This window comes from Erythranthe guttata, chromosome 11 (genome assembly GCF_056151865.1).
Source record: "Erythranthe guttata isolate IM_541 chromosome 11, IM_541, whole genome shotgun sequence".
Lineage (NCBI taxonomy): Eukaryota > Viridiplantae > Streptophyta > Magnoliopsida > Lamiales > Phrymaceae > Erythranthe > Erythranthe guttata.
In genome coordinates, this window is record NC_142543.1 from 954,924 (window position 1) to 1,021,815 (window position 66,892).

The 66,892-nt window shown below is 33.8% G+C and overlaps 4 protein-coding genes, 5 long non-coding RNA genes and 1 other non-coding gene across 13 annotated transcripts; 4 read left to right on the plus strand and 6 right to left on the minus strand.

Moving 5' to 3' along the window:
- Window positions 1-2,805: 2,805 nt before the first annotated feature.
- On the minus strand, window positions 2,806-2,961 carry LOC148766733 (5.8S ribosomal RNA). The gene has a single exon (XR_016034606.1). It is a non-coding gene; the product is annotated as a 5.8S ribosomal RNA (ribosomal RNA).
- Window positions 2,962-31,072: 28,111 nt separating this feature from the next.
- LOC148766734 (uncharacterized) lies at window positions 31,073-31,723 on the minus strand. The gene is made up of 2 exons (XR_016034475.1): window positions 31,659-31,723; window positions 31,073-31,558 (listed from the first exon to the last, which is right to left on the minus strand). It is a non-coding gene; the product is annotated as an uncharacterized LOC148766734 (long non-coding RNA).
- Window positions 31,724-32,390: 667 nt separating this feature from the next.
- Window positions 32,391-37,785, minus strand: LOC105976515 (metacaspase-9). 4 transcript variants are annotated; one of them, XM_088825423.1, is made up of 5 exons: window positions 37,715-37,785; window positions 36,956-37,277; window positions 36,220-36,402; window positions 33,418-36,124; window positions 32,391-33,276 (listed from the first exon to the last, which is right to left on the minus strand). In XM_088825423.1, exons 4-5 carry the CDS (start codon window positions 33,791-33,793, stop codon window positions 32,654-32,656), a joined length of 999 nt encoding a protein of 332 aa, XP_088681549.1. In that variant the 5' UTR covers window positions 33,794-36,124; window positions 36,220-36,402; window positions 36,956-37,277; window positions 37,715-37,785; the 3' UTR covers window positions 32,391-32,653. The 4 variants fall into 4 exon arrangements, with proteins under 4 accessions (XP_088681549.1, XP_088681547.1, XP_088681546.1 ...); XM_088825421.1 differs by lacking the exon at window positions 37,715-37,785 and having other exon boundaries at window positions 36,224-36,402; window positions 36,981-37,318; XM_088825420.1 differs by lacking the exon at window positions 37,715-37,785 and having other exon boundaries at window positions 36,224-36,402; window positions 36,956-37,314.
- A 57-nt stretch (window positions 37,786-37,842) lies between these two features.
- Window positions 37,843-38,352, plus strand: LOC148766735 (uncharacterized). The gene is made up of 2 exons (XR_016034522.1): window positions 37,843-37,945; window positions 38,062-38,352. It is a non-coding gene; the product is annotated as an uncharacterized LOC148766735 (long non-coding RNA).
- Window positions 38,353-38,804: 452 nt separating this feature from the next.
- On the minus strand, window positions 38,805-40,330 carry LOC148766736 (metacaspase-9-like). The gene is made up of 2 exons (XM_088825675.1): window positions 39,819-40,330; window positions 38,805-39,677 (listed from the first exon to the last, which is right to left on the minus strand). The coding sequence occupies exons 1-2, from the start codon at window positions 40,192-40,194 to the stop codon at window positions 39,055-39,057; spliced, it is 999 nt and encodes a 332-aa protein (XP_088681801.1). The 5' UTR covers window positions 40,195-40,330; the 3' UTR covers window positions 38,805-39,054.
- Window positions 40,331-41,844: 1,514 nt separating this feature from the next.
- Window positions 41,845-42,459, minus strand: LOC148766737 (uncharacterized). Its single transcript, XR_016034438.1, has 2 exons — window positions 42,373-42,459; window positions 41,845-42,225 (listed from the first exon to the last, which is right to left on the minus strand). It is a non-coding gene; the product is annotated as an uncharacterized LOC148766737 (long non-coding RNA).
- A 2,110-nt stretch (window positions 42,460-44,569) lies between these two features.
- On the plus strand, window positions 44,570-46,118 carry LOC148766738 (metacaspase-9-like). Its single transcript, XM_088825720.1, has 2 exons — window positions 44,570-45,091; window positions 45,233-46,118. The coding sequence occupies exons 1-2, from the start codon at window positions 44,716-44,718 to the stop codon at window positions 45,853-45,855; spliced, it is 999 nt and encodes a 332-aa protein (XP_088681846.1). The 5' UTR covers window positions 44,570-44,715; the 3' UTR covers window positions 45,856-46,118.
- Window positions 46,119-46,785: 667 nt separating this feature from the next.
- LOC148766739 (uncharacterized) lies at window positions 46,786-47,348 on the plus strand. Its single transcript, XR_016034462.1, has 2 exons — window positions 46,786-46,850; window positions 46,955-47,348. It is a non-coding gene; the product is annotated as an uncharacterized LOC148766739 (long non-coding RNA).
- A 369-nt stretch (window positions 47,349-47,717) lies between these two features.
- On the plus strand, window positions 47,718-48,772 carry LOC148766740 (uncharacterized). The gene is made up of 2 exons (XR_016034389.1): window positions 47,718-47,970; window positions 48,425-48,772. It is a non-coding gene; the product is annotated as an uncharacterized LOC148766740 (long non-coding RNA).
- A 413-nt stretch (window positions 48,773-49,185) lies between these two features.
- Window positions 49,186-49,650, minus strand: LOC105976758 (metacaspase-9). Its single transcript, XM_088825515.1, has one exon. It carries the CDS (start codon window positions 49,648-49,650, stop codon window positions 49,186-49,188), a length of 465 nt encoding a protein of 154 aa, XP_088681641.1.
- Between the last annotated feature and the right edge of the window lie 17,242 nt (window positions 49,651-66,892).

The following is a 66,892-nucleotide window of genomic DNA, read 5'->3' on the forward strand; positions in this document are numbered from 1 at the left end:
ATGAAAAGCACAAATTAACCGCAAAGAAGTTTATCCTTTTTCCTTAAATTTTTTTGGTTAGAAATTAAAGTGCGAGACTAATACAATTTTATAAAGAAAGGTATATTTTTTCACCTTTAAGACATTTATGGTTAGATTATTATGTGCTGCATATTTTGGTTAGAACACGTGGGTGATATATATAGTGTGTTGCGTTGGAATTGAATTCACGAAGTATGGGAGGGGCATGATTTGAATCTTAGACCTCTAAATATTTTGATAGTAGATGCTAGATACCAACTCTCCTAATAAGAGTTTATAAAACATACACATATTAATATATTGATATAATGGCGTCCCAAGAAAACCGCATGGTTGCAGCACTGATCGTGTGGTGCAATTACCAGAATTTGAGAAGGATCTCTCCACTTTACGGTTGTCATAATGATGCGCAAACAATATACCAGTTGTTTACTCTGCCTTTATGGAAAGCTCCAAGCCCGGAAATCACTTGGTCTTCTTCTTCTCCGAACAATGAGCTATGATTGAGCCTCGTGTGAAGGATGCACGTGTATTGCACGTTTTGAGTTGAATTTTCTTTTACACACACACACACACACACACACACACACACACACACACACACACATATATATATATATATATATATATTGGTATTTTATTAATATATTTTTATTAATTAAATGTTATTTATCGAACAACATGAATCGATAAGGTAAGAGATCATGTCATAATACAAGTATTAATCTCATTTAGAAGTACATGTTTTAAAAAAAAATTAGAAAGATGCACGTGCATTGCACGTGTTCAGATTAATTTTCTTTTATGCTTTATATTTTGGTATTTTATTGGTACATTTTTATCAATCAAAATATTGTATATAAAGGTAATATATCTTTATTTATCAAATTAAATTTGTTAATTTGTTAATGGTAAATATTTAGCAGCATTCGAAAAGGATCTCTCCACTTTACGGTTGATGCGCAAACAATGTACCAGCTGCGTACTCAGCTCTTCGGGTATGACTCGAAGAGCATACCTATTATGACCGACGACTCAAGCACTCCCCTGAATATGATGCCGGCGGGAAAAATATAAAACACAAACTCTTGAAAATGATGGAAAGCTCCAAGCTCGTAGACCACTTGGTTTTCTTCTTCTCCGGTCATGGAATTATGGTTAGTGGTTAGCCTCGTGTGAAGGATGTACTTGTTGAGTCGAACTTTTATATTTTATTTGGTATATTTTTTTTCAATTAAATGTTATCTATCCAACAACATGAATCAATAAGGTATGAATCATGTCATAATACAAGTATTAATCTCACTTATTAGTACATATTTTTTTAAAATTGGAAAGATGCACGTGCATTGCACGATTTAAGTTGAATTTTCTTTTATATTATATTTTTGGTATTTTATTTGGTACGTTTTTTTCAATTAAATGTTTTATATCCAACAACATGAATTGATAAGGTAAGAGATCATGTCATAATACGAGTATTAATCTCACTTAGAAGTACATATTTTCTTAAATTTAGAAAGATGCACGTGCATTGCACGTTAGTTGATTTTTCTTTTATATTTTATTTTTAGTATTTTATTTGGTACATTTTTTTTTCAATTAAATGTTATATATGCAACAACATGAATCGATATACAAGTATTAATCTTACTTAGAAGTACATAATTTTTACAAATTAGAAAGATGCACGTGCATTGCACGTTATAAATTTAATTTCTTTATGCACTATATAACTTATTCTGGAGAATATCACCAATGTGCACTTTAATTTATAGCCAAAGAATATTAATCAATGGATTAAAAATATGGAAAAACATAATCTTTGTGGATTGTTCTTTCAGTTTTTATGATTTTGATAAATATTAACTGGGAACTAATTAATTTTGATAAATAACGACATATATTTTGATAAATGACCTTCTTAACATATTCTATTTTAATTTAAATTAATATACATACTTACGAGTAATGATATATATATAATATATATACTTACGAGTAATGATATTGCCATCGGAAGCAGCAATGGCGTGTTTTCTCCAATCAGCGGGTTCCGTGTAGCACACTCCATGAGCTGAAAAGAAGAAGAGACTATCTCCAGCTCGAGCTTTTCCAATCATGTCCCGAAGTTCGTTCTTGATATTCTCACCGGTAGGCATTTTTCCGCTGCCGGGCTTGTCCACCATAACCGAGATTCGTTTCGGGTCGAAACGGAATCTTTCTACCAGTGTTTTACGTATCTTATAAGCATCATTGTGGCAACTGGCAACCTAGCTCAAATTCTGTATTTGTATAGTTGCAGCCCACAAGAACAGCGTGCATCCCCACCCACAGTTTTTTTCTCTGCCTCCATATATATATATATATATATATATATATATATATATATATATATATATATATATATGTGTGTGTGTGTGTGTGTGTGTGTGTTACACTTGTTAATTGAATGGAGTGAAGTGATCTAATTCATTTAATTTGGATCTATTTATAATGTTGTTGTAGTTATGGCCTGGCTTGCTAGGTTATGATATACTATGTTCCAACATCAATATATTCTTGAGGTCTTTACAAATAAGCCTATCAATGGGTATTTATTTATAAAGAGATCAAGACAAAAAATTCCTTTACCCGCAGTAAGCGAGTCGAGAATTCAACCACCACTGCTAGTGACGTGCATCGTCGAGGGATCTCATTTGGGCCAGCCGCGCGCACGGGAGACCAATTTCCGCCCCCCGATCCCGCCCCGACGGAGCGAGAGAGGGGGGGCGACGCAATGCGTGACGCCCAGGCAGACGTGCCCTCAGCCTAGTGGCTTCGGGCGCAACTTGCGTTCAAAGACTCGATGGTTCACGGGATTCTGCAATTCACACCAAGTATCGCATTTCGCTACGTTCTTCATCGATGCGAGAGCCGAGATATCCGTTGCCGAGAGTCGTTTTGACATAAAAGACACGTCTCGCACCCCCGCGCACGTCGCGAACGAGGCAGCGAGGGAGCGGACGCTTCGTTGAGTTTTCCTTGGATGGTCCAGATTTATGTAAAGGACTAAAATAACCCCTTATACTTTAATATGCTCAAATTTCATCCTTAACTTTATTTAACCTCAATTTGACCCCAAGTTTCACAAATTATTCAATTTTGACCCCAAACTTTTTTTTTCCCGCCAGTCTCCGGTGTTGACTTTTCAATTTTTTTTTTCTTTTTTATTTCTTTTTCTTCTTCCGGATTTTTTCGCCGGTCTCCGGCGTTGACTTTTTTGATTTTTTTTTTTCTCTTTTTTTCTTTCTTTCTGCAACTTTTTTTTTTCGTTTACACAACAATATTGCTGTGATTGACAGTAATATTAACTATTTTACTGTTAAACACAGTAAAATTAACTAAACTACAGTTTAACACAGTAATATTGCTATATTAATCTCTAGCACAGTAATATTAACACAACAAAACTCATTATTATTGTGTAATAGAGTAATATTCCTATGTTGACCGCTCAACAAATGTAAACATAATAAAAAGCCAAAAGAATTAATATTACTGTGAGTGGCAATAATATTACTATAACAACAGTAATATTACCGTCAACCACAGTAATATTGCAATAATAGACAGTAATATTATTACGTTACTTCGTGAATAACTCAAACAAACAAAAAATCCAAACAAAATAATAATATTGATGTGGTTGACAGCAATATTACTATAACAACAGTAATATTACCGTCAACCACAGTAATATTATTGTGTTTACAGTAATATTACAATAATAGACAGTAATATTATTACGTTACTCCGTGAATAACTCAAACAAAACAAAAACCCCAAAAAAATAATAATATTGATGTTGTTGACAGTAATATTATTGTGTTTACAGTTATTTTACTGTCAACGACAGTAATATAATTACGTTGACTTGTCAACAAATCAAACAAAATAAAAAAAATAATAAAAAATAAAAAATAATAATATTACATTAATTTACTGTCAACGGCAGCACAATTACATAAATGTAATGTCAACGGCAGTACAATTACGTTAATTAACTATCATTGACAGTATAATTACGATAATTTACTGTCAGTGACAGCACAATTACAGTCAACGTTTAGCGGCGGACGTGGAAAAACAAAACAAAAAAAAAAAAAAAAAAACTTAAAAAAAAAAAACTAAAAAAAGTCAACGCCGGAAACCGGCGAAAAAATCCGGAAGAAAAGAAAAAAAAAAAGTCAACACCGGAAACCGGCTAAAAAATCCGAAAGAAAAAAAAAATTTTGAAAAGTCAACACCGGAGACCGGCGGCAAAATGTTTTTTTTGAAAAAAAAAATTGTTGAAAAAAAAAAATTGGGTCAAAATTGAATAATTTGTGAAATTTGGGGTCAAATTGAGATTAAATTAAGTTAAGGATGAAATTGGAGCATATTAAATTATGCTCCAAAAAAAGTCAAAATTGAATTTTTGTGGTCAAAATTTGATTTTTGTGGGCAAAATTGATAAATTGGGGTTACAATTAAGAATTGGGTATAAATGGTTGAGGGTAATATTGGGATATACATGAATGTTTCCTTTGGTTATAATAAATATTAAAGGGATGGGCTTATTGGTGAAAGAGATATAGCCCCTTAACCTAGAATAATAAAGATGCTTGGTTGGGGACTTATGCATAAAAACCCCAATTAGATGTTACATTCGGTTATTTACATTTGGATGAGTTCAACCGTAGAAAATTCGTAGATCTACATATAATCAGAAACACACAAAATAGCTGAAGGATTTTTTTCCTTTTGTAAAATATTTCTTTGTGATAAAAACTATATTTTTTAAATATGTTGATGATGTATTTATACATGATTTATTTTGTTTCAAGGGTGCAAAGTGCTATTAACTAAACAAGTAAAACACTTAGAAATGCAAACTTAAGGTCGGTGATTACGACTCTTTTGGCTTCAGAAGACACATAACTGTCAATTTTCTCGAATGCGATTGGGTGAATCTAGAAAACTGAGCATAACTTCTGGCTCTGAACTTCTTTCTTATAAACCATTTTTTGTGTTTGAAACTACACTTCAAAACTTTTTAATTATATATGTAGGAATGGGCTATATTTTAAAACAATTCTCCTCTCAAAAGTCCGCTTTGTGAAACTAATTGACGTATCGAGAAGTGTTCAAATGAATAATTCACTTTGCACATAAATAAACAATTGAGCTTGGAGAAGTCCGCTTTGTGAAACCAAACAAATCACCTTATGAAATACTTACGGTCTGGAGAGACGAGGGATTAATTTAAATGATAGGATGATGTCTCCCTAGAGAATTCTCTTGAAAACAAAATTGCTAGAGATTATGGATATTACTCACCTCAATATATAGTACTTGATAACATTAGACATCTTTCGAGGCGTATAGTTTCATTCAGAGGGAAAATTAATTTTGTCAACATCTTTTCATTAATGTGGAGTTTTTCGGATAAAGTTCTTTTATATGCTTAGAGAGTATCTTGTGATCTTTAATAGTCAAAATGAATCTTCTCACACACAAATCTTTGAGAGATTCAGCTTCAAAGACTATAGATGGCGGATGAACCTATCTGTATCAATTCAAATAAACTTTGTTACACCCATATTTTGAAGTAATGGGATCCATTTTTTCAAGAAACAAAACCGATTCTTAATCATAATTGTAGCACAACCTTTAATCACAATACCGTACGTGTTACAATTTCTATGTTTAATTTAAGGATAAATTACACTCGCACCCCTGAGGTATATTAAAATAACTTTAAGGTCCCTGTTGTATCGGTAATTACAATTACCCCCTAAAACATTGTTAGAAACTCTAACAGGTTAATGCATTGGATACGTTGTTCCGATATAGTTTTAAGGGACTATTATTTTCAACAAGTGGTGGAGACAAAATAGAGTTAGGGGTGATTTAAGAAATATTGGGGGAACCATCTCACCCCTTAGCTCTATGTTGTCCATCACTTACTGAAACTAATAGTATGTTAGAACTCTATCGGAATAACATATCCAATGCATTATTCCGTTAGAGTTTCTAACAGTGTTTCAGGGGGTAATTGTAATTACCGATACTATAGGGATCGTAAAATTATTTCGCATACTTCAGGGGTGTATATGTAATTTATCCTTAATTTATTGAGTCGTATGTGGTTACAATAGCCACTTCCTCAAAGGTCCATTTGTAATTTTATTGCTAAAAGTTAATGTTGGACCCAAATTGATATTGTAGTGACTTGTGGGAAGTTGTAAAGTTGGACAAAAAGATAACTTTGACCGTTAGTGGGAACTATGACATGTTTTGAGAAATTATTAGAAAGTTCTCAAACATATATGATATGAGAAATCAAAAAATAAATACTTAGATATGTAAGTTTATAGCGATTCACGTGTATAATAATGATGATTAGAAAATTAAAAGAAATTTGTACTCAATATCTTTTATTTTGAAAAATAATCGGATAGTGTTAATTGTTAACTCCATCTCATATAATATGTTCTACATTATAAAACATCAATATGTTATATTATTTTACTTGCTTTTAGAATTCAAGAGGTACACAATTTAATTATTTCAACCTTGCAAGTAAATAAATGCAATTATTTCAAATTTATAAGATTTGAAAATCATATCAAATATATCAATTCAATAATTCACTTTTAAGACGGATTAAATAGTTGTCACAATTAAGTCTTGTATATCCCCACGTAATAATTATTTCAATAATTCCTATACTAGCACTTGAGCAGCGAGTAAATGATAGCATCTGGATCGGGATTAATTCCAGTTTATGAGTAAACTGAATTCATATACATGAATTTTCGCTTGATAGAATTTCAATAACTTTCTCCAAAAAAGTTGCCATTTTTTATATTTATTTTATATATAAATAAAATATAATATTTATAACAACAATAATATTACCGTCAACCACAATAATATTACAATAATATACAGTAATATTATTACGTTACTCCGTGAATAACTCAAACAAACAAAAACATACAAACAAAATAATAATATTTATGTGGTTGACAGCAATATTACTATAACAACAGTAATATTACCGTCAACCAGAGTAATATCATTGTGTTTACAGTAATATTACAATAATAGACAGTAATATTATTACGTTACTCCGTGAATAATTCAAACAAAGCAAAAATCCCAAAAAAATAATAACATTGATGTTGTTGACAGTAATATAATTGTGTTTACAGTTATTTTACTATCAACAACAGTAATATAATTACGTTGATTTGTCAACAATTCAAACAAAGTAAACAAAAATAACCAAAAATAAAAAATAATAATATTACGTTAATTTATTGTCAACGGCAGAACAATTACATAAATCTATTGTCAACGGCAGTATAATTACGTTAATTAACTATCATTGACAGTACAATTACGTTAATTTACTGTCAGTGACAACGCAATTACGGTCAACGTTTAGCGACGGACGTAAAAAAAACAAACAAACAATCAAACAAAAGAAAAAAAAAACTCAAAAACACTAAAAAAAAGTCAACGCCGGAAACCGGCGAAAAAATCCGGAAGAAAAGAGAAGAAAAAATAAAAGAAAAAAAATCGAAAAAGTCAACGCCGGAGACCGGCGAAAAAATCCAAAAGAAAAAAAAATGAAAAGTCAGCGCCGGAATCCGGCCGGAATTTTTTTATTTTTTTTTGAAAAAAAAGATTTGTGGTCAAAATTGAATAATTTATGAAATTTGGGGTCAAATTGAGGTTAAATTAAGTTAAGGACGAAATTGGAACATATTAAAAATTGGGTATAAAGGGTTGAAGGTAATATTGGCATATACATGAATGTTTCATTTATTTATAATAAATATTAAAGGGATGAGCTTATTGGTGAAAGAGATATAGCCCCTAAACCTATAGAATAATAAAGGTGTATGGTTGGGGACTTTATCACAAAAACCCCTATATTCTTTAGGGGTAATATGCTAGGAGTCCCTCAAACTAAACATTCCAAATTCATTCTTTTAATTGAATCCTTAATTTGAAATAATATATGAGGCACATCCCTAATTTTTTTTATATCCCAATCTTGCCATTATACCCTAAATTCTCTAACCTACATATATTCACATTTCTTTTATTCAGATTTATTTTATTCTTTCGGTATTCTCTCCGTTCTCTCTCTCACACGTTTTCTCTCTCTCACACGTTCTCTCTCGTTTTTTTCTCTATCACCTTTCCATCTCTATATCTCTCTTGCTTTCTTCTCCAGTTGTAGCACAAGGCAAAGGGCTGTGGTGCACGAGGCGGCAGCGGGGGGTCTTGGTGGTGGAGGTGGCGGCAGGGGCTTTGATAGTCGATGCGAGCCGGGGGCTGTCCTGCCATAGTGGTCGAGGCGGCGACGGGGGCTGTCCCCCGCTATGGTGGTTGTAGCGGCCGTGGTGGGGGCTGTGGAGGTCGATGGCGATGGGGGTTGTCCCGCTATGGTGGTTGTGGCGACCGTGGTGGGGGCTGTGGAGATCGATGAGCGGTGAGGGATGTGGTTATGATGGAAATTTAATTGAAAGTATATTTTTTACTAATTGCCTCTGATTTTCTTGATCTTCAAGAGATTTTGTTTGATTTGGGTTAAAAATGGTAAATCTAGGTTTTCTCAATGTCTGTAGTTGACTATGGTTGCGACGGCTACGAAGGTAGGCAGCTAGGGTTTGACGGCTAGGGTTGGTGAGATTTGTGTTGTTGGATGCTAGGGTTTTATTGGAAAAAAATAGATTAAATTAAAAAAATTAAAAAAATGTAATTTGAATTTAAAAAAAACGAAAAACACATTGTTTTTGTAATTCTCAATATTATGTAGAAAAATGATTTTTTTTTTAATAATACTTTAATCTATAATACAACAGTGTACCATAGTATATCATAGTACGTACATCATAGTACACCATAGTAGTTTTTAAAATCTGCTTTATTTTTTAATAAAAACGAAAAAAAAATTTGTAATTTTCTAATCAAAAAAATGGAAAAAATAATTTGTTTATAATAATGTAAAAAATGATAAAGTAAAAAAACAATAAAATAAAGATGAGTGAAAGGGCATTTTTTGAATGAATTTAATAAATGATGTGAAACAAATGTTCAGTTGAGGTTGTCATTTAGTTCTATTTAGTTTTATCACCAATGACTTATCTCTTAAGACCCCTATTCTTTAACCGAAAGTTATTACAAGAGACCATTCTAATTGATTTTACAGCACATTAATTCACATAAACTTATGGTAAACTTTAATCAAATCAATCCAAATATCATAATATGATTTTGTATTGTGTTTCTCTTAACAGTAATTAACTCCTGGCTGGTTAGTTAAGACAATTCTTTAACATAAAGTTACTACTCAAAACATTAAGGTATTGTATGTATGTATGTAAAATAATAATATGCTTTTCCTTGCCAACTGAAATTTCTCAAAACGATTATTAGTTGCATAATTGTTAGACTTCAAATTCAATTCATAACAAAATTACTAAAAGACCAAACAAACGTGTTTAGCGTATTTCTCATCTCTCTTCCACTTGTAATGATGAGATAAAATTTATAATAAATAAGCTTTAGCACCATGATAGATTTTCATGTCAACATATCTCTTTGATTTTATTTAATATTGTTGTTTTCACTTTCAAAGAATAACAACAATTGAACGAGTTTTGTATTAGCTCACAACTCGTATTATAATACGATATGCTATTAAAAATCTTGATTTTGCTATTACGAGTGCAACTTGAGTTTTTATGTTGTCACTTCATGATCATAATATAGATCCATAAATTAGAGAATATTTTCTCTCATAATTCTTCATTATATGTATCTTCAAGACACATATATCAATATGAAATATTTTACTTGTCGTTTGCAAAACAACAAGTCAAAATTTAAAGAGAGCAAATTATAGAGAGGATCAAATATCTATCTCTCTTCTTCTTCATAAGTAACTACATCTAATGTTACTTTTACTTATGTGATCAAGACACATACCTCAAAGTAAGTACTTGTTTCTTGAAAAATGAAACAATAATATTTTGCTCGGTGTCTTATAGACACGTTTTCATTATAAAATATTTGGCTTGTGTCCTCAAGGCACATAACAATAACACGAATATTTTGTGATATCATGAGACATAAATGGATCTTTAACTTCAATGATCCAATGCTCATAGTTACATTTCTTCTTGAGCTATCAAAAATAATTTCGAATTGTGTGATATGTCTCATATCATTGAATTACAAATGAATAGTCCTTTCAAGTACATATATAATCTCAAGATTTGAGTGTTATTGAAATTATGTACTCGATTTGAGCATGAAGGCTTCATATAAATCATTATAGTACTTGATATGAAATAATAGTACTATAATTAACTCAAATCTTCATATATATCATTGAACAACAAACTCAATAGTTCTTTCGAGTACAATATATTATTCAAATATCAAGGTTTGAGTTTTATACCTTGAATTTATGTACTCGATTTAGGCCTCAAACCTTTATAATTGGTACGTAGTCGTAAAATAATAGTACCTTGAGTGGAAAATACCCATTAACTCAAATATTCAATGATGATTATCATCGCTTAGACCTTGAGTCTAATGTATTCAATTGAGACTTATAGTCTTCAAATTTATTCCAGGCCTCAAGCCTTTATATTTTATATTCCTCCACATAAGCTTTCAAGCTTTCATATTTAAACTAGGCTTTAACTTGAGCCTAAAATTTATGAACTTCGAGTTCTTTTTTCGAATGATGTAGCTTTTAAAGTTGCTTAAACTAGAGAGCAAGTGGTTTTTTTATCTTCTTAATATACCACTCAAATTTTCGAGTCACTTGATTGCATGTGCTCGATTTGGGCTTCAAGCCTCAATATATAATAAAAATCGTAATAGTACTTTGATCATGAAAGAATAGTTCTATAAATGGGGAATACCCTCTAACTCAAATGTTCAAGAGTCTTATAATTTAGACTTAAAGTCTAATATACTCAATCGAGAATTTTAATCTCGTATGTAATATAGGCTATAGGCCTATAATCGTCCCTTTTATTTTTAGAACATCATGTTCAAAATACGCACAAGGGACAGCTCTGGCATAGCTGAGTATTTTAAGCATATCTCTCTTTATCGAGATCCGATTTTGATGATTCAAAATGTTCCGAAAAGCCAACAGGAAATTCTACAAGTTTCGTATTTTGAATTTTCTGAAATTCGGACAGTATCAGGTCCAAAACAGACATCGAAGTATAGACTCATCGTGAATTGCACGAAAATTCACCTACAACAAAATTAAGATGATTAATATTTTATCAATTAAAAACAACAATAAGTTATTTGAAATCAAATCCCTTTTCATCTTCTATGGTTGAGAAGTAATTATCTTCTTTGGATCATCTTTACTCGAAAATAGAAATAGAACAATCGTGCTGATAACGTGTTGAGAAACTAATAAAGAAGAATAAAGCAAAGATGAATTGACATAGTAATAGAGAGATAAAAAAATATATTATTCTCTTGTTCTTCTTGTGTATCCAACTCAATACAATGGAGCACTATATATAGTACAAGTAAGATTATGAAATGTCATGAGTTACAAGGAATTATGAGCCTATAATGGTGAGTAAATGGTGGGAGTAGTGGTGGAAGTAATAGTGAGTAATGGTGGTCATCCACGCCTTTAAGAATTCATAACATTTAAAACTCATTATTTCATTTCATTATTTGTAAATTAGGTGTGAGAGATAAGTTGAGATTATTACAAGAGTAAATTAATGCAGTCAGACATTAGCTAGATAACAAGATGATAATAAAATGGGATTATTTGAGATAACCCCCTCATATACAATGTATCATTAGACTAAATCTTTTTTTTTCCTCCTTTTTGAAATAAATCCAATTGTATTTTATTAAACAAATTATATATTAATAACCTGTTATACCCTTTCTAAATTTTTTTAACCTACTCAAACCCCGAAACACGTCCATTCACTTATTCCCCTTCTCCCTTCCTTCTCTCCACAATCACGCATTACTCTCGCCCCACAACCTTGCTTCATCTTCTTCTTTCCTTCTCTCCACAATCACGCCATAATCTCGCTCCACAACCTCGCCGCCTCACCGGATGACCACACTATCTTCGCCCTTCTCCTCCTCGGCCGCCGCCCCTCTCTTTTCCCACCACCATCGCCGCCCCTCGTTACATACTACCAGATCTGTCCATCCTGTTAATCATTTTCTAACTCGCTGACGAGATCCGCTTACCCACGAAGTTGGTATGTTTTCCCAAAACGCAGAACGATTTGTCTCATTCCCTCTATATTTTGTCGGCAAATAGATAAGTTCACCGCGGTTCTCTTTCTCGTCGGCGATTATTGATTATAAGGTATGCGAAAATACTTCGTCGCTTTAGGTTTTTTGATTTTTCATCCCATAATTTCAGATTTTTTTTATATAAATTCTTCTGATTTCAAACGTGTTTTGGTTTTGAAATTTGATAATGTCTGATTTCAAACATGTTTTGGTTTTGAAATTTGATAATTTTTAGTAAGGAATACGATACGAATTAATAAGGTGAAGCACTAAATATTATCGAAAATTCCATAATTTCCAAAAATATTTTCAAATTTTGGATATTTTTTTTCTGAAAATTTAGAATTATAATTTATTTATTGTACTTTTTAGCTACAATTGGCTATTGTTTGGATGCTATTTTGATGCTGTTCTTTGTTGCTGTTTTTTGCTGCTGTTTTTGCTGCTGTTTTTTTTTTGCTGCCATTTTTGCTGCTGTTTTTTTTTTTTTTTGCTGCTGTTTGGCTCCTAATTTGCAGCTGATTTTGTTGCTGTTTTGCTGTTGTTTTCGTGTTGCTTTGCTGCTGTTTTAAGATGTTGGTTTGCTGCTATTTTTTTTTGCTATCATTTTTTCTTTATATCCATAAATAAATTCTATATGATGGTTAACAAAATAGAAGTGACAACTAGTTGAATGAGCTATTATATATATGAGATTTTCAATATACTTTTGAGGCTCCTTCATGTTTTTGGTCATTATTTGAATATTTGTTATTATACTTTTGTTGTAATTTTTTAGTGGATTAACTTATTTCGTAGTGGATTATATTAATATTTTAGTGGATTTCGATAATTTTGTAGTGGGTTTTGACGAGATTATAGTGGATTTTAAATTCTTGCTTTGGAGACCGAATTTTAGTGAATGAATTAAATTGACACGTTGTTGTCTTATTTTTCTTTGGTTTAGGTTCTTGCACAAGCGGGTGATGGCAGCAAGTGAGACGATGTTGGGTGATGATAAGTTTGTAGTGTTTATCACCGGGTCACTCTAACCTAACGAAAACCACAAGCAACACTATCATAAATTCGGAAGCTTGTAGTGAATTTTGATAAGTTTGTTGTTGGTGCATAAGTGTTTTTCTACGATAATTTTTTAGTGGATTAACCATATATTACGTTAATTTTGTAGTAAATTACTTTAACCTATAAAGTGGATTTTGATAACTTTGTAGTGGATCTTGATAATTTTGTAATGGATTACGTTAATTCGTAGTGGATTATGTAAATTTATATTGAATTTCGATATGTTTGTAGTGCACTATATTATTATGAAAGTTGATTACGATAATTTCATACTGATTTATACGTTAATCGAATAGTGGTTTTCGATGAATTTATAGTGGTTTTCAATGAGTATGTAGTGGATTTCAATCCATATATTACGTTAATTTTGTAGTGGATTACTTTAATCTATAAAGTGGGTTTTGATAACTTTGTAGTGGATTTTGATAATTTTGTAATGGATCACGTTAATTCGTAGTGGATTATGTAAATTTATATTCGATTTCGATACGTTTGTAGTGCACTATATTAATATGAAAGTTGATTACGATAATTTCATACTGATTTCTACGTTAATCGAATAGTGGTTTTCGATGAATTTATAGTGGTTTTCAATCCATATATTACGTTAATTTTGTAGTGGACTACTTTAGCCTATAAAGTGGATTTTGATAACTTTGTAGTGGATTTTGATAATTTTGTAATGGATCACGTTAATTCGTAGTGGATTATGTAAATTTATATTCGATTTCGATACGTTTGTAGTGCACTATATGAATATGAAAGTTGATTACGATAATTTCATACTGATTTCTACGTTAATCGAATAGTGGTTGTCGATGAATTTATAGTGGTTTTCAATGAGTATGTAGTGGATTTCAATCCATATATTACGTTAATTTTGTAGTGGATTACTTTAACCTATAAAGTGGATTTTGATAACTTTGTAGTGGATTTTGATAATTTTGTAATGAATCATGTTAATTCGTAGTGGATTATGTAAATTTATATTCGATTTCGATACGTTTGTAGTGCACTATATGAATATGAAAGTTGATTACGATAATTTCATACTGATTTCTACGTTAATCGAATAGTGGTTGTCGATGAATTTATAGTGGTTTTCAATGAGTATGTAGTGGATTTCAATCCATATATTACGTTAATTTTGTAGTGGATACTTTAACCTATAAAGTGGATTTTGATAACTTTGTAGTGGATTTTGATAATTTTTTAATGAATTACGTTAATTCGTAGTGGATTATGTAAATTTATATTCGATTTCGATACGTTTGTAGTGCATTATATTAATATGAAAGTTGATTACGATAATTTCATACTGATTTCTACGTTAATCGAATAGTGGTTGTCGATGAATTTATAGTGGTTTTCAATGAGTATGTAGTGGATTTCAATCCATATATTACGTTAATTTTGTAATGGATTACTTTAACCTATAAAGTGGATTTTGATAACTTTGTAGTGGATTTTGATAATTTTGTTATGGATCACGTTAATTCGTAGTGGATTATGTAAATTTTTATTCGATTTCGATATGTTTGTAGTGCATTATATTAATATTAAAGTTGATTACGATAATTTCATACTGATTTCTACGTTAATCGAATAGTAGTTCTTGATTAATTTATAGTGGTTTTCAATGAGTATGCAGTGGATTTCATTTTTTTGTTAAACTTGCGGTAAAAAAATCAATATAAAAAAATAAATATATTTTTGAAATAGAAATTACAAAAAAATTGTAAATGATGAATTTATAGTGGTTTTCAAATGAGTATGTAGTGGATTTCAATTTTTTGTTGATGAGAGATTTATGGGGAGTTATTTTAGCAATGATAATTTAATTATATTTTTATGAATATAATAAGGGAAAATTAGATATTAACCTATTAAGGGGTTATCCCTAATTTTTTTTTTTTTTTTTGAGTAAATTCAAGTCCATTACAAGGGGAAGTAGGGGAGGGGGGACTCGAACCCTAGACCATTACCCTATTGGTAAAGGCTAGGTACCAACTCTCCTAATGAGGGTTGGTGGGGTTATCCCTAATAGTAAATAAAAATATGGATTTATGCCTCTAAAAAATTTGTATGAGGGGTTATCTCATATAACCCCTAATAAAATTAAACTTATATTTTGGTGTTGATGATGAAGTTTATCAACAAGATTAGTACATATTTAATGCCCGTTTTAATTATGGACTACTATAAAACATTTTATAACCACAATTGTATCAGTACTCATCACACATGAACAACATAGACAAGCAATTTCAGATAGTCACCTTATTATTGGTGTTACTATTCGATCGTATCCGGTACTTTGGACTCTCTCTCTCTCTGGGTAATATTATGGTTGAATGATTGACATATATATATATATGGGAGTAGTAGTTAATGTGGAGGGCATGAAAAAGTGCAAGTACGGAATAATATCAGGTTCCATTTGGATGGAGGGATTTCGGAAGGGATTTGATTTAGGGAATGGATTTGAAATGACTCCAATTTTGGAGTCATTTGAAATCCACCACTATTGCTCCAAAAACAACTAAAAAGGAGGGGTGGGAATTTGAAATACATCTCCAAATCCCTCCATCCAAACAAGTCCAAGGAATTTGTTATTATGGATTTGAAATCCATCCCCCAAATCCCTCCATCCAAATGGACCCTCAAGGTGTTTTCCGAGGGAGAAATGCGATCTCCGTATTTGTGCCATCTTATGCAGTCGCAGTGAGGATTATGAATGTGATCCCGTGTGCGTTTGATATTGGGGCTGCCGCAACCCACCACCACCCCACACCACCACCTCTTCTCCCTCCTACTTGCCAAATGTTATTTGTATGTAATTAATCCATGCATTTTATTATTCATGAGATCGCAGAAACTTGTGCCAATTAAATAATAATAAATTTATGTTGTTGTTCATATGCTATTCTCTACAACATGACTAATCAAATCATGTAAATCTAGTATATTTTTAATCTATTCATTCAATCAAACATTGAATTACTTGTTATAGTGGTTTTACATAACCAAAAATCTCAATTTTTATAACTTACCCGCCTAAAATAATAATTTTAAAATGTGGTGGATTAAAACTCTCAACTAGTAAAGTTTCGGAACTAAAAATCTGATTTTGCCTTCAGAGTGACCAAATAATCAAATTTCACATATAGAATGACCAAGTTCTGAAAAATCGAACTAGATTAATCGAGAGCCTCCTGACAAGTTACAACATTCCCGGACTTAAAGAGCTATGAACTATCAAGATGATATTTCTCCAATTCATTTAAACAATTGATTCACAAGACAAATGAGTTCATGTAATTTTCTTCGGAAGAAGTATATGCAACACATCAGGGCCGGCTCAAGCCCATATGGGCCCTAGATAAATATTTTTTTTGGGAGCCTTATATTAATTTTTTTTAATTTAAAATTAAATATTTGTTGATATTTTCTTATTATTTGAAGTGTAAATATTAAAATTATTAGATCTTATGTTATATTTTCTACAATTTGGCTTGCATATTGATATGCATAATTGGGCCAACCCAATGGGCCTACAATTTATTTACCTACTGGGCCACGAGCCCAATATCGAAGACCACTATCACCGAGGCCCAATCACCTTCAAGCAAGGTTTGGGCCCGACAATCTCAGCCAAGCTATAAATACACATTTGAACTCATTCCATAAGGTACGTCCTATTAACTGAGCAATACTATTAACTGTATTCTCTGGACTATTTCTATGATCAGCACGTCTGACTTGAGCGTCGGAGGGGTTTCCGCCGGATCAACCCCCGGCCTAGTTCACGTGTTCTATGATCGCAGGTACATCAGGATCATCAAGTTGTCAAGCTACTGATCCGCTTTGCTCTCCCAGTTCATTTTCTACACCACCCTAGGTGAGCTATATTTTAGCAGCATCACATATAAATATTTTTGTTTAGTTTTATGAAAATATATATATAAAAAATATCAAATTTGGGAGCCCTAATTTATAATACACATAATTTAGGGGACCCTATTGATATTACAGATAGTTTGGGGTCCCTAGGCATAGGCCTAAGTTGCCTATGCACTAGAGTCGGCCCTGCAACACAGTTCACATCACATCGATCGTAATAGCGTTTTTCTAACAAGTGCTATGATTATCTTATCTTGTTTGGATGTACCCAGCCCGATGCTTGTTACTCTATCGTTATCTTATTTCATGAAACTGCCTAAACTCTACATGGTTTTAGATATAGCGATGTTTTTCTCCATTTACACTTAATAATTAGTTGTTTATTTGTTCCAATTTACGATTGTACCCTACCTCGACATTAAACTCTGTGTATACCTGTATAATGTATTTATTATTGCCGGGCATTGAACTAAAATTTCAAACTCAAACTGAAATCGTATATGAAATTTTACATGAACTTAATAATTGTTTACCGGTACCCCAATCTTTCCTATTTTGTAAAATGGCCCAATTTGAACATAGATTTTGGGCTGGCTGAGGGGAACCCGGTTTAGTCCGAGACAACAATCGAGGCCGGTTTAGTATGATTCATGAACTGGAGTGAGCCTGTATTAGTTATTTAATGGGCCTGGAATAGGTCTTAATTAATTAGGTAACCGAACGAGCCCTTAGTGAATCTACAAACGGACCTTATTTGGGCCTGGTTTAATTATGGAGTGGGCCCATATCAATCTGATGTTTGGGACTGCAGTGGGTTTATCTTTTGCTTTAACTAGTACTGCACCCGTGCGATGCACGGGGTATTCATCGTAAAACAAATATTGAATATTAAAAAAGGTTCTCGAAATAGTAAGATTAATTGTTGTTATGTAATCCAAAAAAAATATTAAAGAAAAATAAGTAATTTGTATTGTGGAAGTGATGAAATAAGCCGAAATAAATGAAAAAACTAAACATCGAAGGTTTAAATTTCCACAACACAGAGCGAATATATCGTTGGTCCCAAATTTTAGCAACCACAATGACATATGAACGTTCAAATATTGCATTTGATCCAAACAATCACTGTTATTTTGTTTGATACCAACCTCCCTATACGCATGGAACGAACCCAATACAATGCAATTGACCTGCGTATGTTGTACAATGGTCATACGAAATATGTAAATTGTTACAAAACAATACCAATATAATTGTTTAATGGCATAAAACCATTGTAAAAGAATTACCTTCATGATATATAGTGAGCGAAGTCCATGGCAAGTTCGTAGTACAATTAAAATAAACCTACAAATGAGGAATAACAAAACATATAAATAATAAATAATAAAGGTCGTCATTGAATATTGTAATTTTTTTTTATATAAAATTACCTTCATATACGCTGAAAACATCCTTGTATACAACATTATTTGTAACGTTGGTCGTATCACCAGATTCCGAGTTAATCAAAATATATATGCCACTTCGACTCTTAACTCTCGAGAGTGCAACATAGAGTTGCCCGTGACTGAAAACATGTCTCGGCAATACAGGCCTACGTGAGAAAGAGTCTATCCTTTACTTTTATTGATTGTCATTGCGAATGATACCAGCAGCGGAAACTGACGTCGCTGGAATTTATTACTCATCCTTCTCTTTGAGGATAGGATCGTCGTTGGTCCATCTTTCACTAATGATCTCACAATTTTCTAGTAGTTGTAGTTCGCGCGAACACGCAAGGGACTATCCTTTCTATTGTTTGCCCTTGTTTTTCACGCTCAAAGGCCTCTCTCTCTTCTATAAAGCAATGCAAAGCGCATGTCGCTGAAGTGAAGAAAGCTCAATAAACACACAGGAACGCGATGCAGGGCATATCATAAATGAAAGCGCTGATCATTTTTGAAAACATATATGCTCAATGCAGAGTTGGATAGTACTAAAGTCATTCTAGGAATAAACACCATATCACCAACATGTTTATCGGATAGGATCCTGTTGAGAACGTGTTTTCCCATATTAATAATTTGAAGCCTTGTTCCATTGCACAATCTTCTGGCCCCCTCCAAGAACTACAACCTTCCTTCCGAATGGCATCTCTGAATCAAGTATTAATTTCATTGTCTTGTCAAGTGTCTCGAAACAGTACATGTGCATCATTGGTGTCTCGTTTCATATAATTAGCTTTTCTTTAGACAACAAACTGCATGTGGACTTTGTTGTATAATGCTGCATGTGGAGCTTTGAATTAGTATATTATTGAAATGTATTAGTATGAGTATCAAGATTACTAACCATATTGATAATGCTAATACTAATCATAATCTAGTAATGTTTATCCTAATAATAATGTTAATGCTAAACCTAATCCTAAACGTAATGCTAATTATAATTGTAATCTTAATTATAATCATAATTTTAATACTAACACTAACACTAACACTAACACTAACACTAACACTAACACTAACACTAACACTATTACTAATACTAATACTAATACTAATACTCATACTCGTACTCGTACTCATACTCATACTCATATTAATACTAATACTAATACTAATACTAATACTAATACTAATACTAATACTAATACTAATACTAATACTAATACTAATACTAATACTAATACTAATACTAATACTAATACTAATACTAATACTAATACTAATCCTAATGCTAATGCTAATACTAATACTAATACTAATACTAATTCAAAACCTAATACTAATCTTAATCTCAATCCTAATCTTAATCCTTATCATAATCATAATCCTAATCTTAGTCCAAATCATAATACTATCACTAATACTAAACCTAATTCTAATCATAATTCCAATCCTAATAATGATATTGATTAGTAATATTAATCCTAATACTAAAACCAATGCTAATCATAATTCTAGCTGTAATCCTAATCATAGTCCTAATCCTAATACTACTACTACTAATACTAATACTAATAGAATTTTTAATCTCAACACTAATAATAATGTTAATTGTAAAATTAATTCTAATACTAATCTTAATATTAACCATAATACTAATGCTAATACTAATGGTAGTGCTATGCTAATGCTAATTCTATTATTAATGTTAATCCTAATGCTAATGCTAATACTTATGCTAATGATCATGGTGATACTAATCCGAATATGGTAATGCTAATGTTAATGTTAATCCTAATCCTAATGCAAATGCTAATTCCATTCATAATCTTAATGTTAATCATAATTTCAATACTAATATTAATTATAATCTTAATTATAATACTAATCATAATCATAATCATTCACTTAATCCTAATTATTAACCTAATCCTAAATCTATTCAAAATCATAATCCTGATCCTCAGCCTAATATTAATCCTAATAATAATTCTAACCCCAATAGTAATGATAATCTTAATTCTAATACTATTCCTAATTCTAATTCCAACGGTAAACATAATCCTTATTCTTATCCGAAAACTAATAGTAATACTAATACTAATCAGAATACTAATAGTGATATTAATCATAAACTAATACTAATACTAATGTTAACTAATGCTAATACAACGCATAATTTCGACTCTAATCCTAATACTAATTCTAATGCTAATGTTAATGATAATGATAATGCTAATGCTAATGCTAATGTTATCAATGTTGATGCTAATGCTATGTTAATGCTGATGCTAATACTAATGCTAATGATAATACTAATACTAATCATAATCTGGTAATGCTAATCTTAATCATAATGTTAATGCTAAACCTAATCCTAAAACCCTAATGCTAATTCTAATCCTAAGCATCATCGTTGGTCTACTCCTAATTCTAATGATAATGATAATCCTAATCCTAACCCTAATCTTAATCATAATCCTAATCATAAACATAATCCTAATATTGTTCTAACAATAGTCTTAATCCCAATCGTCATCGTAATCCTAATGCAATGTATAATACCGATCATAATCATAATCCTAACCTTAATACTAATCCAAATGATAATTGTAATCCGAATTCTTAACACGATACTAATATTAATACTATTACTAATACTAATACTAATACTATTACTATTACTATTACTATTACTAATACTACTAATACTAAAACTAACACTAACACTAACACTAACACTAACACTAACACTAACACTAATACTAATACTAAAACTAAAACTAATATTAAAACTAAAACTAATACTAATACTAATACTATTCATAATCTTAATCCTACTCCTACTACTAATACCAATACCAATACCAATGCCAATGCCAATGCCAATTAGGGATGGCAATGGGGCGGGTATGGGGCGGGTTTTGCAATCCCCATCCCCGCCCCGCTATGAAAATCCCCATCCCCATCCCCGTAAAAAATCCCCACGGGTATTAAAAGAATCCCCATACCCGCCCCTTAAAATCCCTACGGGTAAAAATCCCCGTCTTTTTTATTTTTCTTTTTTTTTAATAAATAAATATGCAATTTAATGATTTATTTCAACAAATAAATCAATATTTAATTATAATACTAATATTTAATTATATAATGGAAACCTAAAAATCCCCATTTAAACTAATATTTAATATATTCCTACTATTTAATTATTTATATTTAATGTAATAATTAAAAAATATATATTATATATATAAATAATGCGAGGCGGGTACGGGAACGGGTACGGGGCGGGTCTACGGGGCGGGTATAGGCAAACCCATCCCCGTACCCGTACCCGGTCAAAAAAAAAAATTCAATCCCCATACCCGCCCCATTTTTTTTCGGGGCGGGTAATACCCGAAAATTTCGGGGCGGGGCGGGCCGGGGATCCGTCGGGGCGGGTCAAATTGCCATCCCTAATGCCAATACCACTACCAATACTAATTCAAATACTAATACTAATACTAATACTAATACTAATACTAACACTAACACTAAAACTAAAACTAATACTTATACAAATACTAACACTAACACTTACACTAACACTAACACTAACCCTAACACTAACACTAACACTAACACTAACACTAACACTAACACTAACACTAACACTAACACTAACACTAACACTAACACTAACACTAACACTAACACTACTTTCAATAATAAAATTAAAATTAATACTAATACTAATACTAATACTAATATTTATACTAATACTAATATTAATCTTAATAATAATATTAATTCAAATCATAATTCTAATTCTAATCTCAATCATAATCCCAATCCTAATCTTAATCCTAATCTTAAACATAATCTTAATCATAATCATAATCCTAATCATAATCATAATCATAAAACTGACATTAATACTAACCCTAATACTAATCATAATTCCAATCCGAATAATAATAATAATAATGCAAATGCTAATCATAATTTCAATCCCAATAATAATACTAATGTTAATGCTAATCATAATTCCAGTTCTAATCTTAATCATAGTCATAATCCTAATACTACTACTTATACTAATACAAACTATAATCTCAACACTAATGATAATGGCAATCATAATCCTAATTCTAATACTAATTTTATACTAATCCCTATATTAATGCTACTGCTAATATGCTAATGCTAATGCTAATCCTAATGCTAATGCTAATGCTATGCTAATGACAATCCTAATCTTAATCCTAATCTTAATCATAATCATAATCTTAATCATAATCATAAAACTGACACTAATACTAACCCTAATACTAATCATAATTCCAATAATAATTCCAATAATAATAATAATAATAATAATAATAATAATAATAATGCAAATGCTAATCATAATTTCAATCCCAATAATAATAATAATGTTAATGCTAATCATAATTCCAATTCTAATTCTAATCATAGTCATAATCCTAATACTACTACTTATACTAATACAAACTATAATCTCAACGCTAATGATAATGGCAATCGTAATCCTAATTCTAATACTAATCTTTATACTAATCCCTATATTAATGCTAATGCTAATGCTAATCCTAATGCTAATGCTCATGCTAATGCCAATCCTAATCTTAATCCTAATCTTAATCATAATCATAATCAAAATCCTAATCATAAAACCGACACTAATACTAACCCTAATACTAATCATGATTCCAATCCTAATAATAATAATAATGCAAATGCTAATCGTAATTTCAATCCCGATAATAATACTAATGTTAATGCTAATCATAATTCCAATTCTAATCCTAATCATAGTCATAATCCTAATACTACTACTTATACTAATACAAACTATAATCTCAACGCTAATGATAATGGCAATCGTAATCCTAATTCTAATACTAATCTTTATACTAATCCCTATATTAATGCTAATGATAATATGCTAATGCTAATGCTAATCCTAATGCTAATGCTAATGCTAATGCCAATCCTAATCTTAATCATAATCATAATCTTAATCATAATCATAAAACTGACACTAATTCTAACCCTAATACTAATCATAATTCCAATCCTAATAATAATAATAATAATAATGCAAATGCTAATCATAATTTCAATCCCAATAATAATATTAATGTTAATGCTAATCATAATTCCAATTCTAATCATAATCATAGTCATTATCCTAATACTACTACGTATACTAATACAAACTATAATCTCAACGCTAATGATAATGGCAATTGTAATCCTAATTCTAATACTAACCTTTATACTAATCCCTATATTAATGCTAATGCTAATGCTAAGACTAATGCTAATACTAATGCTAATGCTAATGCTAATGCTAATGCTAATGCCAATCCTAATCTTAATCCTAATCATAAAACTGACACTAATACTAACCCTAATACTAATCATAATTCCAATAATAATAATAATAATAATAATAATAATAATAATAATAATAATAATAATAATAATAATAATAATAATAATAATAATAATAATAATAATAATAATAATAATAATAATAATAATAATAATAATAATAATAATAATAATAATAATAATAATAATAATAATAATAATAATAATAATAATAATAATAATAATAATAATAATAATAATAATAATAATAATAATAATAATAATAATAATAATAATAATAATAATAATAATAATAATAATAATAATAATAATAATAATAATAATAATAATAATAATAATAATAATAATAATAATAATAATAATAATAATAATAATAATAATAATAATAATAATAATAATAATAATAATAATAATAATAATAATAATAATAATAATAATAATAATAATAATAATAATAATAATAATAATAATAATAATAATAATAATAATAATAATAATAATAATAATAATAATAATAATAATAATAATAATAATAATAATAATAATAATAATAATAATAATAATAATAATAATAATAATAATAATAATAATGCAAATGCTAATCAAAATTTCAATCCCAGTAATAATACTAATGTTAATGCTAATCATAATTCCAATTCTAATTCTAATCATAGTCATAATCCTAATACTACTACTTATACGAATACAAACTATAATCTCAACGCTAATGATAATGGCAATCGTAATCCAATTCTAATACTAATCTTTATACTAATCCCTATATTAATGCTAATGCTAATATGCTAATGCTAATGCTAATGTCAATCCTAATCTTAATCATAATCATAATCTTAATCCTAATCATAAAACTGACTCTAATACTAACCCTAATACTAATCATAATTCCAATCCTAATAAATATAATAATAATAATGCAAATGTTAATCATAATTTCAATCTCAATAATAATACTAATGTTAATGCTAATCATAATTCCAATTCTAATCCTAATCGTATTCATAATCCTAATATTGCTACTTATACTAATACAAACTATAATCTCAACGCTAATGATAATGGCAATCGTAATCCTAATTCTAATACTAATCTTTATACTAATCCCTATATTAATGCTACTGCTAATATGCTAATGCTAATGCTAATCCTAATGCTAATGCTCGTGCTAATGCTAATTCCAATCCTAATCTTAATCCTAATCTTAATCATAATCATAATCATAATCATAATCATAAAACTGACACTAATACTAACCCTAATATTAATCATAATTCCAATCCTAATAATAAAAATAATGCGAATGCTAATCATAATTTCAATCCCGATAATAATACTAATGTTAATGCTAATCATAATTCCAATTCTAATCCTAATCATAGTCATAATCCTAATACTACTACTTATACTAATACAAACTATAATCTCAACGCTAATGATAATGGCAATCGTAATCCTAATTCTAATACTAATCCTTATACTAATCCCTATATTAATGCTAATGCTAATATGCTAATGCAAATGCTAATGCTAATGTTAATGCTAATGCCAATCCTAATCTTAATCCTAATCTTAATCATAATCATAATCTTAATTCTAATCATAAAACTGACACTAATACTAACCCTAATACTAATCATAATTCCAATCCTAATAATAATAATAATAATAATAATAATAATAATAATAATAATAATAATAATAATAATAATGCAAATGCTAATCATAATTTCAATCCCAATAATAATACTAATGTTAATGCTAATCATAATTCCAATTCTAATCCTAATCATAATTATAATCCTAATACTACTACTTATACTAATACAAACTATAATCTCAACGCTAATGATAATGGCAATTGTAATCCTAATTCTAATACTAATCTTTATACTAATCCCTATATTAATGCTAATGCTAATATGCTAATATTAATGCAAATGCTAATCCTAATGCTAATGCTAATGCTAATGATAATGCCAATCCTAATCTTAATCCTAATCATAAAACTGACACTAATACTAACCCTAATACTAATCATAATTCCAATCCTAATAATAATAATAATAATAATAATGCAAATGCTAATCCTAATTTCAATCCCAATAATAATACTAATGTTAATGCTAATCATAATTCTAATTCTAATTCTAATCATAGTCATAATCCTAATACTACTACTTATACTAATACAAACTATAATCTCAGCGCTAATGATAATGGCAATCGTAATCCTAATTCTAATACTAATCTTTATACTAATCCCTATATTAATGCTAATGCTAATATGCTAATGCTAATGCTAATCCTAATGCTAAAGTTCATGCTAATGCTAATCTTTATACTATCCTAATCTTAATCCTAATCTTAATCATAATCATAATCTTAATCCTAATCATAAAACTGACACTGATACTAAACATAATACTAATCATAATTTCAATCCTAATAATAATAATAATAATGCAAATGCTAATCATAATTTCAATCCTGATAATAATGCTAATGTTAATGCTAATCATAATTCCAATTCTAATCCTAATCATAGTCATAATCCTAATACTACTACTTATACTAATACAAACTATAATCTCAACGCTTATGATGATGGCAATCGTATTCCTAATTCTAATACTAATCTTTATACTAATTCCTATATTAATGGTAATGCTAATCCTAATGCTAATGCTAATTCTAACACTAATGTTAATCCTACTCCTAAACCTAATTATAACCCTAATTAATCCTAATCCTAATCCAAATACTAATTCTAGTATTAATTCTAATGGTAATCTTATCCATAATATTAATCATAATCGTATTGGTAATCCTAATTATATAATACTAATACTCATCCTAATATTAATACTAACGCCAATTCTAGTTCTAATACTAATCATAATCATAATTTTTATCGTAGTACTAATATGTAATTAATATTAATACCACTGATAATGCTAATGTTAACCTTAATGCTAATGGTAATGATAATATTAATACTAATCCCAATATGGTAATGCTAATGTTAATCTTAATCACAATTCTAACCCTAATGCTAATCTTATTCCTAATCTTTAATGTAAATCTTAATTATAATTCTAATACTAATCCTAACACTAATCATAATGATAATTATAATTTTAATACTAATACTAATATTAACACTAATACTAAAATCAATACTAATCCTTATTATAGTTCGCATTATTAGTAATTATCAAAGTAATGAAAAAAATGGTTCGATGGACACGGAAATTTGTGGCTATTTAGTGTTTTTAATATTGTATAATTTGTAGTTGATATATGCATTGCAAAAATAAGCTTTCGGCCCTACCACAATTATCTCAGTGAGACAGTGACTTTCAACATTATATAATTCTTTAAGCAAAATAAGTAAAATGATTACCAAACAATTTGATGATAGTAAAAAAGGCAGCAAAATATATCGAGTATAATTTACATAATTTTAGTTTATCATAATATACGTAAAATAAATCATAATTGTACAGGAATATATGATCCATTTCAAGCTTCCTTATTGTTCATTGCTACTGTTATACCAACTTCAGCTGGCCTTACAACTCAGTAATGAAGCATGTATTCAGCCTGAGGAATGGAAAGTTAAGAAAAATACATAAATAAAAAATTAATATTATTACAATTATTGTTTAATAGGTTAAGTAAAAGGAATCCTAATTCCCGATAATTAAAAAAAAAAAAAAAAAAAAACGTGAGTCTCGCCACTATAAAAGAAGCAAGATACATAAGTGTAGCGAAATCAGACATTTCAATCCAAATTGAAGCTTTTCAAATTGCTATAGGTCATGACTATAATTAAACTTAAGAACTGTAAATTAGGTGTGAAAAATTGGGATAAGGCGTTGGATGGCTTTTATATTTGCGTGAGATAAAGTAAAAACAAATTTAGGAAAATATATTAATCTCATTGAATATATATATGGTCAACATTTTAATTTGAAATTCGGTAACTACTTTGATTTGAATTTGAAAGTTAAACGCTGAAATTCGGTGACTATTTTTGTTTGATTGATTCATATGATTTGAGTATGATATGCAAATCATTAATATACGTTCCAAAAACAACCACCAAGAAAATATATGTATAAATTTGAATTTTATTAGCTGATATTTGATTTAAATTACATTTGTTCATTTGTATCATTATGTTCCGAAGTATCGAAGGAAATAATAATAATAATAATAATAATAATAATAATAATAATAATAATAATAATAATAATAATAATAATAATAATAATAATAATAACACTAATTCTGGAAACTAAGTAAAATTCGAAAAAAAAGGAAAATGTGTAAAATTAATAAAAAAAATTAAAAATTTAATCAATTATAAATTATCACAAAATCAATGCTCAAATAATAATAAAATCACTTGATTAAGACGACCATATATTAAGGAAATCAACAAAAAAGTCACTATATCCTTTTTATTTTTTGTTGCACGTGTGAAATGATTTCTGGAAGTGAAGTTAGTCCAAAGAAATGGTTTTTAAAAAACATTAAGAAACCTATTTTTGATTGTGTGTTTATAAACTACCATAATAAGATTAATTATAAATAATGTGACTACAAATAAAGGAAAGAAATAAAAAATAATTATAGAAACAAATTAACAAAATTAAATGCACTCGGAAATAGGGAAAAAAAATGAGAAAAAGACCGATACCACATAGGATGTGACTGGGACGACACATAGGTATGCAAAATGTGGATTTTTTAAGCTATGAGGATTTCAATTTATATAAATATCGATAGAGCAAATCGTGCAATTTGATATCAATTAATTCAAGTAATTACATTAATAAAGGAATGAAAAACTTAAGGTGACATACATAAAAAACAATAAAAATAAGATTATTCAATATGATTTTATAGATTGATAAAAGGCAAATAAAGAAATATTTAATTTAAAATTCAAATTGTTAATGTGGGAAAGAAAAAAAAAATTATGATATCATTTACATACATAGAATAATAACATTATTGAATTGTTGTCCAAAACAATGTTATCGTGAAGTTCATCATCGTGAGCCGAAAATATGGCAACGCTTGCATGTGACCGCAATTTAATTTCCTTTTTTACAATGTTACCGGTTACTACGTACACAATGATGATATCCATGTATGTACAACATCAAACAAACAAAAAATAAATAACTCAAATTAAAAGAAAGAAAAAAAAAAAAGACAATCTAAACAAAAGGGTTGAGTTGATGAATAAATTACGGCACTACAATGAAACAAAAGATTTATTCATTGCAAAATATAAAAATCATTTCTTGAAAAATTTTTAATATGTAAACTACAATAACGAACAATAATGCTTTAGTTAAGTCAATAAAAAACACTACAATGAAACAAAAATAAGAACGTAAAATTTAAATGAAAATAATATTGGCATGAAGAATAACATTAAAAAAAATCAACAAAAATAAATTAAAAGGGATATATATATAAAGAATAACGTATTCACAAAAATAAAAACAAATAAAAGTGAATAACAAACAAAAAATAAGAATGACAGAATTATCAATATTTAGCAAACAACAATACATTGGAAAACAATAAGAAGGAATAATAATGCAAAAAAGAATATCAAGAACAAAAAAATAAGAATGAAATCCAACAATTTTTTTTATCAAGAACTACTAAACGTTCAAATGAAAACAAAAAAGTTAATGGGGAATAAAAAATGAAAACAGAGCAAACAAAAAAAAATTACGTGTGTTGTGGCTGGCTATGTGAATAAATAAGTGAAAACAATAGAGTATTTATAGTGTTTAGGATGTGGTGTAATAAGATTTTTTAGATTTTGATAAATTAGGAAATTATATTATGATTAATATAATTGTGTAATTAATGTAGAAGAAATCCGGATTGATTGAATATAAATGGGTAAATTATAAGATTTCCATGATTTGTATACTAAAAAAATGATATTTACGGAAATAATCATAGAAAAAATGTGGATTGTTTGAATGTAAATTGAAACGTATAATTGTATTACAAACTAATTATTCCATCGGTTGAAAATAGCGGATTTGGTGGAGGAATAAGATTTATACTTTAATAAAATGTGTAATCAATAGTACATTACATGAAAAGAAAAAAAAAAAGGTTGAATAAAATACTTAGTAATGAATAGATAATTGAAAAACTAATTGAAAAAAAAATGAAAAACACAAAAAGTAAGCATGTATTTGAGGCAAATTAAGTTTCGGGAATAAAATAGTTGATTGAGTTGTTTTCGACTAACAATTTGAGGCAGATTATCGCCACCTAACTGTTTATATATATATATATATATATATATATATATATATATATATATATATATATATATATATATATATATATATATATATATATATATATATATATATATATATATATATATATATATATATATATATATATATATATATATATATATATATACTATTTATCAATAGTATATAAATTTGATAAAGATTTTAATTGATATTGTTGGTTTTCTAATCCGAAATATAGTTAAAAAAAAAAAATCAAATTCTATAATGATTAATAAATAATGTACAGCATTATATAATAAATATATTTAAACACAACAATAAACATTTCGAATTCTACTAATATTAATTTAGTTTTTAAAATGTATCAAAGTTGTTATGATATAATATATTATTTCCATATTAAAATACTAATTAATGATTCGGGCAACTTTTTGGTAAGTTAGACAAATCGTCAATTAATGCTGGTAAATAAAAATGGAATATATCAAAGTAATAAATAATGACATGTGTCAAAATGAATAGGATGACATGTAGATTTCCACGTGTCGATGACATGGATGCCAAATGTCGAAATTCTAAGCAATGAGGGTTTCAATTTATATATTATATAGATTAATTCTTATGACTTTAAATATTTTGGGCCTAGTTTTAACTAATTTATGGGCTGAACTTCATTTTTCATTAGGCCCAACTGGACTTAGAACTGAATGGTGGTAAGTTGGGCCTAGTGTCCAAATCTTGAACAAATAAGTTAATGCACCTTCACAAGCATATATTGTCCAAATATTACTTTATTATGAATGGATTATTAGACGAGACAACGAACGGAAGTGGGGGTATGAAGAGACAGGTGGTGGCCGCTATAAGTGGTGGTGGAGTTGGGGCGGCAACCAGACAGACAATAACAAACTTGTTTATCACATTCAGCGTCCTCAAAGCGACCGATTGTCCAACATCCTATGGCGCAAGCACGTGGCTCGCATACCTCCTTTGGGTAACACCTTGTTGTCATTCTCTTCGTGCAGTTTTTTCTCCCATCCGCATCATTTACTAGTACTCCTGCATATATATATATGTTTTCAGTCATCGAACATTAATATTGCAAATGAGAGAGAGAGAGAGAGAGAGAGAGAGAGAGAGAGAGAGAGTCCATTACTACCAGAGATGAATAGTAAGAGCAATATGGTGATGACAATCTGGAATTGCTTGTCCATGTTTCTTTGTGATGAGTTGCTATAAAAATTGCATGTTTTATAGCCGTTTCTCTTGGCAGATTGATAATGTGCATTAATTACGTATCAATCTTTCTTTAATGAACTTATCATCGTCAACAGCACAATATAAATTTAATCGTATTCTCATCTTATCTGCACTAGTCAACAACACAATATAAATTTAATCGTATTCTCGTCTTATCTGCACTAATCTCGACACTACTAACCTATGATATGCACCATTACTTACCGTAGATTTGAGGATCATGCTTCCTTCGTTGTACTAACAATTGATTTGATCTTACTGTCTTTCACCTAACAAACTATTTTCTTCTTAGTACTAATCATACTTAACAAATTTAATACTAACAATTTCATAAATTAGCATTAATATAATGGGGGATTAATGAAATGAATATTGGTGTACATGAAATTAGGCCCATATTCTCTCAATATTGGGTTTACAATTTTAAGTCCCACTGGGCCGAGAGACTGTCACTACAATTTTGTACACCAGTTGCTAATATATTTATGCAGACTTAACCAAAGTATTAACGAAACTTGAAATAGCACAGTTCTGAAATTAACCAGAAACGGAGATGGAGACGAATATAAATTGTAGGTAAAAGAAGATAAAGAGTCTAATATATATACAAACTAATTAATTAATCGATCAATTAGTAATAAACATAGCGATGAATTAATTACTAGTAACAATGTCCTGATCATCATGATTATATTAATATTAATGCATACATATAGAACTAATTAATGCAAGTAGTGACCATTACAAGCCAGTAGAGTATATATATATAGAGAGAGAAAGCTTAAGACAACAAACATGAAATAAAAAGCAATGGTTCTAGCTAGTACTACTTATTGATAAGAGAACCTTATTGTAATATATATATGTAGAGAAGTACTTAAATATTATTGCTGATCAGTCCTCAAGCACACGATCTTCGGATGTTTGACCAATTTCAGCCCGGCCATGAGATGCTTTGCGAAGGAAGATGGCATCCGCGTTTTTGCTGCTACAGTAAAGACACGGATGCTGCGGATAATCCTTTCTACTACCCAAAATGCGTCTGGCCCTGATAACCAACTGCTTGTTCGTAATAGGTGCAGGGTGTCCATTGATAATAGCTGCCACAGTTTTAGTAAAAGCCCCACCTGCAGGACCATTTTCATCTGCAGGTTCGTCAGAAGTTAACTCATTAGGTTCACAGCCGCTCAGTAGAATTCCCTGGTCGGCTTTCAGCGGCTTCGGATGCTCATCTGGAGGCAGGCTGAACAAGATGCTGGCTTCCAAATCGAACAACTGGACCAGGTGAACTCCAATGTCCGGACTGTTTAGCCCTGTCTTGGACGACAGCTGTTCGAGATACGCTTCGTAAGGGAGCTTCCTAGGTTTATAGTTGCTGTCTTCATTATAACTCCTAGGGAGCAGCCCAACCTGTACAGGCTCTTCATCAATAAGTCCACCACTGTAGCACGAATCAGCTATTATAGTCAGCGTTGCATCTTTCGGTAAACGGTTCACATAATGCCTGAAGTCCATACCTGAAAATTAAAGCAATCAAATAATTGAATTAAATGTCCAAACAAATTAATTAAAAAACATCGAGATATATATATATATATATATATATATATATATATATATATATATATATATATATATATATATATAGGTGCACTTACAAGTAATATTATTGTCGTCGCAGGCCACTATGGCATGCCTTATTAGATCCTCATTTTGTTTATCTTTGAAAGAAATCCCATGGCCCGCGAAGAAGAAGAAGAGCCGATCACCGGGTAGGGCTTTGGCAATCATATTACCGAGTTGAGTCTTTATATTTTGACCGGTCGCTCGTAGTTTCTTACTCCCTGGTTTGTCCGTCAACACCATAATCGCTTTCCGGTCGAAACCAAATCGGCCAATCAGCATCTTCTTCATCATCTTGACGTCATTAATGCATCCATTGAGCTTGTGAGGCTCCGGGTAGTTTGGATAGTTACAGCCGACTAGCACGGCCTGCAACTTCAACTCTCTCACTATTCTTTTCTCGTTATCCATTGGATATTTTACTTGTGCTACGTTTTTTTCTTCTTTTCGTTCTAGTAATTAATTATAATATATATGTATGTACTTCTTAGAGCTCTAATTAATGGATCTATTTATACTGTTCAAGGCCTGGCTGTGTAATGGTATGTTTTAATTACAACGTAACATCAAATATATTCTTTAGCCGAAAGTTAAGTATCATATACCTTTCGTTTCTATAACCCAAATTTCTCGAACGATAATTAGTAAATATTTTTCCTGATCGATTCATGAGTTTTGTTCTTGATCTATTTTAGTAGTGATGACACACACATCGATGTTTTGTTCACAGAACAATGCTTCTGTTCTTGTTTGCAGAATATTTATCAATCATCTGGAAATTAAATCATAATTGACTTTACAACTCATTAATTCACACTTATGGTAAACTTTAATCAAAATATCATATTTGATTTTGTATTGTGTTTCTCTTAACAGTAATTAACACCTAGCTGGTTAATTAAGACAATTCTTTAACCTAAAGTTACTACTGAAAACATTAAGCTATATTATATATATATGTAAAATAATAATATGCTTTTCCTTGCCAACTGAAATTTCTCAAAACCATTAGTTGCATAACTGTTAGACTTCAAATTCAATTCATACCAAAATTTACAACCAAATGTCTTTAGCATATTCAAATTTAACATATAACCAATTTTTTATATATATTCTCTGTAATTAGAAAATTAATTTTTAATTCAATTCATACCAAAATTTATCAAAAGACCAACCAAATGTCTTTAGCATATTTAACTTTAATATATGTCTAATTGACTTTACAACTCATTAATTCATACTTCTGCAAAACTTTAATAAATTCTAAGGAATTATTAACAATATATACAATTACGCGGGCTTCAGGGCCGGCCCAGAATATATTTTTCTATATAAGGCCCGAATTGAATTGGGCTTTATGAAAGAAATTAATGGTAGAATATAATCTACAGAAGCCCATTAAATCTGAAACATAATAATAATAATGCACAAGAACGTACGAGATGTTTATGCATTAAGAAACGACAATTAAGAAAGACTTAAGAAAAATTGAAGGACATGTTAATTAGGCACAAGTACCCTTATTAGGTTCTAGGTGGGGTATTTAATTAACAATACGTGAATTTTACCAATTACCTCTGGTTCTTTAATTAATATATGATTTCAATTGAAAAAAAAATGTTTACATGTTAAGTAAATTTTTTTAATCTTTTCCATGTCTAAATTGTATGCAATTTTAGTCGATATTTCGTATTATATTTTTGAAAAAATGCACATTATTTCTACCTAATACCCGTGTTACAGAAAAAAAAACAGTCCAATACTCCTTTGTACTAATTAAAACGTCAATGCCCTCTTGGCCTCCGTGCATCTAAATATAAATGAAAGGATGCAAATGTCCTCGTGACTTCAAATGTATCACTTATCTTACAAGTATTTTGTATTTAACATATTTTTCGATACAAGGCCCAATTGAATTAGGCCTTATCTAAAAAACTCTCTCAGACTTTAAAATTTGTGAAATCAGGGAACAATTGTGCTTTACTCGGGTCAATTTTGAGCTGACTTTTGGCGTTGTCGAGGGGATTTTAAGATTTTGAGAAAAAAATTATTAGATTAGGATTGTACTTGGGTTAATTGCATCAATTTATTTCGTTCTTTTTTGGGCCAATCATGAGGACCCCTTAACAGGTGGTGTAATAACGAAAACACCCTCTGTGTTACGACCACCCCTGAAGTATTCGTCATCTAAGAAACATACAACCTAACTAATTGATCAGTTTGGATCAAGAAGAAATTAATTAGTAACTAATTACAAGTTATCTTTATTTATGATCCTTTTATTGTGACTCAAACGGGTCGAAGAGTCAGATTAAGTTCTCCGGTTGAGAAATGGATCAAAGAGGTGAAAATGGGAAGAATTTTCCAAAACAAAGTGAATTTTGTAAAGTCGTGGGCCAAAGAGGGTGTGTCTTAAAAAACAACTCGTAAATTCCGTCAAAATGATGAAAATGGGGACAACTTAAGAAAACGAAAACTACTTTGAAAACGGGTCAAAGAAGACTTCATGTTTACGAAATTGGGTATACAAACAAGAGAGACTACAGATTGCAGATTTCAAACATGATCAACGGAAAATAAGGGTCTGAATAAGGAAGCGCACCTTGGAAAATGCCGAAATAAACCGAGTGCCATGGTTTTATGACTTTATCAATGGTACACTGTTGACTTGGTCTTCAGAAGAATGCATGATACAGCTGCGTTATGAACAACTTCTAAAGCAAGAGGCCAACATTCATTCCCCTGCAAAATGTTGAAATGTAATTAGCGAGAAATTACAATTCATAATCAACATGATATTTTACTACCAAGAAAATTATAAACAAGCTGAAAATCACCTACTCAATTATGGTCCATTCATCAAAGCTCAGGCCTCGACTTCATCAATTACGTGAACAATCTTGCCTGGCCGGTGGGCTTTGCGGTAAGAGCAGTGTACTCTTGGAAAGGTGTTTTTGAGAATCGAGTATCCTTCCAAAAGTCTGGAGTAAGGAATCGAGTATCAGACATTTGAAAGTTACCTGAAATAATGAAAGCTTGAATTAGTAACCATAATATGAGTTACTCTATGAGTCAATGATGTATGATTGAGGAAACACAAACGGATCAACTAAACGATACAAATATGACAACCTGATCCAGGGATTGTAAAGACAAAATAATCATATCAACCAGTTAAACATCATCTAAAAGAGCAATCCCGATGAAACATCCTCTTAAACTTAAAGAACAATTACGGCTACACACCATCTTACAGAATAATCACAAAAAAAAAAATTCGTATTAGAGAGCACTCCTAATATCATCGTTTAATTATCATGAGTTAAATGATTCTATCAACAATACACCAAATCAAATTAGCATCTAACAAAAGTTATGGTACAATTACATTGACAAGCTCATGAATGCTAACTGTCATATACTATTTGGATTAACCAACAAAAGGAACTATTAACAACATAAAAATACACAATGCTACTTCGAATATAACACAAACTAAACTGCAAGCATACGAAACACCAATAGAAGGATGGGAAAAAAACACGAAATTGAATGCAGCAGGAAATGATTGACCTCAGTTTCCGAGGTAAAAACATACTCAGTTCCGGCAGACTGAAGAACCTTGTTACGTGTGCACACGCGCCGCCACAGTTCCAGATCCACGAGGCGCCGGAACCATCCACACGGTAACAGATCCACAGTTCCCGGTCACATTAAGCGGCACTGTGTGCGGCTTTCCGATCTTGTTACCGCAGTCTCTTCCTCCTTGATTGGAAAAGAGTGGATGCAGATTTGCTCAATTGATTTTTTTTTTATTTTTTTTTTATTTTTTGATTTTTTGATTTTTTGATTGATTTGATCTTACAATCTTTCACCAAACGGCCGAGGTTCATACCTAACTAATAACAACAATTTGATAAATTAGCATGAATGGGGATTAATGAAATGAATATTGCTATACATGAAATTAGGCCCACATTCTCACATAGTGGGTGTATTATTTTAAGTCCACTGGGCCAAGAGACTGTTAATATATAATATTTGTGCAAACTTAAGGTTAAGGTATTAAAGAAATTTGAAATAGCATAGTTGTGAAATTACAAATATAGAGTGTTTTAAAATTTTGGAGTCTTGTTACTCAAAAAAAAAAAAAAAAAAAAAAAATGAATTGGAGTCTTGGGTAGTTAACATTTCGAGAGGGACCAAATTGCAAATAATAAAATCTATAGGGACCAAAATGCAAGAGTAAATTTGTAGCTGATGACAGGTTATTGGTGTGTACAAACTACAAAGAGACAAGATATAACAAGATAAGAAAGAAATTAATTTGACCTTTTATCAGCTTGATGGTAATTAAGTTGGAGTTGTTCCACAAGATTGGTGCATAATTAATGCAAATTATATTGTTTTCTTCCAAAAACACAAGCTATATATAAAACATGCTATGTTATAACCACTATATTGTCACGTTATATATCACTCATCAGAAAAGAAACATGGACAAGAACCTGCTGCATATGATGGTCACCATATTATTGTTGTTACTATTCGTCTCCGTCTCTGGTACTCGACTTTCTCTCTCTTCTCTCTCTCTCTCTAGACACACACTCGATCACATGAAAGACACATGTTACACACAAGTACTATTGTTGGATGATTGAAAACATGCATGCATGCAGGAGCTGAGGACGGCCGCATCATATCGAAAAGGTGCAAGAAAGGAATGAGAACGAGGTGTTATCCAAAGGAGAAATGCGAGCCCCGTGCTTGTGCCATTTTCTGCAGCAGATTTGAGGATTTTGAATGTAACTATGGCTGTGTTTGTCTCTCCGATTGCGGGCCCCACAACTCCACCACCCTCACTCCTCCTCACAACCACCCACCACCACCTCTTCCCATCTTGATCAGCTTCCGTCGTTGTATGGTCTAACTATATTTAATCCATGCATGCATGCACACTTTATATTCAATTAATGGGGTATTTTATATATATATATATATATATATATTCATCATTATTATGCATGTGTGAAAGCATGCAACATATATACTATATATGCTAATTAAATAAATTTCTCTTTTGCATCTGCTATTTTATACTTAGCCTTTGAAAAACACACACACGTAAATTACAATCCCCACCATGCGGTAAGGTCTATTTACAAAAAAAACCCTCAATTTTCTATAATTACATTCACCCCTTGCAATTTGTAGATTTCTTATATTAACACCTTTTGTAGGGGTGGATGTAAGAAATTTCTAACTGCAGAGGGCTGAATGTAATTCCTCAAAAGGAAGGTGGTTTTTCATAATTACACTTTAACCCCGCAGCTTTTTCTCTTACAATATTAATTAGTTACAAAATTACATAATTAAAAGGTCATGTGTAAATTGTAGGTAAGAGAAGATAAAGAGTCTAATAACATACGAACTAATAATTAATCGATCAATTAGTATAAGAAACACAAACAGTACTGGTGAATTAACTACCAGTAACATATAGAACTAATTAATGCAAGTAGTGACCATTACAAGCCAGTATATAGAGAGAGAGAAAGATTAAGACAACAAACATGAAATAAAAAGCAATGGTTCTAGCTAGTACTACTTATTAATAAGAGAACCTTATTGTAATATATATATGTAGAGAAGTACTTAAATATTATTGCTGATCAGTCCTCAAGCACACGATCTTCGGATGTTTGACCAATTTCAGCCCGGCCATGAGATGCTTTGCGAAGGAAGATGGCATCCGCGTTTTTGCTGCTACAGTAAAGACACGGATGCTGCGGATAATCCTTTCTACTACCCAAAATGCGTCTGGCCCTGATAACCAACTGCTTGTTCGTAATAGGTGCAGGGTGTCCATTGATAATAGCTGCCACAGTTTTAGTAAAAGCCCCACCTGCAGGACCATTTTCATCTGCAGGTTCGTCAGAAGTTAACTCATTAGGTTCACAGCCGCTCAGTAGAATTCCCTGGTCGGCTTTCAGCGGCTTCGGATGCTCATCTGGAGGCAGGCTGAACAAGATGCTGGCTTCCAAATCGAACAACTGGACCAGGTGAACTCCAATGTCCGGACTGTTTAGCCCTGTCTTGGACGACAGCTGTTCGAGATACGCTTCGTAAGGGAGCTTCCTAGGTTTATAGTTGCTGTCTTCATTATAACTCCTAGGGAGCAGCCCAACCTGTACAGGCTCTTCATCAATAAGTCCACCACTGTAGCACGAATCAGCTATTATAGTCAGCGTTGCATCTTTCGGTAAACGGTTCACATAATGCCTGAAGTCCATACCTGAAAATTAAAGCAATCAAATAATTGAATTAAATGTCCAAACAAATTAATTAAAAAACATCGAGATATATATATATATATATATATATATATATATATATATATATATATATATATATATATATATATAGGTGCACTTACAAGTAATATTATTGTCGTCGCAGGCCACTATGGCATGCCTTATTAGATCCTCATTTTGTTTATCTTTGAAAGAAATCCCATGGCCCGCGAAGAAGAAGAAGAGCCGATCACCGGGTAGGGCTTTGGCAATCATATTACCGAGTTGAGTCTTTATATTTTGACCGGTCGCTCGTAGTTTCTTACTCCCTGGTTTGTCCGTCAACACCATAATCGCTTTCCGGTCGAAACCAAATCGGCCAATCAGCATCTTCTTCATCATCTTGACGTCATTAATGCATCCATTGAGCTTGTGAGGCTCCGGGTAGTTTGGATAGTTACAGCCGACTAGCACGGCCTGCAACTTCAACTCTCTCACTATTCTTTTCTCGTTATCCATTGGATATTTTACTTGTGCTACGTTTTTTTCTTCTTTTCGTTCTAGTAATTAATTATAATATATATGTATGTACTTCTTAGAGCTCTAATTAATGGATCTATTTATACTGTTCAAGGCCTGGCTGTGTAATGGTATGTTTTAATTACAACGTAACATCAAATATATTCTTTAGCCGAAAGTTAAGTATCATATACCTTTCGTTTCTATAACCCAAATTTCTCGAACGATAATTAGTAAATATTTTTCCTGATCGATTCATGAGTTTTGTTCTTGATCTATTTTAGTAGTGATGACACACACATCGATGTTTTGTTCACAGAACAATGCTTCTGTTCTTGTTTGCAGAATATTTATCAATCATCTGGAAATTAAATCATAATTGACTTTACAACTCATTAATTCACACTTATGGTAAACTTTAATCAAAATATCATATTTGATTTTGTATTGTGTTTCTCTTAACAGTAATTAACACCTAGCTGGTTAATTAAGACAATTCTTTAACCTAAAGTTACTACTGAAAACATTAAGCTATATTATATATATATGTAAAATAATAATATGCTTTTCCTTGCCAACTGAAATTTCTCAAAACCATTAGTTGCATAACTGTTAGACTTCAAATTCAATTCATACCAAAATTTACAACCAAATGTCTTTAGCATATTCAAATTTAACATATAACCAATTTTTTATATATATTCTCTGTAATTAGAAAATTAATTTTTAATTCAATTCATACCAAAATTTATCAAAAGACCAACCAAATGTCTTTAGCATATTTAACTTTAATATATGTCTAATTGACTTTACAACTCATTAATTCATACTTCTGCAAAACTTTAATAAATTCTAAGGAATTATTAACAATATATACAATTACGCGGGCTTCAGGGCCGGCCCAGAATATATTTTTCTATATAAGGCCCGAATTGAATTGGGCTTTATGAAAGAAATTAATGGTAGAATATAATCTACAGAAGCCCATTAAATCTGAAACATAATAATAATAATGCACAAGAACGTACGAGATGTTTATGCATTAAGAAACGACAATTAAGAAAGACTTAAGAAAAATTGAAGGACATGTTAATTAGGCACAAGTACCCTTATTAGGTTCTAGGTGGGGTATTTAATTAACAATACGTGAATTTTACCAATTACCTCTGGTTCTTTAATTAATATATGATTTCAATTGAAAAAAAAATGTTTACATGTTAAGTAAATTTTTTTAATCTTTTCCATGTCTAAATTGTATGCAATTTTAGTCGATATTTCGTATTATATTTTTGAAAAAATGCACATTATTTCTACCTAATACCCGTGTTACAGAAAAAAAAACAGTCCAATACTCCTTTGTACTAATTAAAACGTCAATGCCCTCTTGGCCTCCGTACATCTAAATATAAATGAAAGGATGCAAATGTCCTCGTGACTTCAAATGTATCACTTATCTTACAAGTATTTTGTATTTAACATATTTTTCGATACAAGGCCCAATTGAATTAGGCCTTATCTAAAAAACTCTCTCAGACTTTAAAATTTGTGAAATCAGGGAACAATTGTGCTTTACTCGGGTCAATTTTGAGCTGACTTTTGGCGTTGTCGAGGGGATTTTAAGATTTTGAGAAAAAAATTATTAGATTAGGATTGTACTTGGGTTAATTGCATCAATTTATTTCGTTCTTTTTTGGGCCAATCATGAGGACCCCTTAACAGGTGGTGTAATAACGAAAACACCCTCTGTGTTACGACCACCCCTGAAGTATTCGTCATCTAAGGGGAGACAACGAACGGAAGTGGGGGTATGAAGAGTGGAGTGGTGGTGGCCATGAGTGGTATTGGAGTTGGGGCGGCGGCAACCAGACAAACAATAACAAACTTGTTCATCACATTCAGCGTCCTCAAAACGACCAAGTGTCCAACATGCTATGGCACAAGCACGTGGCTCGCATTCCTCCTTTGGCCAACAATTTGTTGTCACTCTGCGCTTGCAGTTTTTTCTGCCCTCCACATCATCTACTAGTACTCCTGCATATATATATGTTTTCAATCATCGAACATTAATATTGCAAATGAGAGAGAGAGAGAGAGAGAGAGAGAGAGAGAGAGAGAGAGAGAGAGAGAGAGAGAGAGAGAGAGAGAGAGAGAGAGAGAGAGAGAGTCCAAATTAAGTACCAGAGACGAATAGTAAAAGCAATAAGAAGGTGACCATCTGCAAGTTCTTGTCCATTTTTCTTTGTTTATGGATGTTAGTTATATTGCATGTTTATTAATTTATAGTATTTTTTTGGAAGACAATGCATTAATTAGGTACCAAGCTTGTTGATGAATCAGGAAAGGATAAATTTAAATTTCTTACTATCTTCTTATCTATAATTTGTTGTTTTTTTGTCCCAATTTACGATTGTACCCTTATCTCAACATAAATCTGTATATACGTGTATAATGTACTTATTATTTATATATCTCTCTCTCCAAATTATGTACCGGACAAGGCATTGACCTCAGATGGGCCTAGAGTGGCCTAGATTAATTCTTAGTTGACTTTAAATAATTTGTGCCTAGATGTGACTAATTTATGGGCCGATATTAATTCTTCAAATAGCCCAAGCGGACTTAGAATTGAATGATCGTAAGATGACTTTAGATATTTTGGGCCGCACTTAATTCTTCAATAGGCCCAAGTAGACTTAGAATTGAATTATCGTATGGGCCCAAGTGGAATCTATTAGTGTAGGATCCGTTTACAACTTTAAGCTTGAACTAATAAGTTAATGCACTTTGACAAGCATTGTCCAAGTATTACTTTATTATTATGATGTCCTTTCTTGCAGCTTTGGTTGAAGAAAGTGACCAAACCATTCACAGTTAAGGGCATCTCCTATGTGTGGGGGTTGGGGTGGGGTGGGGGAGGGGCTGGTATGTTTAATGTGTAGGGGTAGGAGGTGGGGTGGGGCTGGGGTGGGGGTGTCATTTGAGCCTAGGGAGAAGCCCTGGGCTCTCACTCTCCTTACCTCACGTGTGTTTCACGTTTGAGGCTTTGTTCCATTTTTTTTTTCTTCCATATTAATTCTTTTTTTCTTTTCCTTTTTTCTTTTCTTTTCATTTTAGTATTTTTCTTTTTTTTTTCTTTTGTTTCTTTGTATATTTTATTTATTTATTTTAATTTTTTTTTCCTTTTTTGTTTCTTTCTTTTTTCTTTATTTATTTTCATTTTATTATTAATTTCTTTTATTTTATTTTAGTTTTCTCGTTTTTTTTCTCTAATTAGATCTTTTTAATTTAAAATAGTAATTTTATTATAAATATTCTATTAATTATATTAACATTGCGTGTTATTATATTACAAAGCATAGTTAAAAAATAAAAATGTAATAAATAACTTAATAATAGCACAACATAATTTAAAAAATCAAATACTCAAATTTATAGGTAAACACTTAAATAAAATTATTACATAATTTTCAATAATGTAATAAAAAAAATTGGCCCAAAAAATAAGAAAAAATATAACGGGCTTCTGTAGATTAACGGGCTTCTGTAGATTATATTCTACCATTAATTTCTTTCATAAAGCCCAATTCAATTCGGGCCTTATATAGAAAAATATATTCTGGGCCGGCCCTGAAGCCCGCGTAATTGTATATATTGTTAATAATTCCTTAGAATTTATTAAAGTTTTGCAGAAGTATGAATTAATGAGTTGTAAAGTCAATTAGACATATATTAAAGTTAAATATGCTAAAGACATTTGGTTGGTCTTTTGATAAATTTTGGTATGAATTGAATTAAAAATTAATTTTCTAATTACAGAGAATATATATAAAAAATTGGTTATATGTTAAATTTGAATATGCTAAAGACATTTGGTTGTAAATTTTGGTATGAATTGAATTTGAAGTCTAACAGTTATGCAACTAATGGTTTTGAGAAATTTCAGTTGGCAAGGAAAAGCATATTATTATTTTACATATATATATAATATAGCTTAATGTTTTCAGTAGTAACTTTAGGTTAAAGAATTGTCTTAATTAACCAGCTAGGTGTTAATTACTGTTAAGAGAAACACAATACAAAATCAAATATGATATTTTGATTAAAGTTTACCATAAGTGTGAATTAATGAGTTGTAAAGTCAATTATGATTTAATTTCCAGATGATTGATAAATATTCTGCAAACAAGAACAGAAGCATTGTTCTGTGAACAAAACATCGATGTGTGTGTCATCACTACTAAAATAGATCAAGAACAAAACTCATGAATCGATCAGGAAAAATATTTACTAATTATCGTTCGAGAAATTTGGGTTATAGAAACGAAAGGTATATGATACTTAACTTTCGGCTAAAGAATATATTTGATGTTACGTTGTAATTAAAACATACCATTACACAGCCAGGCCTTGAACAGTATAAATAGATCCATTAATTAGAGCTCTAAGAAGTACATACATATATATTATAATTAATTACTAGAACGAAAAGAAGAAAAAAACGTAGCACAAGTAAAATATCCAATGGATAACGAGAAAAGAATAGTGAGAGAGTTGAAGTTGCAGGCCGTGCTAGTCGGCTGTAACTATCCAAACTACCCGGAGCCTCACAAGCTCAATGGATGCATTAATGACGTCAAGATGATGAAGAAGATGCTGATTGGCCGATTTGGTTTCGACCGGAAAGCGATTATGGTGTTGACGGACAAACCAGGGAGTAAGAAACTACGAGCGACCGGTCAAAATATAAAGACTCAACTCGGTAATATGATTGCCAAAGCCCTACCCGGTGATCGGCTCTTCTTCTTCTTCGCGGGCCATGGGATTTCTTTCAAAGATAAACAAAATGAGGATCTAATAAGGCATGCCATAGTGGCCTGCGACGACAATAATATTACTTGTAAGTGCACCTATATATATATATATATATATATATATATATATATATATATATATATATATATATATATATATATCTCGATGTTTTTTAATTAATTTGTTTGGACATTTAATTCAATTATTTGATTGCTTTAATTTTCAGGTATGGACTTCAGGCATTATGTGAACCGTTTACCGAAAGATGCAACGCTGACTATAATAGCTGATTCGTGCTACAGTGGTGGACTTATTGATGAAGAGCCTGTACAGGTTGGGCTGCTCCCTAGGAGTTATAATGAAGACAGCAACTATAAACCTAGGAAGCTCCCTTACGAAGCGTATCTCGAACAGCTGTCGTCCAAGACAGGGCTAAACAGTCCGGACATTGGAGTTCACCTGGTCCAGTTGTTCGATTTGGAAGCCAGCATCTTGTTCAGCCTGCCTCCAGATGAGCATCCGAAGCCGCTGAAAGCCGACCAGGGAATTCTACTGAGCGGCTGTGAACCTAATGAGTTAACTTCTGACGAACCTGCAGATGAAAATGGTCCTGCAGGTGGGGCTTTTACTAAAACTGTGGCAGCTATTATCAATGGACACCCTGCACCTATTACGAACAAGCAGTTGGTTATCAGGGCCAGACGCATTTTGGGTAGTAGAAAGGATTATCCGCAGCATCCGTGTCTTTACTGTAGCAGCAAAAACGCGGATGCCATCTTCCTTCGCAAAGCATCTCATGGCCGGGCTGAAATTGGTCAAACATCCGAAGATCGTGTGCTTGAGGACTGATCAGCAATAATATTTAAGTACTTCTCTACATATATATATTACAATAAGGTTCTCTTATCAATAAGTAGTACTAGCTAGAACCATTGCTTTTTATTTCATGTTTGTTGTCTTAAGCTTTCTCTCTCTATATATATATACTCTACTGGCTTGTAATGGTCACTACTTGCATTAATTAGTTCTATATGTATGCATTAATATTAATATAATCATGATGATCAGGACATTGTTACTAGTAATTAATTCATCGCTATGTTTATTACTAATTGATCGATTAATTAATTAGTTTGTATATATATTAGACTCTTTATCTTCTTTTACCTACAATTTATATTCGTCTCCATCTCCGTTTCTGGTTAATTTCAGAACTGTGCTATTTCAAGTTTCGTTAATACTTTGGTTAAGTCTGCATAAATATATTAGCAACTGGTGTACAAAATTGTAGTGACAGTCTCTCGGCCCAGTGGGACTTAAAATTGTAAACCCAATATTGAGAGAATATGGGCCTAATTTCATGTACACCAATATTCATTTCATTAATCCCCCATTATATTAATGCTAATTTATGAAATTGTTAGTATTAAATTTGTTAAGTATGATTAGTACTAAGAAGAAAATAGTTTGTTAGGTGAAAGACAGTAAGATCAAATCAATTGTTAGTACAACGAAGGAAGCATGATCCTCAAATCTACGGTAAGTAATGGTGCATATCATAGGTTAGTAGTGTCGAGATTAGTGCAGATAAGACGAGAATACGATTAAATTTATATTGTGTTGTTGACTAGTGCAGATAAGATGAGAATACGATTAAATTTATATTGTGCTGTTGACGATGATAAGTTCATTAAAGAAAGATTGATACGTAATTAATGCACATTATCAATCTGCCAAGAGAAACGGCTATAAAACATGCAATTTTTATAGCAACTCATCACAAAGAAACATGGACAAGCAATTCCAGATTGTCATCACCATATTGCTCTTACTATTCATCTCTGGTAGTAATGGACTCTCTCTCTCTCTCTCTCTCTCTCTCTCTCTCTCTCTCTCTCTCATTTGCAATATTAATGTTCGATGACTGAAAACATATATATATATGCAGGAGTACTAGTAAATGATGCGGATGGGAGAAAAAACTGCACGAAGAGAATGACAACAAGGTGTTACCCAAAGGAGGTATGCGAGCCACGTGCTTGCGCCATAGGATGTTGGACAATCGGTCGCTTTGAGGACGCTGAATGTGATAAACAAGTTTGTTATTGTCTGTCTGGTTGCCGCCCCAACTCCACCACCACTTATAGCGGCCACCACCTGTCTCTTCATACCCCCACTTCCGTTCGTTGTCTCGTCTAATAATCCATTCATAATAAAGTAATATTTGGACAATATATGCTTGTGAAGGTGCATTAACTTATTTGTTCAAGATTAAAGAAGTTGTAATAGATCCTACACTAGGCCCAACTTACGATTATTCAATTCTAAGTCCGCTTGTGCTATTTGAAGAATTAAGATCGGCACATAAATTAGTCACATCTAGGCACAAATTATTTAAAGTCAACTAAGAATTAATCAAAGCAAAAGATAAACTCGATTCTCAAAATGCACAATTAATACAGGGCCCGAAAGTAGACTAAAATTGGATATCTTAGGCCCATTTTAATAATCGAGGCCCACTTTACGAGTAAACCAGGCCGATATATGCACATTTCAGGTTCAGAAAAGCCTCCCTTCAGAATTAGCCCACAACTGGAGCAACTCTCAGACCCAAATACAGGCCACTCCATGCCCATCTGAGGTCAATGCCTTGCCCGATACATAATATGTAGAGAGAGAGAGAGAGAGATAAATAATAAATACATTATACACGTGTACACAGTTATGTTGAGATAAGGGTACAATCGTAAATTGGAACAAAGAAACAACTAATTATAGATAAGAAGATATTTAAATTTATCCTTTCCTGGTTCATCAACAAGCTTGGTACCTAATTAATGCATTGTCTTCCACAAAATACTATAAATTAATAAACATGCAACATAACTAACCTCCATAAACAAAGAAAAATGGACAAGAACTTGCAGATGGTCACCTTCTTATTGCTTTTACTATTCGTCTCTGGTACTTTAATTTGGACTCTCTCTCTCTCTCTCTCTCTCTCTCTCTCTCTCTCTCTCTCTCTCTCTCTCTCTCTCTCTCTCTCTCTCTCTCTCTCTCTCTCTCTCTCTCTCTCTCTCTCTCTCTCTCTCTCTCTCTCTCTCTCTCTCTCTCTCTCTCTCTCTCTCTCTCTCTCTCTCTCTCTCTCTCTCTCTCTCTCTCTCTCTCTCTCTCTCTCTCTCTCTCTCTCTCTCTCTCTCTCTCTCTCTCTCTCTCTCTCTCTCTCTCTCTCTCTCTCTCTCTCTCTCTCTCTCTCTCTCTCTCTCTCTCTCTCTCTCTCTCTCTCTCTCTCTCTCTCTCTCTCTCTCTCTCTCTCTCTCTCTCTCTCTCTCTCTCTCTCTCTCTCTCTCTCTCCCGTGTGTGTGTAATAAAGTGCAATAATATTAATGTTGCATGATTATTGGAAACATGCATGCAGGAGTTGTGGAGGGCAGAAAAAACTGCAGGCACAGATACAGAACAAAGTGTTATCCAAAGGAGAATTGCGAACCCCGTGCTTGTGCCATATTCTGCACTGGTTATGAGGATTTTGAATGTGACGGTAGCTGTGTCTGTTTGGACGGTTGCGGGCCCCGCAACTCCACCACCACTAGTACTCACAACCACCCACCACCACCACCTCTTCCCATCTACAGCCGTCGTTGTATGGTCTAACTATATTTAATCCATGCATGCTGCACAATAATAATTACTCATTCTTCTTTTATATGTATCATTATTGCAGCAACGAACTTGTTTTAATTCACTAAATTTCTCTTTTCCATTACACATTTACACTTTTGTCTTGTAATTACATCGCGCGGGCACATGTACACACGCGCGGTATATATATACACGGTATACCCCACACTTTTCCCTTACAATATTAGCGACAAAAATTAATTGCGTATATACAATCAGAGTAGTCATGTGCAAACTGTGAAGTAATATAAGAGTCTAATTAATATACACGTACGAAATAATCAATCAAATAATTAACAAGGAACACAGAGATATTATTTAATATTGATGCAAACAAATAAAATTGATCACTAGTAAGTAGTGACCATTACAAACCAGTATAGTAATTAGTTATTTTAACATGAAATAAAAAAAAGGAGTGGTTCTAGCTATAAGAGAAACCTTTATTGTAATTAATTATATAGGTATATATAAAAATAGTACTTGTTGATAGATCATTCATTCCTGAAGCACATGATCTTCTGCCGATGTTTCACCAATTTCAACCCGGCCATGAGTTAATTTGCCAAGGAAACCCGCGTCAACGTTTTTGCGGCTACAGTACAAACATGGGTGCTGCGGATTTATTTTCTTGACGCCCAAAATACCCCTAGCCTTCATCACAAGTTTCTTGTTTGTTATAAGGGCAGGGGTACCCTTGAGAATTTCGACCACAACTTTAGTAAAGGCACCACAAGGGGCCCCGTTTTCATCTTCATCTTCATAAGTAAACTCATCAGGTTCACCGGCGCTCAGTAAAATTCCCTGGTCAGCTTTTAGCGGCTGAGGATGCTTATTTGGAGGCTGTGTGAACAAGATGCTGGCTTCCGATTTAAACAACTGGACCAGGTGTACTCCAATATTCGGACTGTTTAGCCCTGTCCTTGACGACAGTTGTGCCAGATAAGCATCGTAAGGGAGCATCCTACGAGGACGACAACTTCTGTCTGGAGGCTGTGGATGGTAGGGTAGCCCTACCTGCACGGGCTCTTGGTCGATAAGTCCACCACTGCAGCACGAGTCAGCTAGTATAGTGAGTGTTGCATCTCAAGAATTATACTGGTTTGTAATGGTCACTACTTACTAGTGATCAATTTTATTTGTATGCATCAATATTAAATAATTTGATGATGAGGACATATTGGCTAATAGAATACATCTCTTGTTAGTTGATTGATTATTTCGTGTGTATTAGACTCTGATGATGCTAAAGTATAGCTCACCTAGGATAGTATAGAAAACGAGCTGGGAGAGCAAAGCTGATCAGTAGTTAATCAACTCGATGTTCCTGAGGTCCCTACAAAATGAGCACACGTGAACTAAGCCGGGGGTTGATCCGGCGGAAACCCCTCCGACGCTCAAGTCAGATGTACGGATCGTAGAGAGAGTAGAGAGAATAAAACTCGAGGTGAATTGTCAATAATGAGAACGTACCTTTTTAAATGAATAAAACTTCTATTTATATGTCGTTGATTGAGTTGGGCTTATTTTGTTGGGCCCAAGCCTTATTTTGAAGGTGCTTGGGCTTTCGTGTAATGGGCCCGAATACTTTCGTGTATTGGACATAATTGTTAAATGAATTGGGGCCCATTGGGTCGGCCCAATTAGGTATATCATTAAGCCCCCCAACTCTCGATTCGAGATGGGGACTTGTCTAGAGATATCCGGGTCGTGTCGAGAGTTAATTGCGTCGTCTATTGAATTGTTTCCGTTGGTGGTGAAATAATTCCTTAATTTAAATAAGGGATTATTGTATTTATTTGGCAGCCAGGTATATATTTAAGGGTTTTAAATAATATACTAGGGCCAGATAAATAGACTCCTTTTGCGTTGCGAAGCGTTAAACTTCAACTCCTACGAAATATCTATGGGTATGTATTTTCAACTCGAGGTCTTATCCTGTGCTATTTTTCTCTTGAAAATTTTATATTTGCGGTAGGGTAGAAAATTTTTTTGTTTGCGGTAGGGTAGAAAATTTTTTGTTTCTTGATTATTTCTTCGGGGAGAAAATCTTCACATGTCGAACTCGGGTAATTCGAAATCTTTGAGAATTAAACTTCGAGATCCGGTTGAAGGGAGCAAGAAAACTTTTGGTTCCGTGGGCATGGAACGCGAGAAGCTTGTAGTATCGGGTGTGAAATTCGGATCTACATCTGGATGTGCACGAATTAATGGAGAGGTAGGTATAGGAGGAGGCTTGGACGCAGTTGTCGACTCAAGCCGTGTCCCGAGCCGCTCCAAGACCTGTGAGAAGAGTTCTATTGTGGAGCGTGGGGAGCCGAGCCGGAGCCGTGAGCCGTCGGCTTGCCTTGGGAAGGAGAAGAGGAGGGGAGACGTAGCTTCTCCACGTGGGCCAATGGCGGAAGGACGCGCGCGCGCGTCTGGCACGGTGGTCGAGGCACGCGCGCGCGCGTCGGAGCTGGGGGCAGAAGAAGGCACGCGCGCGTCGGGCGCGGAGACCGAGGGACGCGCGCGCGTGCGTATTATTGAACAGCAGCCTGGCGCGCTTCCCGAGCGACGCGCGCGCGCGCGTCGGATGGGCGTGCCGTGGCTGACGCGCGGACTTCAGCGAATGGGGAGGGCGACACGTGGGCGGCGAATGGGTGATGACGCGCGCGCTTCAGCAAGTGGCGAGGCGACACGTGGGCGGCAGCTGTTTGATGACGTGCGCGCGCGTGAATCAGCCCTTTTTGGGGCCACGCGCGCGCGTGAGAGCGCGTTACAGCCCGGTTTTGAGGCCGGTTCGGGCGAAATCGATGGGGAAATTTCCGAGGGTGTTGATGCGCGTGGTGTTTTAAATGGACAAAGTTTTGGTCGGCGAGAAATCATTGAATCGTGGAGTGACGATGTAGAAGTGCATAAGGATATTACTATTCCCCCTATCGTTGATGAAGTGGGTTCTAGTAGACGTCATTATAGGCGTCAAGTCTTGGATTTTGGGAGTGATAGCGATGATTCGAATGAAGCTCCTTTGGCGAGTGAACATCCGGTGTCAAGTAGTGAAGTTGAGCCGATGGTCGAGGAGGAGGAGGAAGATGATATTCCGCCGGGTGATGTTGAGGTTGATAGTAGAAGGCAAAAGAAAAAGAAGCTAATTAATTTGGACTTAGTTGATTTTGACAGTGTATTGACTGAAGAGCAGTTGCATTCTATTCGTCGTTTATCTGGAGCGCCGAGTAATGTGGAGTTGTTGTTGCCTAGGAAGGGCGATCGCTTGTATTCGCCACCCGATGGGTTTCATACGGTATTTTTGGGGTACTTGATGTGCACATCCCAGATTACACCGCATCCTACCTTGTTGAAGGTTTGCGAGGAATTCAAGATTGGGTACAGTCAGCTAACGCCCACTGCTGTTCTGATGTTCCAGGCATTTCATTTTAGGGTGGTTCGAGTAGGTCTGCCTGTGTCTGTGAGTTTATTCAAGGCGTTATTTACGTTACATCGGCCCACTCAGATGCCTTTCTTTTGCTTTCATCCTCGCGTTCATTACCAATTCGTGAAGAGTGTGAAGCTATCTTTGGGGAAATGGAAGACCTATTTCTTTTACGTGAGGGCTCCCACTTTTGACGTTCCCGTAGTTTGGAATCCTACGTGTGAGAGTTTCGCTATAACTGCAAATATGGCGAAGAGGATTGAGGAATCTGGGTTGTGCGATGTGGAATTTGATCCGAGGAGTTTGATACCGACGGTGGAGGGTCAGCATCGTATATCCTTTTGTTGCCTTGAATTGTTTTTTTGTTTTTTTTTTGTTTTTTTTTTTTTTTTTTTTTTGGTAGTTCTTTGGTCATGTATACCTCATGTTTTTTTATGTGTTTGTTATCTTTTGCAGATGGTGGTATCACCTTTGCGGCACTTCGAGCGAAGGCGAATGGGACGTCGAAGAAGGCATCGAAGAAGGTGCCCTCTAAGTTGGGCGGTTCTTCGAATGGTTTGCCTCGCGAGGAGGTTCATGTAGAAAGTCCTCGAGTAGTAGCAGATGATCGTAGCAGTGCTGGCGTAGTGGAAGAGCGTCCACCGAAGAGGGATCGTGGCAAGGGAAAGAGGGTGGATACTGAGTATGTGGTTGTGCCTAAGCGTCCACGGGTAGATCCAGAGGAGACTTATGCTTTCCATGGTGGAGGAGGGAAACAATTGTTTACCTATGGTGTGAATCGCGACGGTAAGGAGTCGTATTGGGATGTGTCGGACCATGATTTGCCCTTGTTGAGTACCGAGGGATTTGTTCGGGAGTATGATCGTGCTCGGATGTCTGGTAAGGGTCCTTCTCACATGTTGGAGTTAGCCGGTGGGGACATCTGTCGGGTGAGTCTTTGTTTACTTAAAACAAGATTATGCGTTACTCCCTCTCTTCCTTGTGTAAATTTTTTTTTTTTTTTTTTTTTTTTTTTTTTTTTTTTTTTAGTTGGTAGCGACTTGGAGATACCTCGTGGAGCACGGTAGGAATGCGGAAGCTAGTAAGGAAGAGGATCGGGCTCGAAGTCAAGCACGTGAGGATGAGCTTCTAAGTCAGTTGGAGGAAGCGCGGTCTGATCTTGCTCTACGCTCGGAAGAGCTTGCTCGGCGGACAGAGGAGCTTGCTGAGAAGACAGAGGAGCTCGAGGTTATTCGAAGTGAAGCGAAGGCATATAAGGATGATGTTCATAAGTTGAACGTATGTTACGATCAGCTCAAAGAGAAATATGAAGTTGAAAAGGCGACGGGGAAGAGGTTCCTCACGACATCAGGTGGTGTAGCTTATAAGGAGTCCATCGTGGAGGAAACCAAGGCTAGCTTCCGAGGTAGTGACGAGTGTACTGCTATGATTGAGGAGCACGCATTGGCTGTGGTTTATAAGCCATTAGTGCGCGCTTGTCGCAAATATCTGCGGGATGCGGGTGGTATCAGTGAGAAAGTGATTCGTGGGATGGAAGCTGGCATATCCGACGAAGAGGACGATGAGGTAAATGTCAATGGGATGGGTACAGAGCTCGTGGATGATATGGTTGCGGATGATTCTACCGTGGTTGCGTCTTCCGCTCGTGGTAGGGGAGTTTAGACTTATCTGTTAGGATAGTTAACTTTTCCCTTTTATTTTTTATTGCTATAATTTTTTTTTTATGGATTTCGTATTTTATTTTTATCGCTGATGTAGATGGGTATGTCCACTACTATTTCGTTTGAATTTCTTCCTCGTTTGACTTTGAAGTTTTATATTTCAATTTATTTATTTTGACATTGTCGAGAATGAATGCGTTGCTTCTATGTGTTTACATTAGCATTATACGCGATGTACTTGAGGAGGGGATCAATCTCCCAAGGTTTTTGTTAGGGGTCGTGCCCTTTGTTTGGACCACTTGGGTCTATGATATTTTTGTCCGTGGCCACGTTTTAAATGTAGCACTTCGTGAAACAGCTAAAGGGACCTAGATAATCCAGCTGGCCAGGCTATACGGATTATCTAAATCTCTCTAAGTGTTTGTGGGGTGGTTTTGACTTGAACTCATAGTAAGAGGTAATTTGTATAGACGTAAATGCGTAGATAGTAAAGCGAAAAGTATTATTTATTCAACGATAGCAAAGGAGAATTGTTACATGCCTATGTGAGGCGAATGTAAGTAAATGACTAATGCGATGGGCCTACGTGAGGCAAAGGTAAATAACTACTGGTGGAGTGAGAAAGAAAAAAAAATTGACTTGATAAAAATTGTTCTAAGTGATTGTACTACACTTGTTCTTCTTCTTCCACGTCTTGCTTGTACTCGTTCGTTTTGCTGTGCTGATGGTAAAATGAATTCCTTTGGCGTTTCTATGCCTGTCAAATATAATTGAGAAAAAAGAATTTTGTCTAAGCATTTGTATTGAAGACTTAGTAATTGAAGCTGAGGGGATGAGCATTGCCGATCTACGTACCATATTACGGGGATGTTTTTTCTTCCTCGCACTTCGGGATATGAAATCAATTCGTGAGTTGCTGTGAGTTACTATGTGATCATGCCTGCTAGTGGAATTTTTTTTATGTTAGTAGGAGTAAATAAGATCATCCGTGTGTTGAATGCTAGTGGAAGTATTGTTACCCTTGGCGATGTGGTATGGAGTGTCCTCGCTCTTTGGGCCGTTGATTGAGTAATATGCATCCCCTCGTAATTGGCTCTCAATCTGTAATAAGATGGTGGGATGCGATGGTGAATTGCTGGTGAAAATAAATTTATTAGCCCCCCAGTTTGGGTAGGATGTTAACGCACCTTGTTATATGGTGTCAAATTTCCAACCATGTAGAAGCAGCCTTACAAGACGTGTGACGTGGAAGGATGTGGGGTCTGCATGGGTGATGAATCGTAAATAACTTTCATATAGAAGAAATATGGGTGATGATCTCAACTGATCTGAAGTAAGGTAGATGTATACCTTAGGCGTAGAACCGTTTGAGGTTCCCTATATTCCATGTTCTGGGTATAGGGTTTCCGTCACTGTTCTCGAGGCGATATGCTCCAGTGTTGACCACCTTTGTGATTTTATACGGTCCTTCCCACTTTGGGTCGAGCTTTCCGATAGGGTGGGAGGCTTCAGCTTTTCGGAGGACTAGATCTCCGACTTGAAAGGAGCGAGGGCGAACCTTTGAGTTATATGCCTTGGCCATGCGTGATTTATACATCTGTTGTCGGATGTATGCGATCTCACGTAACTCATCTACGAGGTCTAGGCTTCCCCGCATAGCCTCTTCATTAGCTGTTGGGTCATAGTTGGTGACTCGCCAAGATGGTTCTCCGATTTCGACGGGTGCGATTGCCTCTGTTCCGAAAGCTAGATTGAAGGGAGACTCTCCAGTTGCTGCTCTTGGGGTTGTGCGATAAGCCCATAGTGCGTTAGGCAATTCGTCCACCCACTTCCCTTTGGCACTTCCAAGCCTTGTTTTGAGATGTTGGAGTATGGTGCGATTCGTGACCTCCGTCTGGCCGTTAGCTTGTGGATTGGCTACGGATGTGAAGAACTGTTTGATGTCTAAGCCGAGGCACCAATTCTTTACTTTGTCACCGCAAAATTGGGTTCCGTTATCTGAGATAATGGAGCGTGGGATCCCAAAGCGACAGACGATGTTCTTCCATAGGAATTGGATGACTTCTTCTTCTCGGATGCGTGCTAAGGGTTCAGCTTCCACCCATTTGGTGAAGTAGTCCACTGCTACGATGAGGTATTTACGTCCTCCTGTGGCGGGCGGGAATGGTCCGACTAAATCCATTCCCCATTGGGCGAAAGGGATGGGGCTGTCAATTGGCTGCATTAATGCCGCTGGTATGTGAGGAATATTTGCATGCTCTTGGCAAGGCTTACACTTTCGGACCAACTTCTTCGCGTCTTCATGCATCGTTGGCCAATAGTATCCTTGCCTCAGTAGTTTGAGAGCTAAGGTTCTCCCGCTTAAGTGATTGCCGCAGATGCCTTCGTGTACTTCTCTAAGTACGTAATCCGCTGTGGTCGGGTCGAGGCACTTGAGGTAGGGGAATGAGAACCCTCGTTTGTATAATTCTTCTCCCACTATGACGAAGCGGGCGGCTCTCGTCTTTAACTTTCGTGCTTCGGTGGGATCTGTTGGGAGTTCTCCGTTCTTGAGATACTTCAGGATTGGAGTGAACCAGCATGGTTCATCCTCTTCGGTGTATTGTACTTCAGCGGGTGAAGTTATCTCCGGCTGGAGTGAGGTGAGGAGCGTCACCTTCCGACTTCCAATGCTGGCCATGGAGCTGCCTAGCCTAGCTAATTTGTCTGCATGGACGTTATTGGCGCGAGGTACTTGTCTTATCTCATAGCTCTCGAATTTAGACAAGAGAGTGTGTGCGAGAGCTAAATATTTGGCCATGGTGTCTTCCTTGGCCTCGTACACTCCGAGTACTTGGTTAACGACGAGCTGAGAGTCGCTTTGGATTAGGAGCTTGCGCGCTCCGGCTGCTAGGGCGAGGCGGATTCCCGCTATCAGTGCTTCGTATTCAGCGACGTTATTTGAGGCTGTGAATTCGAATCGTTGAGCGTATTCAAACTCATCTCCATCAGGATTCGTTAGTACAATACCCGCTCCCCCTCCTGTGGTAGTGGAAGATCCGTCGACGTTGACAGACCAGGTAGGTAGAGAAGTGTTCTCTTCTATAGAATTCATTTCGACTAGAAAATCTGCCAACACTTGCGCCTTGATAGCTGGGCGGGGTTTAAATTCCACTCCATATTCACTTAACTCTATTGCCCATTTTGCTAATCGTCCGGATGTTTCGGGACTTCTTAGTATTTGCTTCAGAGGGTAATTGGTGAGAACCACCACCTGATGTGACTGGAAGTAAGGTCGAAGCTTCCGTGCTGCGTTGATGAGGGCGAGAGCGAGTTTCTCCATGTTGGTGTAACGTTGTTCGGCTCCTTGGAGGGCGCGACTTATGTAGTATATGGGTTGGTGACCCTTTTCTCCATTTCGGATGAGGACTGCGCTGACGGCATTAGCTGATGTAGCTAAGTATAGTAGGAGGGTGTCTCCGGGCTGAGGTTTTGTGAGCAGGGGTGGGGATGCTAAGTATGACTTCAGCTCAACGAATGCCTTTTGACATGCCTCATCCCACTCGAACTTTTTTCCTCCCCTTAAAATTTTGAAAAAGGGGAGAGCCTTGTCCGCTGATCTTGAAATGAATCTGTTCAGGGATGCCAAACAGCCGTTGAGCTGTTGAACTTTCTTGATCGATGTTGGCGGAGCCATGGAGGTGATTGCTTCAATTTTCGCGGGGTTAGCTTCGATTCCTCGTTGTGAAATCATATATCCCAAAAATTTGCCTCCCCGAACTCCGAATGAACATTTGAGAGGGTTGAGCTTCATCTTATATTTTCGCAGGGTGGCGAAGCATTGCTCAAGATCCGTTAGGTGGTCGGAGACCTTAACACTTTTGACGAGCATGTCGTCGATGTACACCTCCATATTTTTACCAATCTGATCTGCAAACATTTTGTTCACTAGACGCTGGTAGGTGGCTCCTGCGTTTTTCAACCCGAAGGGCATGACTTGATAGCAGTAGATACCTTGGTCGGTGATGAAACTGGCCCTCTCTTGATCTTCTGGCGCAAGTAAGATCTGGTTATACCCTTGGTATGCGTCGAGGAAGCTGAGGAGCTCGCATCCTGAGGTTGAATCGATGAGTTGATCGATTCTAGGCAGAGGAAAAGGGTCCTTAGGACAAGCTTTGTTGAGGTCGGTGAAGTCTACGCATAGTCTCCACTTCCCCCGGGTTTGGGAACGAGTACTACGTTCGACAACCATTCAGGATACTGAACCGGTCGTATGTGGCCTGCCTCTAGAAGTTTAGCCACTTCTGCTTTGATATGCTTGTTGCGTTCGGGTCCAAACGTTCGTTTCCTTTGTTTGACTGGCTTCATCTTCTTGTCGACGTTAAGTCGATGTAGGGCTACCTGAGGGGGAATGCCCGACAAATCTTGGGCTTTCCATGCGAACACATCTCCATTGTGTCGCAGGAAGTTGATTAGCTGCTGCTCCGTCTCAGGATCTAAATCAGATCCGATGCGTAGGAGTTTGGAATCATCTCCAGGTGTGAGCTCTATGAGCTTAAGCTCTTCGACAGCCGCTAGCTTGATGCTATCGTCTGGTACACTGATGAGTATTTCTTTATTGTCCTCAATGATTGCATTGACCCACTTCCGTTTGTCGGATTTTTGGGTATCGTCTCCCTTTCCGGGAGGTTTAGGCTTCTTTGAGGGTTCTCGTAGGGCCCTTGCATAGCATTCTCGAGCGAGACGTCTATCTCCAAGCACTTCTCCCATTCCATAGGGAGTAGGGAACTTCCATTTCTGATGGTAGGAGGAAGGTACTGACTTGAATGTGTGGATGGCTGGCCTCCCCAGAATGATGTTGTAGGGTGATGGCCTGTCGACGACGAGGAATTTGATTAGTTTCGTGATTCGACAGGGGTCTTCCCCTAATGAAACAGGCAGCTCCACTTCTCCCATTGACAAAATGCCTTCTCCTGTGAACCCTTTCAGGGGTGTGGAGATGGGACTAAAACGGGCATTATCTATGCCTAGCTGCTTAAAAGCATGGAGGTACATGATGTCAGCTGAGCTCCCACCATCCACTAATATTTTCTTGACCAAGAAGTTGGCCACCGTTGTTGTTACCACTAATGCGTCGACATGGTCTTCCTCTGGACCTTCAAGGTCGGAGGAGTTGAAGACTATGCTGTGATCAGGTCTTCGTATTTGATATACGCGTTCGGATGGAGAAGCGCGTTCTTGATTCATGCGCGCTGATCGAGCGAGTGTGCGTCTTGCATTATGTGAATCGCCTCCCGCCGGTCCTCCGGAGATGAAGGAGATGATTCCTCGGGTAGGCTGGTTATCATTGTTATCTAGGTCACGTCGGTGACCCCCATCTTCTCGTCTTTGTTGTTGATCTCGGTTGTTGTCTCGGCGTGGAGGATCATCACGGCGTTTATTTCGCGGCTTATCGACGTATTCGCCTAAATGGCCCTGTTTGATCAGCCTCTCAATCGCCATTTTAAGTTGTGCACACTCTTCCGTAGTATGCCCTCTGTCCTTATGGAATCGACAATAACGATCCGATTTTTCTCGCTTTGCGTTTGGCTGCATAGGACGTGGAGGTTCTGCTAAACCTTTTTGCTCTATCACGTGAAGGATTTCCGTGAGGCGAGTGTTCAGCGGAGTGAACCTATTGTAGGAGGAAGAGGGTTGGCCTTGAGGTGGTAGTGGTGGACGTCTATCGTCGCGCCTCCTATTGTCCTGGCGGTCGTCTTCCCTTTTTCTTTTAGGAGGAGCATGGGTAGAGGCTTCCTCTATCCGGACGTATTTTTCGGCTCGATTCAGCAACTCCTCTAAGTTGCTTGGGGGTCTTCCGGCGATAGATTCTTTGAATCTACCAGGTTTCAAGTTCTGCTGCATAATCCCGGACAGCATGTCTTGCCCCACACTGGGGACTTCGTGGACGGCCTCTACGAAACGCTTAATGTAGTTACGGAGCGTTTCGTTATCCCTCTGTACTACAGAGAAAAGATGAGCTGGGGTCTTGGCGTATTGTTTGTTGATGGCGAACTGGTTGGTGAATCGGGTCGACAACCGAGCGAAGGTGTCAATGGACCCTATGGGTAGGGAGTTGAACCAATTCATTGCCCTCTTGGAGAGAGTGGTACGGAACATTTTGCACATCGCAGCGTCCGTCGGGCCATATAAATCCGCCATGGCACTGAATTTCTCTATATGTTCCTGTGGGTCGGTGGTCCCTTCAAATTGAGGTAACCCCGAAATCTTTACTCCCTGAGGTAATACCTCGTTGAGAATGTCCGTGGTGAAGGGACTGCGTCTTGTTGGGAGAGGCATTCTCTCACCTATTTGATTATTTGGTTGGGAGAAAAGGTTTTGGCGTGACATCCGGCTGTTTACCTCGCCTTCTCCCTCATTGAAGAGAGGGACTCTCGGTGGTGATGCGTTCCCCCGTGGGGGTGAGCGTCGACGTTGCTGTCTGGGCAGTGCTCCTCGGTGGTTGGTAGATAACTGCACTCGGGATCGTGGATCCGAGGTAGAGGAGGAGACACTTATTTGATTCGCTATTGGCTGTGGGGCCACGGGTGGCGCTACAGGTGGAGCTGGTGCTGGTATCGCATTGGGAGTGTTTGCTCCCATCGTGGCGATGTATTGAGTTACAGCCTCCGTGGCGGCGCGAGTAGAAGCTTCCGCTATCATACGTTGGAGCGCGTCCTCGGTTATTTGAACCGTTCGAGGAGCAGGGAGAGGTGGATCGGCGAGTGGTGGGTCCCGAGGGGGGATCACCTGAACCTCGCGAGGTGGATCTGCAGTACGTGGAGGAAGTTGCTCCGCGGCGCGTGGAGGAGGTGGGATGCCAGATCCTCCACGGGTGGGGAGGTTATTAGCTGTGTCGTTTTCTCTCCGAGCTGATGCCTCAGGAGGATCTTGTTGGCTACGTGATCTGGTTTGCATCGTTCCCACAGACGGCGCCAAAATGATGATGCTAAAGTATAGCTCACCTAGGATAGTATAGAAAACGAGCTGGGAGAGCAAAGCTGATCAGTAGTTAATCAACTCGATGTTCCTGAGGTCCCTACAAAATGAGCACACGTGAACTAAGCCGGGGGTTGATCCGGCGGAAACCCCTCCGACGCTCAAGTCAGATGTACGGATCGTAGAGAGAGTAGAGAGAATAAAACTCGAGGTGAATTGTCAATAATGAGAACGTACCTTTTTAAATGAATAAAACTTCTATTTATATGTCGTTGATTGAGTTGGGCTTATTTTGTTGGGCCCAAGCCTTATTTTGAAGGTGCTTGGGCTTTCGTGTAATGGGCCCGAATACTTTCGTGTATTGGACATAATTGTTAAATGAATTGGGGCCCATTGGGTCGGCCCAATTAGGTATATCAGACTCTTATCTTCCTTTAATTTTGTCACTAATATTGTAAGAGAAAAATGTGGGGTGTATATATATATATATATATATATATATATATATATATATATATATATATATATATATATATATATGTGTGTGTGTGTGTGTGTGTGTGTGTTTACAAGACAAAAGTGTAATGCAAAAGATGAATTTATTCGATTAGAACAATTAGTTCGTTGCTGCAATATATATGAAGAAGATTGAGTAATTATTGTGCATGGATTGTAGTTAGACCATACAAGGACGGCTGAAGAATGGAAGAGGCGGTGGTGGGTCGTTGTGAGGAGGAGTGAGGGTACTACTACTGGTGGTGGTGGTGGTGGTGGTGGAATTGTGGGGCCCGCAACCGCTCAAACAAATACAGCCACCGTCACATTCAAAATCCTCAAATCCACTGCAGAATATGGCACAAGCACGGGGCTCGCATTTCTCCTTGGGATAACACTTTGTTCTGTATTTGCGCGTGCAGTTTTTTCCGCCCTCCACAGCTCCTGCTTCCATGTTTCCAATCACGCAACATTAATATTATTGCAAATTATTATTTCATTCTTCATGGTTGTGTGTGTGTGTGTTGTGTGTGTGTGAGAGAGAGAGAGAGAGAGAGAGAGAGAGAGAGAGAGAGAGAGAGAGAGAGAGAGAGAGAGAGAGAGAGAGAGAGAGAGAGAGAGAGAGAGAGAGAGAGAGAGAGAGAGAGAGAGAGAGAGAGAGAGAGAGTCCAAAGTACCGGAGACGACGAATAGTAACACCAATATAATATTAATAAGGTGACTATCTGGAATTGCTTGTCCATGTTGTTCATGTGTGACTCATGAGTACTGATACAATTATGGTTACAAAAACTTGAATATTTTATAGCAGTTTCTTGGCAGATAGTTAAAATGTACTGCATTAATTATGTCGTACCAATCTGAACTTATCATGATCAACACTAAAATTCTAAATTAAATTTTATTCTCATCTCGTTATCTAATGTATGTCTGCACTAATTTATTTTGTAATAATCTCAACTTATCTCTCTCACACCTAATTTTACGAATAACAGAATAATTAAATGAAATAATTGCCAAATCAAATCCCATTCCTTTCAGACAGGGCCGGTCCCAGGCCTTTGGAGGCCCGAGGCGAAATTGAAAACCGAGGCCCCCAGCAGCTAATATTTTTTTTGCCTCGACTGTGGGTGCAAGTTGGAACGAAATTTCCAATTTCCGCCGATTCCGACCCGAAAAGTTCCAATTTTGGAACAACTTTTTTCATTACGACTTTCAAAATTTCGATTTCCGAATTTTTCCGAATTTTTTGGATTGGAATTGGAATTATATAAAATAAATTTAGAATTTTCGATTTCCGATCCGATTTAATTCCGAAATTAATTCCGAAAAATACACCTATAAATAATATATATTATATAATACTTACTTTCCGAAAAATACACCTATAAGTTTTGTTTTAGGATTTTGACATAATGAATTGTTGTTAGAAGTTTTATTGGATATTATGTTGTGTTTATTTTTATTTATTTTTTTGAACTGAAATTTAGTAGTTATTAGTTTTACTTTTATCGACGTGGATGTTCTTATTTTTGATTATGAACATTTTAGAAAATTTCGGCTAGGTTTCGAAATTTTAAAGCTTATGTGATTTCCGATTTTTTTTCTGAAATTCCGAAATTTCCGGGATTTTTGGAAATAGAATGAATTTTTAGATTCCGAAAATTTTGAAATTGGAATTGGAATTGATTTTATACTTCCGATTTTTTTTGAAAATTTTCCGAAAAGGTTAATTCCGATTCGATCCATCCGACTTTCACCCCTAGCCTCGACTCAAACTTTTCTATGACTCATTGTGTCTGAGGGATACCAAACCAATTAAATTACAAAATAAGCAATATAATACAAAGGAGTCAAATAATTAAATTCAAAATATAAAGACAATCAAGAAAAAGAAAACATGGCATTGAAAAAATTAAAAAAATATATATAGATTATGAGAGACATACATAATTAATTCTCGAGGTTTAAAAAATATAGAAATTATATTTTTTCTTTTGTTGGGTTACCACTTTTTGAAAAAAATATGAAATCCTTTTTTTAATTTTATTATCTTTTTTGGATTTGTTTATCGTCTCATTTTCTTATTTATTATGTTTTGAACTTTTTGGGCTGGCCTTTCAACAAAAATGAAATTAAAAAAAAAAACTTTTTTATCTTGACTTTTAAATTTTAATGATTTTTTTTTTTTTTAAAGAAACAACAAAGAAAAATACAAAGAACTCAGACCATGGAAGAAAAAAGACAGAAAAAACCCGAACAAAATAACAAAAAAAAGTCCCAAATAGCAATTTTGTCCACTTGGGGGGGTCGAACCCATGACCAACTTACCAGTTAAGTAAACTTGTGGATATCCTTTACCAACTAGGCTAAAGGCAGTTTCGAAAAATTAAAATTACATGTGTATATATATCAAAATATAGTAAAATCGGAGGCCCTAAAAATTGGGATTTTTCGGAGGCCCAAGGCGACGGCCTTGCTCGCCTTGGGCTTGGGCCGGCCCTGCTTTCAGACTCCATCGTTATTCAAGGATTACAAAACGCTGAAGAATACTGCCGAAACGGTGTCGTTTTGTTTTAAAAGAGTGTGCATGGGCAAATTTTGTTTTGTTTTCAGACTAATGGGCTAATTATGAACGTAAAATGACTTTATTGGGCCTGATAGTTAATATTGACCCCATCTATTCCACCTGAATTAATTGCTTTGAGCCCATTAGATGAGATTATTCGGCACACTAAAGAATAAGGACACGTGTTTGAAATTTAATTGATATTTACTGTGGAGATTTAGTGTGGCCTTTTTAAACAATATCTATTGGGCCAATTGATGTTTCTCATATATTGGGCCGAGCCTTCAATATCATATAAACTTTATGGTAAATTACAATTATTCCCTGAGGTAAGGCCTATTTACGAAAACCCTACTCATGTTTTAATAATTACATCCATCCCCTGAAATCTGAAGATTTCTTACATTAACACCCTTTTATAGGGGGTGGATGTAATTTCTTAAAAATAAGGGGTTTCCGTAATTACACTTTACCTCAGGGAGGTAGTTGTAATTTACTCTCAAATTTATAATCATTAACTCACTTGTTGTGATTTTTTAATTTTTTTTTCTTAGTTAATCATCCAAATCTATATATAATATAAAAAGAGAATCTATGCCCTCAATGATTGACATGTGGCAAATAATGATGTCATTTGTCAAAATTGCTTAGTTGGAATTCAATTGATTAGGTGGATTCTTCAATTGATTAGGTGGCATTTTTATTTATGGATATTTTTAAGTTTTTTCCTATTTTACATTTACACAATCATTTAATAATTACCACGTATATATATATATATATATATATATATATATATATATATATATATATATATATATATATATATATATATATATATATATATATATATATATATATATATATATATATATATATATATATATATATATTTCATGCATTTTAAGATTCTATAAATTCGAAAAAATTTTTTTATATTTTTTATTTTCTGAAATATATTTTTTGATTTTAGTATGAATATTCGATTTTTTATTTTATTTTATTTTATAAATATATATATTATCGAATTTAGTATCTCTTTTATAATAATATACAAAATCTTTTATAAATTTATATTCATATTGTTTTGTAAATATACATTAAAGTATTTTATTAATGCATTATTATGTGTTATATTAATTCAATTAGTACTAGATTAATTAATCAAATGAAATATAATAAAATTTAATCTTTTCATATATATATACGAGTCTACAACGTCCTATTGTGCATTATTCTATTAATATATTGTTTTAAAATTTTAAAATAATTTATTTGATTATTGCATTATCATATAAATGTAATAGTAATATTTCAATTAATGGAATGAAATATATTTTCTCAATTTAGTATCAATCTATATAGATTGTGATACTCAATCATAGGAAATTATAAAGGTAATAAATCATTAATGCACATGTTAAGCAATCATCTATATATTTTGCTTTTATAGATAAAATACCATTTATTCTAATTATGCCTATCTATTATAGTAAACAAATCTATACATATCAATATACATACATAATTATGTCTTTTTTCACACTTTTCGTGTATACTTATTTATTAAGGTATTTTTTAGAAATCGGTCAACATAAATGATCCAATATTTTTCTATATGTAGATTATTCGATTGTGTATATCTAATTTTCTTAAATCATATTCCATAATTTGAATAAGAATTTTCCTAATTTATATGATTTTCACTTTTTAAACCACATTATACCCATCTATATATAATCCATTCACTCTATTCATCATTTTACACATACATCGAATTTTGTTGGGTTTTTTTTTTCTTTTATATATTCACGTCAATGTTTTTTGTTTAGTTTTATCTTTTTTTTTTTTGCTCGTCCTTCATTATTGTCATTATTTGGCTAATAATTTATATATTTTATGATTTTTGCATTCACTTTGTGTACTGTTTCCTATTTGTTTTTATGTTGTATCAATTCAATTTTATGTTGCGCTTATTCCTAATTAATGATAATATCATTTGCATTCTCTAATAAAAAAATTATCCTATTTTATCTTATATTTTAAAAGGGCAGCAACGGATGACTCATGGAAAAGATGGGAGATGTGATTCCGCGAAGGTAAAAGCATAAGTTATCAGTTCTTTATCATAAACTAAGTAGAGTGTTGCTATATTAACTCTTAACTCTCAATTAAACTGGATAGAAAAGATATGTGCTCATTATTTGTTTTACATACTTAAATTTGCTAATTATTTATGCTTTTTTGAATATATTTTGCAGAAAACTTTACATAGGAATCATTGTGATATTTTTTCTCATTACTGTTTGTGACAAATGCTAATAATATATACATAACTTCATTATGCTTCTACAAAGCATGATGATTATTTTTGTCTTCCCTTATTTTGTTTCATTTTGCTATTACGACTTTTAATTTGCATATGTATTACTTATGTTATATTTGCTAATTATATCTTCGTTGCTAATTGAACCAACAAACCACCAATGTAGAAGAAGAACTATTACTGAGATTATATTTCTTAATGTATTTATAAATTTATTTAAAATGAATATCTTGATACATATAATAAAATCTTGAGCATATTTGTTTTGAAATTAGATTATGAACACAAATTATAAAAATTTGAGTATATTTGTTAGAAGTAAGGTATGAAAGTTTACTAATTAGTAAGTGAGGTCTCTTCGACTCGAATGCATATAAAGTTGTAATAAATATTATTGTTTATGAAATCAATCAATTATTTTTATGACATGCTATTATTATTATTATTATTATTATTATTATTATTATTATTATTATTATTATTATTATTATTATTATTATTATTATTATTATATACTATTGGCTGTGTCGTAGAAAGTGGATATATATGGCCAAAAAAAAATCATTTTACTTTCTAATTTATTTTTGAAATGTTTGAACCTTGAAGTTTTATTAGGAAACTTATACATTTTACACTCAAATTCTTTTATTTTGAAATGATTGAAGTTTCCCATCATTAAATATAAGCTATACAAATCATGAATCGTTTTTATGTTTTTCGTCTTACAGAGAATATGCCAATTTTTTTCTGCATGATCATTTCATTTGTACGAAAAAAATAGTTTA

What these genes read in the sequence shown, in the direction of transcription:
- LOC105976758 (XM_088825515.1), bottom strand. Translation starts at nt 49,650, where the DNA reads ATGCTCCCTTACGATGCTTATCTGGCACAACTGTCGTCAAGGACAGGG.
- LOC105976515 (XM_088825423.1), bottom strand. Translation starts at nt 33,793, where the DNA reads ATGGATAACGAGAAAAGAATAGTGAGAGAGTTGAAGTTGCAGGCCGTG. An exon ending in CGACGACAATAATATTACTT is followed by an intron (nt 33,277 to 33,417) that starts GTAAGTGCACCT and finishes TTTAATTTTCAG; the next exon opens with GTATGGACTTCAGGCATTAT.
- LOC148766738 (XM_088825720.1), top strand. Translation starts at nt 44,716, where the DNA reads ATGGATAACGAGAAAAGAATAGTGAGAGAGTTGAAGTTGCAGGCCGTG. An exon ending in CGACGACAATAATATTACTT is followed by an intron (nt 45,092 to 45,232) that starts GTAAGTGCACCT and finishes TTTAATTTTCAG; the next exon opens with GTATGGACTTCAGGCATTAT.
- LOC148766736 (XM_088825675.1), bottom strand. Translation starts at nt 40,194, where the DNA reads ATGGATAACGAGAAAAGAATAGTGAGAGAGTTGAAGTTGCAGGCCGTG. An exon ending in CGACGACAATAATATTACTT is followed by an intron (nt 39,678 to 39,818) that starts GTAAGTGCACCT and finishes TTTAATTTTCAG; the next exon opens with GTATGGACTTCAGGCATTAT.